The 70,464-nt window shown below is 50.3% G+C and overlaps 3 protein-coding genes and 1 pseudogene across 6 annotated transcripts in view; 2 read left to right on the top strand and 2 right to left on the bottom strand.

The window, feature by feature from the left end:
* Positions 1-9,066: 9,066 nt before the first annotated feature.
* On the bottom strand, positions 9,067-10,194 carry LOC139030663 (TP53-regulated inhibitor of apoptosis 1 pseudogene; annotated as a pseudogene).
* A 3,846-nt stretch (positions 10,195-14,040) lies between these two features.
* On the bottom strand, positions 14,041-45,255 carry CLSTN3 (calsyntenin 3). The gene is made up of 18 exons (XM_070453078.1): positions 44,635-45,255; positions 42,163-42,285; positions 41,499-41,694; positions 39,852-40,060; positions 39,443-39,592; positions 38,780-38,965; positions 37,373-37,654; positions 36,443-36,555; positions 33,211-33,373; positions 30,808-30,864; positions 29,993-30,150; positions 29,710-29,858; positions 23,182-23,408; positions 22,726-22,896; positions 21,558-21,703; positions 21,133-21,268; positions 14,979-15,181; positions 14,041-14,884 (listed from the first exon to the last, which is right to left on the bottom strand). The coding sequence occupies exons 1-18, from the start codon at positions 44,696-44,698 to the stop codon at positions 14,744-14,746; spliced, it is 2,874 nt and encodes a 957-aa protein (XP_070309179.1). The 5' UTR covers positions 44,699-45,255; the 3' UTR covers positions 14,041-14,743.
* A 710-nt stretch (positions 45,256-45,965) lies between these two features.
* RBP5 (retinol binding protein 5) lies at positions 45,966-51,287 on the top strand. 3 transcript variants are annotated; one of them, XM_020878714.2, is made up of 5 exons: positions 45,966-46,197; positions 46,710-46,785; positions 47,081-47,259; positions 50,362-50,463; positions 50,919-51,287. In XM_020878714.2, exons 2-5 carry the CDS (start codon positions 46,713-46,715, stop codon positions 50,970-50,972), a joined length of 408 nt encoding a protein of 135 aa, XP_020734373.1. In that variant the 5' UTR covers positions 45,966-46,197; positions 46,710-46,712; the 3' UTR covers positions 50,973-51,287. The 3 variants fall into 3 exon arrangements, with proteins under 3 accessions (XP_020734373.1, XP_020734374.1, XP_020734372.1); XM_020878715.2 differs by lacking the exon at positions 45,966-46,197 and having other exon boundaries at positions 46,567-46,785; positions 50,334-50,463; XM_020878713.2 differs by lacking the exon at positions 45,966-46,197 and having other exon boundaries at positions 46,570-46,785.
* A 16,466-nt stretch (positions 51,288-67,753) lies between these two features.
* C1RL (complement C1r subcomponent like) overlaps positions 67,754-70,464 on the top strand; it is a 10,596-nt gene continuing 7,885 nt past the window's right edge. The window contains exons 1-3 of one of the 2 annotated variants that reach the window (XM_070453080.1): positions 67,754-67,821; positions 68,191-68,332; positions 68,837-69,096. In XM_070453080.1, the coding sequence (XP_070309181.1) occupies positions 68,250-68,332; positions 68,837-69,096 (343 nt within the window). In that variant the 5' untranslated portion in view covers positions 67,754-67,821; positions 68,191-68,249. Of the gene's footprint in view, positions 67,822-68,190; positions 68,333-68,836; positions 69,117-70,464 lie in introns of both variants that reach the window. The other variant, XM_070453079.1, reaches the window with a different exon arrangement.

Below are 70,464 nucleotides of genomic sequence, written 5' to 3' on the forward strand. Positions count from 1 at the left end.
GAAGGGAAAATCAGGACTTCCCTGGCAATCCAGAGGTTAAGAATCCACTTGCAGTGCAGGGAACATGGTTTTGATCCCTTGGTCAGCAAACTAAGATCCCACATGCCACGGAGCAGCTAAGCCCAACGTGCTGCAACTCCTGAGCCAAGACACCACAGCTAGAGTCCACGCACCACAGTGAAGGGTCCCACATGGCCACAACTGAGACCCGGAGCAGCTAAATAAATACATACATTCTTTTTTTAAAGAAGGGAAAATCAAGACAATCTCAATAAAGGAGAACTACAGAGAATCTGTCACCACAGACCTGCCTTAAATGAAAGGCTAAAAGGAGTTCTCTAAGAAAAACTCTTGGAACATCATAAAAGAAGAAAGAATACACTAAGCAAAAATACAATTCAATACAACAGGCTTGGGTTTTCTAAAATGTGCTTGACAGTTGAAACAAAATTATAGCACTGCTGTTTGGAATAAGCACTAGCTAAAAGCATGAAACTTGGATTTGAATTACAATTCTCCTGCTGGTTGCTTATATTCACTGTCTATGAGTTGCAGTAACTTTGGCCTGACCCCTCATTTTCTCGACTACAACCTGGGGGAGATAGAACTCGTTAGATATCTAAAAGGCCTCCATCTAGAAAATCTGTAATGTTAGGCTGTGACTGTCATGCAGTGAATAATGTCAAATGCCCTATATAAAAGCCAGTGTGATGGTCCATTTTAATTCAGTACTTCAGCATATATGTATTGAACACAAGCCCCTATGTTAATTCCCTCATTCCTTATTATTTACACTGGTAAAAGGCCTTGACCAGATACTTAACATCACCTTTAAATCCTGCTCCCAGGGCTTAACCTTACCTATGCCACCACCAGCACCACACACAACACTTCCTGCCCTTAGAAGCATCCTAAAAGAGGCTGCTACCACCCAGCTTCCCAACCTGACTTCCATCGAGGCCCCTACGACGTTCACTGCTTCTAAACAATATCACTTCAAGAAAATGAGAAGACAAGCCACAGACTGGAACAAAAGATTTGCAAAACACATGTCTGACAAAGGAGTGGCATCCAGTGGTAAAGAACCCTCCTGTCAATGCAGTAGATTCGAGTTTGATCCCTGGGTCAGGAAGATCCCCTGGAGAAGGAAATAGCAACCCACTTCAGTATTCTCACCTGGGAAATCCTATGGACAGAGAAGCCTGGTGGGCTACCGTCCATGGGGTCACAAAGAATCAGACAGGACTAAGCGGCAGAACAGAGGCATCTAAGATATGAGAACAGGGGAGGGAGGTGGGAGGGGGGTTCAGGATGGGGAACACACGTACACCCATGGCGGATTAAAGTCAATGTATGGCAAAACCAATACAATGTTGTAAAGTAAAATTGATTAATTAATTAATTTTTAAAAAAGATGTGATAGGCATATAATTGTATTTTAACTTTTTAGCTAGTTTTGTATAATATCTACATCTGTATCCTACTCCATATATCATCTGTTTTTATGTTAGTACATGTGCTTTAATAATTACAGCTTATGTTTTACTATCAAAAAAATAAATAAGATATGAGAACACTCAAAACTCAATAGGAAGATGACAACCCAGTTTTAAAATGAGCAAAAGATCTGAAGAGACACCTTACCAAAAACGATATACAGATGGAAGATAAGCATGTGAAAAGATGCTCAACATCAAATGTCATTCAGTTCAATTCAGTTTAGTCTCTCAGTCATATCTGATTCTTTGCGACCCCATGAATCACAGCACGCCAGGCCTCCCTGTCCATCACCAACTCCCGGAGTTTACTCAAACTCATGTCCATCAAGTCGGTGATGCCATACAGCCATCTCATCCTCTGTCGCCCCCTTCTCCTCCTGCCCCTAATCCCTCCCAGCATCAGGGTCTTTTCCAATGAGTCAACTCTTCGCATGAGGTGGCCAAAGTACTGGAGTTTCAGCTTCAACATCAGTCCTTCCAATGAACACCCAGGACTGATCTCCTTTAGGATGGACTGGTTGGATCTCCTTGCAGTCCAAGGGACTCTCAAGAGTCTTCTCTCAAGTGTCATTAGGTAAATGCAAATTGAAACAATAATACACAACTACATACTTATTAGAATGGCCAACGTCTAAAATTCTGAGAACGCCAAATGCCGGTGAGGTAATGGAGCAAAAAGAACTCTCATTCATAGCTGGTGGAAATGCAAAATGGTATAGTCACTTTGGAAGGCAAAATTAAGCATACTTGAACCCTATGAACCAGTAATAAAGATACACACAAGGAAGAATAAGGTGAGAGAATTTGCTTTACCAGATATCAAGAGTTATAAACAATATGGTATTTGATACAAGAACAGATAAATTAATGTACTGACAAATAGATAAACTGATTTACTGAGCAGAAATCAGTTTGTCATGGGACTTCTCTGGTGGTCCAGTTGTTAAAACTCCACACTTCCACTTCAAGGGGCACAGGTTCGATCCCTGTTCAGGGAACTAAGATCCTATATAACACATGGTATGGCCAAAAAACAAACAAACAAAAAAATCAGTTTATCATTACACAGTAAGGCATACATGACCAAACTTCTATCATGCTTACCTAGGAACACTCTTACACATATATGTCTGGTGGTACACAGGTACAAAAACGTACACAACAGCATTGCCTATAATATTCCCAAGTAGCGCTCAGTCCCTCAGTCGTGTCTGGCTTTTTGTGATCCCATAGACTGTAAGCCACTAGGCTCCTCTGTCCATGGAATTTTCCAGGCAAGAATACTGGAGTGGGTTGCCATTTCCTCCTCCAAGGGATCTTCCTGACCCAGGGATCATACCGAAGTTTCTTGCATCTCCTCCCTTGGCAGGTGGATTCTTTACCATTATTACCACCTGGGAAGGCCGTAACATTCCCAATTGGAAAAAAATAAATAAATTGAACTCCAATGCAGTCATAGCAAAGGTTGTGGGGAGGAGACAGTGTTCAGATAATTTGTGTCTTCAGCTCTTAAGTCACCAGACAATGAAGAGTCATATGGAGAAGGCTATATATAGACCGTCCAGAAATGCTGGATGGGACTCTGATGTGTCTCTCGGGAAGAAGGGATGTGTGTTCTCCATGTGGGAAGAAGGGTGAAATAGATATTGCACCCAAAACACCAGGAGGATGGACTGCTGCAGAGACTGCCAGCTGATTACTGAAACACTCCTCCTCATCCTGGGCACACAGCTGAACTACATTTCCCAGCCTCCCTAGCTGTGTAAGTGGCCAAATGACTGGACAGTCACTAATGGAAACTGAGCAGAATGATAATCGCCCCTTCCAGGCCTGGTCTGTGAAATGCCCCCACGTGCCATCCTCTGATACTTGCTCTTTCCAGCTTGGTACAGCCAACCGTACACGGTGACCTTGGAAATCCTGTGCTGGAAACGGCTGAGGCACAGACGGATGCAGCCTGGGTCTCTAATTCAAAGTGATTGGACCAAGCAAAGCAGTGCTCCCAGAATCTGGAACAATACAGAATACAATCCAGATATGTGTATTTTCTCAGGTCCACATTCCTTCACCTTAAAGTCTTGGGACCAGTTATGTTTCAGTAGGGCTTCCCTGGTGGCTCAGATGGTAAAGAATCTGCCTGCAATTCGGGAGACCTCAGTTCGATTCCTGGGTTGAGAAGATCCCCTGGAGAAGGGGATGGCAACCCACTCCAATGTTCTTGCCTGGAGAATCCCATGGACAGAGGAGCCTGGCGGGCTACAGTCCATGGGGTTGCAAAGAGTCAGCCATGACTGAGCGACTAGGCACAGCACAGCACATGTTTCAGTATCCAGATCTCTTGGGATTTTACTGAGGTAAACATAGGCTATGTATTATACACCAGTGTATGTGAATTACATACCTTCCCCAGCCAACTCTGGGGCAGCCCCTGGGAATCAAGCACATTAATATTTCTTCTGGGGACTTCCCTGGTGGTCCAGGGGCTAAGACTTCTCGCTCTCAATGCAAGGGGCCCAGATATGATCCCTTCAGGAAACTAGATCCCACATGCAACAACTAAGAGTTTCCATACCTCAACTAAAAAAAAAAAAAAAAAAAACAGATCCCACATGCCAAAACTAAAGATCACATTTGCCACAACTAAGTGGTACAGTCAAATTAATTCAGTTCAGTTCAGCCGCTCAGTCATGTCCTCTTTGCAACCCCATGGACTGCAGCATGCTAGGCTTCCCTGTCCTTCACCATCTCTCAAAGTTTGCTCAAACTCATGTCCATCGAGTTGGTGATGCCATCCAACCATCTCATCCTCTGTCATCCCCTTCTCCTCCTGGCTTCAATCTTTCCCAGCATCAGGGTCTTTTTCCAATGAGTCAGTTCTTTGCATCAGGTGGACAAAGTATTGGAGTTTCAGCTTCAGCATCAGTCCTTCCAATGACTTCTCAGGACTGATTTCCCTTAGGAATGACTAGTTAATCTCCTTGCAGTCCAAGGGACTCTCAAGAGTCTTCTCTAACACCACAGTTCAAAAGCATCAAATTAATTAATTAATTAAAATACTTCTTCAGAAAAAATATGAATATTTACTTTGAAATGAACTCTATAAATAATTTCACCTGTTCAGGGCAGGATGAATTTTGGCATTAGACTACCTAAAAACACTTTTGGTTTTCAAAATTTTGTGGATTTCAGGATTGCAGGTAAGAGACTGTGGCTATGCAGCCAAATCCCATAATAAAATAAAGGTTTAGAAGTAACTAGAGAAAATGAATAATGGGGGAAATATTGGTTTCAAGGTCAGGCTATGCCAGTGACAATGAAATTAAACTTTGTTGAAGGAATTCTCCAATCAGGAGGCTGATGTGATGTCAAGCCCACACTCCATTGGCTCAGCCTTTTGGCCACCTTTGTAGCAGAGGAAGCTGGGAAATATAATATAGCTGAATGCCTACCGTGGGCTGGACTAAGGTTTGGTGAGAAGCTGACAATCTCTACAACAGTCCACTCTTCTGGTTACCATCGTGAGGCTGTACCAGAGATGATGAAATTAAACTCCATCGAAAGGATTTTCCAAACAAGAGGTTGGTAGGGTTGTTTTGATCATCTAGTTTCCAGTTGTTTCCTTGTGAACTCTACTGCAGATCTGAGGGACCCTTCCTGGATGGGGAAGATCCCCTGGAGTGGCGACCCACTCCAGTATTCTTGCCTGGAGAGTGCCATGGACAGAGGAGCCTGGTAGGCTGCAGTCCATAAAGTTGCAGAGTCGGACACGACTAAAGCGACTTAGCACAGCACAGCACTCCATTGTATCCTGGATGTGAGCGCCCTTCTGGCACACCCTGTCTTGTCTGGGCCATGCCTTCTCCATCTCAGATTTCTTTGGATCCATCAGTTTCTGATCCAATCACTGACACCAGCTCCACAAACACCCCATCACTGTGAATATTCGTGACATCTGATGTGTATAGATAAGTCTATTTCCAGTTACCTGGGGTTTAAATTACTGTTTAATTTATTAAAATTGTGAGTATAAAATGCAGTTTTGCTCAAACCTTGAAATTCAACTTACAAATCTTGAAATTCTATTTATAAATGTACTAATTTTTCAAAAATTGCTTCCACTTGTTCTTTGATTGATGTTTAAATCAACTTGAACAGATTTACATTTCCTTAGCAATTAGTCTCATCTCCAAAGTTAGTAAAATTTCCATAACTGTTTTACACCATATTCATATGCTTGATATATCTGATTTTTTTTTCCCCTTGTGCACTTCAATTGCCTGGCAAGGTAGACTTAAAAATACTCACAAAATTGTTCTTAAAGCATATGCAGCTCTTGTAAATCTAATTACTTAATTCATTGTGTTCTGCTGTTTGATTTCTCTTAAATGTTCTAATACTTTATTTATTTGTTTATATTTTTTTGTTTAAATTTTTTATTTATTTGTTTATAAACTCGAGCAGTGTCTTACATCTTTCAATTAAAAATCATAATTCTGAAATCAACAGATATTTCAAGTTGGAAACACAAAGCTTACCTTAACATCAAAATATTAAAATTACTTCACTGTCTCTATACTAAATTCTACACCTCCTCAGGAGACCAGTTTGACCTTGTTGGAAAGGCTGAGGTTAGTAGGTCAAAAAATTAGTGCTGTAAACAGTTGACTGTCAGATTGAAGAGCAGAGCAGGAGAGCTTGGGCGCTACAGGCAGTCACAGTAACCCCCTACCGCCACCCCCGTGAACTTACTGAGACTTTCCCAGGTGGAGTTATCTCCACTGACCGCAGGGTGAGCTTTCAGCTGGACTAGCTCACAGTTCACAACAGCAGGGCATCTTTATTCCACCTTGGGTAGATGGACTGCTACCACACTCCCACCTAGAGGTCAGCGAATTTCCTTCACTTACTAAGTCCGCTGTATTTTTCTTTTGAGGGCTTTCCCGGTCACTCAGCGATAAAGAATCTGCCTGCAATGCAGGAGACATGGGTTCAGTCTCTGGGTGGGGAAGATCCCCTGCAGGAAGGCGCAGCAACCCGCTCCAAAATTCTTGCCTGGAAAATTCCATAGACAGAGGAGCCTGGAAGTCTGAGGTCCATGGAGTTGCAAAGTCAGATGCAACTGAGCACCCTTTTTTTTTTTAACCTGATCCTGTCAATGGCCTCCTTTCTCTAAGCCTCTAATTATAAGACCCACCCGCATAAACCTCCTATTCCTTTTCAAACCTGCCTGACCTCCAAGACCTCACACTCTTCCCATATGTGTCTAGCCTGTCTTTAAAGACAACAGACCTTTCTTCCAAAGAAATTGATGTCTTCCTCCAGCTCAGTCAGCTTTGCACTGCATTGGCCAAAGAGTTCGTTCAAATTTTTTCTGTAACATCATACAAAACCTCTGAATGAACTTTTTGGCCAACCCAATATCTTTCCTTCAAAAGCTTCACCTTTCTTATTCCAGGAGAAAGGCCAAATCCTATATTGTTATTTTGTTGTTGTTGTTTTTAAGCAGCTCTTTCTTGACTCCTTGAGCAAGCATGCTTCTTAGACTCAGAATATTCCAGACAGTGCCCTCTTGAATTGCCTTCACAAGCCCTTGTATATATAAGGGTATTAAGTTCAATTATTTTTCTATCATCACATGAAAATGGCATAGCCTCTATTAAATAAGCAATCCTCACTCCTTCTGCTCTCTTCACTGGAAAAAAATATACCACCCTTAGTAGCTAAAACCACAGTCCAAAATTCAAATTCTTGGCCAAGGATTATATACTTGACCAAAGGATGATACAGGTTACAATTCCAGAGCTACCTGGAGATAGCTGTGGGTATCTCTTGAGAGCTTGTGGATAAGCCTGCTGACCTGAGATGTTGAACTCTCCACACTTCATTCCCTTGTCCCTGACTGACACAGTTCACAAGGACAGGTATGGCCTACCTGGGCCTGCACAAGGCTCACGGACACAGTCAGGAGTGAAACATGAAACTCAGCTCCTTTTGAGGTCTGAGGCTCAACCTAAAAATGTGACTGAAAACCACTACAGAACAGAAAGCTATTCCGTCCACCAGAGTCTTACCTGGAAAGCATTTAAAGCTAAGATCCTGCCCATTTTGAGGAAGGACCATCTATTGGTGAACTAGCCTCTATTTTTGCCTTATCTACAGTACCAGGTCACCTCTGACCATGAAGTCAGCACCTGAAAGCCAGTGAGCTCTTGATTATTGAGACCTTAGCCACTCCTGTGGCTAAGACCCCCACCTATTAAAAAAAACAACCTTGTGCTTATCTAAATCAGCCTGAAAACTATGAAAATAGCCACTGTCCTATAGGCATTAGCCACAATAATCTTCTGTAAGCTGCCAAGTGAAGAAAAACCCGGGCTTGTCTAGCTCCAAAGCAAGTATTCAAACAAGCCCGGGGACTTCCATGGCAGTCCAGTGGTTAGGACTCTGTGCTTCCAATGCAGGGGTTGCGAGTTCCATCCATAGTCGGGGGAACTAAGATCTCACACGCTGCGTAGCACAGTCAAAAAAATAAATAAATATACATTAGAAATAAATACAATCACTGTTTTTTTGTTTTTTTTGAAAAAACAAAAAACAAACACTACAAGCCATGCTGCCGGAGTCTGGGGGCAGTGGCAGAGGGGCAAGGAACTTCAGGGACCCTGCCATCCCCTAGAGGCCATGTTTTAAAGACCCCTTCATCACCTGCCCATCTCCCGATAATTAATGATAATGATAGCTCACGTATAGTATGCCAATTCTGAGTTGCATCAGAAAAAGTGATTTTTTTTCATTAAATATTACAATTTATTCCTTTTCATGATTACAGGCATTACAGGGCAGGGTGAATAAACAAGGCAAATAAAGCGACCACTTTTCCACCCCACCCCACCCCCATTTAATCATAGGCAGCATTTTGGCATTTTTATGATATACAGGTTGACTTAATTCATTGACTTCGGTTGGAAGCTGGCAGCCACAAATCTTTGTAATTTAGGATCTTTGTCCGTAGCCACTTCAAGGATTTTAATTCTTAAACTACACCATGAACTCTGAAATGCAGCATGCATGGAGATTTTACATCTTAATATGAGCTCTGACACCTCTTGTTAAGATAGGGAACTGAAAGCTGTCTTCCTCTTGGCTAACCCAGTCCACCAGCAACCTTAACAGTTAAGTTACTATATAAAAATAAAACTGCACACCCAAGCACTGACTGCAACTGTTGTGCTGGGAACCCTTTCTGGAGCACTAGTTCCCTCAGAGAAAAAAGATCTTAACCAGTTACTTCCAAGAACAAATAACCCCAGTAGAGTGTCTGTAATGTCCTTCAAAGAATGGCTCAAGGTCAGGCAATCTTAGACGTCCTGACAAGGTTATGAGTGTTTTCATACAAGATATATTTAAAACTGACCCCAGACCAAATATTACAACCATAATCCCCCAAAATCCCATTATTTAGAACTCTGAGTTCCTGCTGAGATGCCAAAGCCAGAAATCTCAAAGCAAAGAGTGACCGTTCATCATCTTTTACAAGCAGAGAAAAGTATCAAGGAAAGGAAACTCCTCCTTCCTAAATTAATCAAATCAATGCTATCTTCAGTTCTAACTGACAAGAACCAGAGTCCTCAATTTCCTGATTTGAGACGTCCATTATCAAGGTGACTGTCAAGGTCAAGAAGAGTTTTCAGGCTTCTCTTTGCCATGACCCATGAACTCCAGTCCTTCAATAGGAATCTCCTTCTCCTTTGTTGCTTTCTGATTTGAACACCCTGATGGTAGTGCTTGAAGAGGTCGATGCATGGGTCCCTGGAGCAGTTCCCCCTGAGGAACGTCTTGGCAAACCAGTGACTGAAGTACTCTGAAGCACTGGTGGGTGCACTGGCGCTTCATGTTGGTGCAAGCCTCCCCTAGGCTGTTCATGGCGTGGGCCAGAAAAAGTGATTGTATTGAAGCCTCACTGAACCCTTGGAGTAGGGAATTTTTCGACAGCCGGTGAGCCATCACTTAGAGAAGCTGAAGACCAAGGCTGAACACTAAGTTGCTGAGATGTGAACACGGGGGTGGGGGTGGGGGCTCCTCAATCCCTCCTCCCTCCTCCCTCGCTCCTCCTCCCCATCCCATCCCTGGCAGGAGGGGCCCCCTGTGCTTTGGAATTGCCTCAGAACAGCCAGATGATGCAGGAAGAGCAGGGCCCCGAGGTGGAGGGTCATTGGCTGGGTGGTCTGTGGGGGGCTGCCGAACTTCCAGGGGGACTAGGCAGCTGAGTCACCTGGGCCTGGTACCCTGGGTCTTTGCCCTTCTGTCATTTGCAAGTGACATCACCGTCTCTGCACAGCTCCTGTGCCTTCTGGACTTCTCCCTGTCTGTGGTGCCCTGAGCCCAGGAAGACTCCTCTCCCTTCATTAGCCTAACTGAAAATCAGGGGTTTTCTCAACTTCTGCTTTTGCCCTTTAACAGCCTCTCCCCAAAGAACCAGCCACACAGAAGCCTGTGGAGAAATGGCAGCGTAACTCCAACTCAGCTGTTTAAGGGAAAAGATCACATCTGCTGGAGAGGTGGGCGGGACTGCAGACTTGGGGTGAGAACCTCGGATATTCAGGGCAGGTCTTCGAGACTGGACATTACACTCGGACTGGACGTTCCCTTATCCTGTGGGTGAGAATCCTCAGGCAGGCATCACCGGCTTCCAATTCCTTCAATGACAAAGCCAGCCCCCCCACATCCCAGAGTCTGCATTCCCCCACCCACTCCCCCCCACCGTTGCTAAATTTAAACCCTCATCTGTCCTTTTCCTGTAGAACAAGGTTATTTTAGGAAGCGACAGCAGCGTGGTGCCGCGGGAGACGCAGCGACACCAGCGCGATGAAAATAAGCGTGCCAGTTCCTCCCCGTCTCTCAGATGCGCCTGCCTGCCGGCCGGGACTCACCCATCTCCCTCCGCACCGGCTCCCTTCCTGCCGTTCCTCGTCTCTCCAGGAGGGGGCGCCCCGGAGCGGGATGCCTCAGCAGGACGCTGGGTGAGAAGAGGGCGTCCAGGGAGGAGGAGTCCAGGACGCCCAGAGCCCACATTGCACCGAGCACTGAGGATGCAAGCTCAGCTCATGCTACAGGCACCCTGGGAACGGCCTAGGGTCTAGGTGTGTGTGTCGTTCAGTCTGTCCAGCTCTTTGCGACCCCATGGACTGTAGCCCACCAGGCTCCTCTCTTCATGGGATTCTCCACAAGAATACTGGAGTGGGTTGCCATTCCCTCCTCCAGGGGGTCTTCCCAACCCAGGGATCCAACCCAGGTCTCCTGCATTGCAGGCAGACTCTTTACCATCTGAGCCACCAGGAAAGGCCAGGGTCTAGGTGATTCACCAGTCAACTGGTCCAGAGGAACCCTGAGGGGAACCAGAGGACATATTTTGGGGGGACAACATGGAGATTAAAATGTGAAAGTAATATGAGCTCTTCCATGTGTGCTAGGAGACTGGGAGCAGATGTGTCATTCCTGACCCGTCCCAGCAAGAGGACGGCAGCCCCCAAGGTAGGGGCTGGCAGCTGCCGAAATGCAGGTTTTAGGATTGTTACTGATAGCACACCAGTGGGAAGGTTGCAGTGTGATGGAATCCTGACATGGGCAGAGCCCATGTCATCCTTCCCAGAAGACACAAAGGTGAGCGTTCAGGTCTCTGGTCTAGTAATAGGATGCAGACACTTGATTCTTGAGCACTTGGTTACCGTCTCTGCCTCTACAGCTTCTCTCAAGCGGCTGGCTCTCCATCATGCACTTTCCAGGAAGCTCATCAATTTTCACTGCAGAGAATGGACTTAAGAGGAAAACAGGCTTTCAGTGCGAAAGAGAAGATCTGATTGAGGCCAAAGGAGATGTTTGCTGTATCAAATTACATGAGGAGAGAAATGGGAAGCCCTGCCCAAGTCCTGGCGTCCTGAGGCTTTGGGAGGTTCTGTGAGGGAGGTTGGGGAACTTTCCAGGAGATCTTGAGCAACAAAATAGAAACCCATTTGGACTCCTGCCTGCCGCCCCTTCTCTGCACAATGGGCGTCAGCATCTTGCCTCACTCCTGATTCCTATTGCCAATGTGTGTGTGAGAGAGAGAGACTGAGAGAGAAGAATGGGCCCACAAGCGAAAGTGGTTGCTTGGGGCAATGTGGGGGCACGTGGGCTTCAAAGTCTTCTCCAGGCACCCACCCACCCCATGGTGACATGACCATCTGCCCAGCTGTCAGGTCAGGAGGTTCTGGCAGCCATGGGCTGGCATCTGGGGTATCAGCACTAGGGATGAACAGGAGGGACAGGAAAGGCTGCACCTATAAGACACAGTCAGTGGCCCGTGACCCCAGAGAGTCCCCAGGAAACGAGTGCAGAAAGGTGCATTTCAGAAGAAATCCTGGTTGGTCCAAGAGATGGATGATCCAGGGAGGCCGGGACTGGGCAGATGCTAAGAGATGGACCCTGTGCTGCCGATGTGTGTACTTGCCCCATCTGCTCCCAAGAGCTGGGGCTTGAACTTGAATGAAGACCCCGGGTCCTGAGTCTGGCCACACACTGGGGGCTCCAGGGGCAAATGGGCTTCCCATTTGGTGGCGCTAATGGTAAAGAATCCACCTGCCAGTGCAGAAAACCTGGAGATGTGGGTTCGATCCCTGCGTCGGGAAGACCCCCTGGAGTAGGAAATGGCAACCCACTCCAGTATTCTTGCCTGGAGAATTCCATGCACAGAGGATCCTGGCAGGCTACAGTCCATGGGATCTCAAAGAGTCAGATATGACTGAGTGAGCACAAGGGCAAACACTTAACTCCACTGCTCTGTGTGAGAAGCTGTGGACCCTGAGGCCAGGGGTGCGTGAAGACTAGGGGGGATGGTAAGAGAAGAGGGGGTGAGGTCCCTGAAGTTTAAGACCAAAGACTGAAATCTCACTCTCACACCTTGTTAGCACGGAGGCTTTGATATCTGAAGGCTCTGCCCATTGAGCCATCACTCTGAGCAGCTCCAGGGAGAACAGGCAGGCTGCCTCCCACGTGTTATTGCCACAGACATGGAAACATGACTTTGGCATCCACAAGGGCCCCTCCAGGAGACGGTTCATCAGGCACCTGCTGGGTCACGTCTGTCCTCTGTGCACTGATGCCCCCAGGCCAGAGGGCCACCAAAGGAGCTCCCCTCTCCCCTCCTACCAATACATCTTTTCTCATAGAATCGATCTGAGAGCCACACACATCTCATCCATTCTTCAGAGCCCCTACTGCGCGCCAGACCCCATGTGAGTTCTGAGGACACAGTCTGGTGGTGGAGACGGATCTGAACCACTGTGTAGTGAAAAGGTCTGGGATGGAGGCATGAACAAGAGGTGCCAGAGCACAGAAGACTTCCCGGAAGAGGCAGCACTGGGTCTGGAGTGATAAGGACAAGATGGCTAGGCACACAGAGGGGAAAGGACACTGGACAGAGCGAACGGTACATGCAAAGACAGAGGCAAGAAGCAGCAGGGCAGGTTTGGAGAAAGACTAGTGGTTTGTGTGACTGGTACCTAGGTGTGCCGGGGTGGTGGCAGGGAGGGCCAGGCAGGTGGGGGAGGTGGGTTGAGGGGCCTCTCAAGGTGTCCAAACTTGACCCTGACAGTGATTTGGAAGTAGGGAAGGTCCAGGAGGAGAACCTGCACTTTAGAAAAGCCACTCCGACCCAGAGGTGGGTGGAGTGGAGCAAAACACTGGAGGCAAGGAGAACAGGTAGGAGGCAGGTAGGTGACAGGTAGGCAACAGGTAGGTGACACGTAAGAGGCTCTTGCAACAGACCAGGCATATACTGAAGACGGTATAAGCCAAGGCAGCACCAGCAATGGGGTGCCGGGGAGAAAAAGACATTTGAGAGATTTTAAGGGGTAAAAAGTAAAAATGAGAGGGTTTAGTCACCATGTGGACATGAGGTTAAGGGAGAGGGAGAAATCCCAACCCACTCCCAGGTCTCTGGCTCAGGTAACTGGGAGAAAGGCAAAACGGACAGAGTAGAATCCGGGCCAAGGTTGCCTCTGAAGTGCCCGACGCCCTAGTGGAGCCGCCACCTACAGGTGGTGGGGGAACTAAGGGCCCACATGCCACAAGGTATGGCCAATAATTAATCAATTAATTAATTTTTAAAAGGGAAACCCCTTTTTAAAAAACAAATAGCAGGGGTGCCTGCCCTCTCCCCCTCGACTGCCCCGGGGCTGGGCACACAGGAACCCCAGGTGAAAAATTCCAAGAGATGGGGGTGATAACAATGTCTTCCACAAAACTCTGGCATATGCAGCATTCCCCCAATTGTCTGCACTTTTCCCAGGGTGCAGTGGGAGCCATCTGATCCTGGCAACAGCACCCAGACAACCAGCCCTGCCCCTCACTTCAGCTCAGAGACCGAAGGGGTCAGAGACCCCAGCGGCCACCCACAGAGCACCCACCAGGGATCAAGCAGGCCAGAGGCAGCTCACCAGGATTTTTTCCAGTTGTTTTATTTGAAAACCCTAGGGTGTGTCCCCTCCCTCACACACCCACCCCCCGACCCCCACTCCCACCCCAGGACGTGACGATGCCACACGCACACAAGGTTGTGAGCTGCACACAGAACACAGGGGCTGCGCTCACGACGACATGAAAAAATATACATTATATATAATCCACCCGGGCCCCCACCCCACTCCCACCCCTACAACCCAGCCACAGCCAGGTCTCGGAGAAAGGGGCAGGGGCTGCAAGACCTCAGGCAAGGAGAGGAAAGAGGAGGGAAGGGGGCCAGGAGAAGAGGGGATCCCCAGAGTGAAATGGAAAGAGGGGGGCTCGTTAAGAGAAGCAGAGAATGCCCGGCCAGGGGGCCCCGTGGACAGGAGAGAAGGTAAGGGCAGGAGACAAAGTTTTCTTCAGTGCCGCACCGCCCCCCCCACTCCCATACAGCACATGGCTGGTGGGGGAAGAGACAGACGTGAGTCAGCAAAGGGGGTGGCTGCCTGGGGACAGACAAGGCAGCCAGAATCTCCCCAACCCAGGAGTAGGAGCCCAGAGGCATGGAGCCGGGGGTGGGCTGGGGGCTGAGGGGGAGGGGGCGGGCTCTGGTGGGCCCCCAGATTCTGAGATTAGGAGAGGACTCTTCTAAGAGCTCTCTTCTCCACCCCACCGGGTCTCTCTCCTCTAAGAAGGTCCTTCTGTCTCTTCGGTGTGTCTGACTCTCCGGGACGGAATTCTCTGTCTGGGGAGGGGCAGAGGCCTCAGTAGCGGTGAGGGGGGGTCTCGATGATGCGTCTCTCGTCACTGCTGGGCGAGTCAGCCGCCTCCGAGTCGCTGCTGTCCTCATCGTCCTGCTGGCCACCCGCAGTGCCCGCCACGCAGACCTGCCGGCTCTGGTAGGACTGGGGAAGGTTGGGGGGGTGGGTGCTCATTGGGAGTCTCCCTGCTGGGAGTGTGCCCCAGCTGCACCCTGACTCTGCCAGGCCCCCCACTCACCTCCATGGGGTTCACGATAATGGTGAGAGCCGAGTCATCCCAGAAGAGGTCGGGGTCCTTGGGATCGCTGGAGGCCCCGGGAGGCCCGCTGGCCCCCGAGACGCGGCGGTGCAGTGAGTGGATGCGCACGAGACCCAGGACAACCATGAGCACCAGGAAGCCCACGCACACCACGATGATGAGGGTGGCCGCACTGGGGACCACTGCAGAGAGAGCCAGGCACACCTGAGCCAACTTGGCTGGCGGGGGAGGGGGGAGGGGGATGGCAGAAGGGGGTCAGGCGTCTGGGAAGAGGGCATCCCTGAGCAAAAGAGAGGGTCCATGATGGCCCAGAAGAGGGGTCTCCACTGTAGAAGCTGGAAGAGAAGCAGAGTCCCACGGGTACAGAATCTGCCCTCAATGCAGGAGACCTGGGTTCAGTCCCTGGCTCGGGAAGATCCCCTGGAGGAAGAACTGGCAACCCACTCCAGTATTCTTGCCTGGGAAATCTCATGGACAGAGGAGCCTGGCGGGCTACCCCCAAGGGGTTGCAAAGAGTCCGACTTGACTAAGCGACTATCGCTTTCTCTTTTTCACTTTCACCCAGGTAAGGGCAGAGATGGGGAGGGCAGGGGGCAACTGGAGGAACTGAGAGCCTGAGGGAGGGAGGAGGACTGCAAAGGAGGAAGGGCAGGGGGAGGAGAAGGGCCCCCAGCCCAACATTGCCCTGAGCAGTTCTGTGCTCGGCAGACAGAGGGCAAGGCCTGGACCCTGCCCAGGTCCTCTGCCTGCGCCTTCCCTGGGGACCATGCAGTCCAGGAAGGAGGTCCCGGGAGCCCAGAGGGGAAAGGAGAGAGGTGGCCACACGGGCTTGATGATGCAAGAGTAGAGAATGTTCTCCTTTGTTTGAAGAGGAGAAGTGGGCTCCAAGTGTGGCCTGGCACCTGAGGCTGGGGACAGGACCAAGAGGTAGAAAGCAGCCCCTTCAAGTACCCACCTGGACAGAGCTCGCCCCTGCTCCGTGTCGCCTCCCGTCTCCTTGTGGGCTCGAGGGACACCGGGGGGCTCTGCTCCCCTTGGGATGCACCCCCCCTCCCCTCGGCCTCGCCGTGCCTCTGGGCCTGCAGCCTCACTCTGAAGCCCAGGTTCAGGGGGATGTGGACCCTAAAGGGCAGCGAGACCCAGAGCGGGGCGTGCACCCTCACTTGGACCTTGGAGCTGATGGCGGCAAAGCACACGTGCAGGCACAGGTACACGCCCAGGAAGAGCGTGTGGGCGCACACCTGGACCAGGGTCGCCACGCCCCGCACCCGCGCCAGGCCTCTGCCGGCCAGCACGCCTGCCCGCACCAGCCACCCGACGGCCTGCTCACATGGCAGGATGGAAAGGATGCGCCCGAGGGTCTCCAGCAAGGCACAGCAGAGCCACACGTGCAGCGCCACCCAGCTCCCCACCAGCTGGGCAGTCCAGGCGAGCCCGTGCAGGACAAGGTACCCGCCACAGACCTGGACCCAGACTGCCACGGAGGCAGCAGCCGTAAGCACAGCCTTGCCCGCCTCCTGTGCACACACGGACAACACGCGGAGAAGCAGGAGGAGGCAAAACAGAGGCGCCCACAGCCCCACAGACAGCAGGTGGAGGTAGAGACCCCACAGGCGCGCCCCCAGGCTCAGTGCCCTCACGGGCAGCTGGGTGACTACACCCCTCATGGGTGCCCACTCCTGCCGGCCACGGAGGCACAGCACCTCACTGACCAGGGAGGCTGTGTGGGACCCACACCCTGGGCAGTCCCGTTGCTGAGGGGCTGTTAGTATATGCGTCTCACTCACACACACACACACGCACACACACACGAATTTACCCACAGCCTCCAAGACTCACATAGCCAGAGACGGAGCAGAACGCAGGGAAGCACAGAGCATGGGGTACACCCTGGTGCACACCTGTCCTCCAGCAGACAGTGCACGCACACGCTGCCACATGCTCCAGAGCCAGCCAGGTGTGGAAACACAAGCAGGTGTGGGAGCAGCCGCACTGGCCTCACCCCTCACCGAGGCCGCCCTGATGGTGCTCTGCCAGGTCGGTCCCCAGTCTGACCCGACCCATAGCCCATTTGGGGCCAATGACAACTGGCTCTGTTGAGCAAGGCAGGCGCATTCCCTGGGCGCCAGCTCTGGGGAGAGATGGGCCTGGCTGGATGAGTGTTTCTTAACTGTCTGGGGATGGAGGAGGAGGAGCGGGGAGGCCGAGCTGGCCTGTCGGCTCCTCTGCAGGAAAAAGCCCCTCCCGCATCTCCAGGTCGGTGGGGCAGGATCCCAGAACAGTGACCCCCACCAGCAGAATGCCCCCGTAGCCAAGCTCAGGCTGTAGAAGTAGAAACCCCTCCTCGGGGTGGAGGCCACAGCAGGTGAACTGGCGCCACAGCCACAAGGACGACGAGCCAGAGCTTTTGCTCTGTGTCTTAATCAAATGCATTTGTCCCTGCAAGCCCCTGGCCTGGTGAAGGAAGTGACAAGCTGACTGCCAGCAATCAGAAATGACCACAGGAAAGACAAAGCGCAGACACTGCACGTGCGGGCAAATAAGCACAGTTAATTAGTTTAAACTGAGCCAGGAGGCCGGGGAGACGGGAGGATTTTTAAGTTAGCTACAGACAGCAACCAAGAGTTTAGGAAACATCATCAACCTTTCTTACTGAATTAGCTCCAAGTAGTTGACTCTCGCCTCGAGCGACCTCCCCAACAGGAAGGAGTGTTTGAGTTCTAGCCAGTAGCCTATGTGAAACTCCTGGCTTCATGTGAGTGTAAGGCACCATGGATGCCCTGTCCACAACCCTGCGTGGAGCCCCCTTTTTGAAGAGGCTGGGAAGAAACCTCCAACCGGAAGCACTGGTGGGTCCCATCACGTGACTTTCCTAACTGTTCAGTTTTCCTCCTGTTTCAGCTCCAAGGAAGCTCAGGTCCAAATTCTGGCCACTCAAGCAACTGTGCAGTATCTCACAGCATGTGTTTTATGAACTGACTTATTCCCTGGCTTCATCTTCCATCGTCGTCCTTTCTGCCTCACGTCCAACTTCATTTTCTATTCTCATCCTACTGCACTGTGGGTCTCTCCACAAAGTCTCAGATACTTGTAGGTAACAAAGCAAGGAAATAATTCCTAACTTGACTGCACAGTGGAATCACCTGAGGATCTTTAAAAACGCACTGAAGCCTGGCTCCCCACCCCAGACCTTCTGACTGAATTGACATGGGGTATGGCCAAGGCACTAAGGGTTTTTACTGCTCCCAGGCGATTCTGATGTGCATCAAAATTTGGCAGGACTGGATAAATCTTGTCTTCAACACTCATCTTACCCTTCTCAGGCAGCCTTGTTCTCTCCAAACACAACCCCCCTGAGCCACCCATCCACCCCCAGTTCTAACACTCTTGTTCTCTCTCATGTCCATCCAGATTCCCTTCTACCCTCCAGGTTCAAGGTCAAGGTCTGAATGCGCCAGCACAGGCCTTCCTTAGCTGACTGTGCCAGTTCACACTGAGCTCTTTCCTGGTGCACTTAGGCACTTCAGAGAAATGAACCCCCCATCCCATTGGAGAGAATTCTATCTCTTCCTCTTTTGCATGGTCAGAGTAATTTGATATTGCTTAACCACAGTTCTGTAACTCCACTCTTGGGACTGGGAGGGAAGGGAGAGAAAGGGAACACTTTGAAGAGTCAGGAAAGGTACATGGAATGGGTCTGACAAAATGGGTCTCCTGATAAGCTCAGGAGATATCAATCACCAAGGCCCTCGGGTAAACTATGAACTCTGTACCCTACTCAGGCCAAAATCAGGGGAAAGGAAAAGCAGGCTGCCGCTCTCAATTCAGATCTCAGAGCAAGCAGAGAAAACAAGGATGAGAGTCTTACCAAGCCCAACAGCAATGCCAACTAGGACCCACTTTGAGCCTAATCTGAGTGGTAGACCCAGTATCCAACCCCAGCAAGGCTGAGTGGAATGATTGCCAAGGAAAGAACTGGAAGAAGACCTAGGGAGTCATGGCCCCAAAAGTCTATTTAACAAAAACAGGTCAAGTTCACTCACATGTCTCTAAAGATAGTGTGAAGCTTCCTAGAACCTTGCAACTTCCTTATGCTTTACACTCCCTCCTCACCCCTACTTCCATCTGCTTTGCTGTAGGAATCACAGGAAAACACTTAAAAGGTGTCTGCAGTTGTTTTCAGGGAGAGCAAGGATGAGGGGAGCCAGTCCCAGGGAAAAGCAAACACAAGAGACAGTGCAGTGGGAGCCGCTGCCCAAGGAAAGGAAAGCAGACTGAATTCTGAGGGGTACCCAGGAGCCGGTCTCAGTCGGAGACATCCTGGAAAGCCCTCAAGGGCTCCGCCAAATTAGGTGCAACTGTAACGTGATGAGACTGTTTGTAAAGCATCTAACATGGAGAGGATATGAAGGGTGCTAGAGTATGGGTTCTGGAATTCCGCTGGCTGAATTCGAATCCTGGCTCCACCATATTTTTGCTATGTGATCTTGGATAAGGTACTTAACCTCTCTGGGTCTCTGTTTCCTTACCTTTAGAGGGGATCATTCTAGTGCCTATTTCAGCTGTTGTCTTTAATGACTCACTGGGTTAATAGGTGTAAAATTCACAGGCAGAGTGCCTGGCACACCAAAGTGCTCACTACTGTTAATGATTACATGGTTGACAAGAGAGTTGTCCTTTAAGGGTAGGGCTCAGTAAGTGACCATGACCTTGCCCCAAGAAAGCGTGTTTGGAATGCCTTACGGAATTGCCTTCAGAGCCTGCAACACAAGTTTTGACTTTTTTTTAATCTCTTTTTTTTTTTGGCTATGCCATGTGGTATGTGGGATCTTAGTTCTCCGACCAGGGATTGAACCTATGCCCCTTGCAGTGGAAGCACAAACTCTTAACCACTTGACTGTTAGGGAAGTCCCTGACTTTTTCTAATAAGTGACACATCTCTGCCTTTCCGGAGTGGGTTTTACATGTACAAACGTAAAATGCTATCCAGAGCCAACTCTGACAAAAGTGGATGCTGATGTTGGGTAATATTGAACTAGGCCAAAAGCAAGTTATGTCCTGAAAGTAACAAAAATAAATGCATCTCATGAATTGACTTTGAAAACAATTGTAAAAAAGGGATTCCAAAAATCATTTCCAGCAACATCAGAATCATTGCAATTTTTAACAATGTGGAGAAGACTCAATTTATAATATTAGGTGTAAATATTAGGTTACAAAATAGTTTGATCTCATGTTTGTTAAAAGAAAAAAAGAAAACAGCCACATAGGCAAAAACTGGGCTGTGACCCTACTAACAATGGGTCAACTGTGGTGGAACTATGGATGACTTTTCTTATTTACACTTAGAGTTTCTAATTTTTCTATAATTAAACAACTCAAATTATGAATTAAAAATTGCATCACTAGTAAGCAACCCTGGCCAGGGAACAAGATGGCTCTGAAGGGCATCTGTCCATCTGGATGTAGCACTTCACATGTTTGCATATTTTGTTTCAGAAATAGCCTTATGACTTTATCAGTTCAGTTCAGTCGCTCAGTCGTGTCCAACTCTTTGTGACCCCATGAACTGCAGTACGCCAGGCCTCCCTGTCCATCACCAACTCCCGGAGTCCACCCAAACCTATGTCCATCGAGTCGGTGATACCATCCAACCATCTTATCCTCTGTCGTCCCCTTCTCCTCCTGCCCTCAATCTTAGATAGCACATAATTTGACAGGCAATAGCACCAACCTTCTTTAGAATAGAAACTGTATCTACCTTATAATTGTTTGTATTCTTAACGGTATTGTCGACAGCATTAGTATACAGTAGGTGCTTAATACGTGATAGCTTCACTACTGAGGATCCCGAGGTCCGCGGCTGACTTCATATTGCCGGCAGCAGCAACAAAGGCTAAACCCGCACTGACCATCAGCCCGGATATGAGTGACCCTGTGATGACCCAAGGCTCGAACTGTCCACTAGGGAAAGTGAATGAGCCAGGGGTGAAGGGATTGGATCGGAACCGTCAACCAAGCCAGGTTCGACAGAATCCATGGCTCCACCCCTTCCTCCTCACCCACCACCCCCAGAGGTGGAGGGAGGATGCTTGTGCCCACCGGCCTGCTGGCCCCACCCAGCCTTACGTACTGGAGTTGCGGTGGGAGCTGGCCAGGCTGTGTCCAGCCATCTCAGGCGGTGGCTGGTGCCCGCGGTGCAGGAACTGCTGGGAGCTGAGCATGTGGCTGGGGTGGGCCACCCGGTTCACGCTATGCAGGACGCTGACCTGGGGCGAGGGCGGGCTCAGTGGATACGCTCGCTTCTCCCCAGTCCTCCTCCAGCCCTCGGAGGCCCATCTCTTCACCCCTGCCCACGCCCCACGCCCCCACCCGCTCCCCGCCGCCCCAGCTTCCCCTCCTTCTCCACCCACAACCCGGGTCCAGGATTCCCCTGCCCCGGCTGCAGTTTCCACCCCCAACCACCAGGGAGCTCAGTACCCGCCCCCAGCCGCCCCCGCTCCCATCCCGGCTCCTCACCAGCTGGGGCGGCTGTGGGAGGGAGGGGGCTTGGGTTACCTCCACGATGAATTCATTGCTGGAGTAACGCCCATTCATTTCTGAGCAGGAGAGCCGGAACTTCCTGGCGTAGAGGGCTGCTCCGTGTCGCAGGCGATAACGCGCCTGCCTCAGAATCTCTTCATACACGGTGATGCTCTCCACCCCTGGGAACCCGGGAGGCGGCTCAGAGCAGGAGCCAGCGAGGAGGCCCGGGGTCTCTCTCCCAGACTCCCACCTGTTGACACCCCTCAACTCAACAGGAGCGTGACCCGATTCCTTAGAGGGAGAGAGGCTCTCCTGCACCCCGCCAGCTCTGCCTGACTGGGACAGAGAAACCGAGGCTCCATTTGCTCTCCTCTGCGAGCTGGGAGGAGGGATGGAGAGAAGGAAAACAGGGACACATGCAGGACAGAGGGAGGAGGCAGCAGTGGGGAGATGGTGAGGGGCAAAGACAGAAGCCCTCCATGAGGCTCTGGAAGGGAATGAAAACGAGGGGACCGGCCACCCCGTCTTCTATTCTTCCCAACAGAGGGTCCTTTGGAGAGGAGCAGGCTTCCCTGGAAAGCTGCCAAGTCATTACCACCAAACATTAAGAGATGAGCACTTAGGAACTTCCCTGGGAGTCTAGTGGCTAAGGCTCCATGCTCCCAATGAAGGGGACCAGGTTCCATCCCTGGTCAGGGAACTAGGTCCCACATGCCTCAACTAAGAGTTCGTATGCTGCAACTAAACAGTCTGCATGCCACAGCTAAAGACCCCAAGTGCCGCAACTAAAAAAGATCCCACGTGCTGCCAACTAAGACCCAGCACAGCCACATAAATAAATATTAGAAGAAAAGAAAAGCTATGCTGAATCCAAGAGATCAGTGAGATGGAAGACAGAGAAGATGGTGAGTAGCAAATGGCCAGAGAATAAGAAAGCTAGTCAGAGACTGAGCCAGGGAAGAGTGGAGCACAGAACAGAGGTGAGTCGGGCTGGACAGAGACGCTGGGAAAGAACCATCAGAATTCTAAACCCCGGCCCCCACCTCTATGGACAATCTGGAAGACAGAGGACCTCCAGATGGAGAAGGTGAAAGGGGACACTTGGTCACATTTCTGGGCCTGGAAGGAGGACCCTCTGGGTCCCCCAGAGATGGACAGGGGCATCCCAAGAAAAGAGGACCAGCTCTCAGGTCCCACTGACCGGCAATGGTGAGGTAGGCGGATGTGTTGGTGAGCTCCAGGCCTCGCTGCTGCAAGGATGCCATGTCCAGGAGCAGACTTTCCCGCTCGGGATCCAGGTCATCCCCCACCAGGGAGATCTCACAGCCGTCCAGGTTGTGCACGATCTCGTCTGACATGCGAGTGTCTGTCACTGGATGGGAGGGAGTCGGGGTCTGGGTCAGAGCTGAAGGGCCCACCTCCTGGCCACTCCTCCTCCCCATCCTGGGTCATCCCCTGAGAGCTGCCAGCATCGCTGTCAAGAAGGTCACTACCCGACAATGTCCTTATACCTGGGGGCCTCCCACTGGCCCTCCTTCCCAATAGCCAGTGATTCTCGAAAAGCAAATGTGGGGTGACATTGCTGTCATGTCCAGCTCCAGATTTTCTCCTTCAGGTTGGCTCCAGACACCGACCCCTCCCTGGGAGGCATGCTTACCTGTGCCTTGCCAACTCTCGTCCTTTTTGGCCTCCACCTGGTGCGAAATGGAGCAAGTGATCTGGAGATCAGGGAACAAAGGAACCCCCTCGGGTCCTTCGAAGTCCACAGCTGGGCGGGCAAAATGAGCAGTGCCGCTCAGCAGGATCTGGGGGGCATCCGGCTGTAGCACCACCACATAGCCCTCCACTTCAGGGATGGAGACACAGGACTCTTCACTGAAGCACCTGCATCAGGAGAGGGGAGGGAGACAGTTGTGAGCCCAGCACCCGCTCCCTGATAATCTGTAGTCTGGCTACCACTCTGGACCCCCACCTCTGCAGAGAGCACGCCATGTCAGGGAGTAAAAGGGGAGGAAAAGGGGACAGTGTCTCTGCAGACCACCCACACACACACACAGCAAAGCTGGAGGGGGAGATGCCCTTTCCCGGGAGGAAGCCACTGCAGAGAAGGGGCAGGGGCAAAAGGTCAGGCAACCCTGACCTATGACATTACCAATGCCCGATCCCAAGACCATGGAAATGTATTTTACAGACTGAACTTAAAGAAATGGAAATACATACACATCTAAGAGGTTTTTTTGTTTGTTTGGTTTTTTAAAAGTATATTCAGTACAATTCCTATCCTGGGTACATATCTAAAGAAAATGAAATCACTATCTCATGGAAAGGAAATGGCAACCCACTCCAGTAGTCTTGCCTGGAAAGTCCCATGGACAGAGCAGCTTGGTGGGCTACAGACCATGGGGTTGCAAAGAGTCGGACATGACAGAGTGACTGAGCACATATTCAGTGCAATTCCCTTCCTGGGTATATGAGGGCTTCCCTCATAGCTCAGTTGGTAAAGAATTGTCCCACAATGCAAAAGACCCCAGTTTGATTCCTAGGTTGGAAAGATCCCCTGGAGAAGAGAAAGGCTACCCACTCCAGTATTCTGACCTGGAGAATTCCATGGACTGTATAGTCCATGGGGTCACAAAGAGTTGGTTATATATCTAAAGAAAACAAGTATGGGTATATATGGGTATACATCTAAAGATGAAATCACTATCTCAAAGCACTAGCTCCAGCCTCATGTTCACCACAGCATTATTCACAGTCACCAAGACACAGGGACCACCAGAGTGTCCGTCCACAGATGAATGGATCAAGAAGATGTGACGTATATACAATGGAATACTATACATTCTGCCTTTTGTAATGATGTGGAAGGACCTTGAAGGTGTTAATGCTAAGTGAACTAAATAAGATAAAGACAAATACCATATATATCACTTATATGGGGAATCTATCACCTTCTTTTTTATATTTTTGGCCACACCAAGTCATGCAGGGATCCTGGTTCCTCAATATCCATGACCCCTGCAGTGGAAGCTCGGAGTCTTAACTACTGGACTGGTAGATATGTGTCAAAAAATATTCAACAACAAAGGTGGGGTAGGATGGGAGTGGGAAGTGTGTCAAAGGATGTCCACAAAACTATAATTCAAAAAATACATACACCCCATGTTCATAACAGCACTATTTCCAACAGCCAAGATGTGGAAACAATCTAAATGTTCACTGACAGATGAATGCATAAATTAGACGTGGTACATATATACAATGGAATAGTACTCAGTCATCAAAAAACAATGCCATTTGCAGAAACACAGATTCAACTAGAGATTATCATACTAAATGAAGTAAGTCAGAAAGAGAAAGACAAATACCATATGATATCACTTATATGTATGGGCTTTCCAGGTGGCACTAGTGGTAAAGAACCTGCCTGCCTATGCAGGAGATGTATGAGACCTGGGTTTGATTCCTGGGTCGGGAAGATTCCCTGGAGAAGGGAATGGGAACCCACTCCAGTATTTTTGCCTGGAGAATCCCATGGACAGAGGAGCCTGGAGGGCTACAGTCCATAGGGTCGCACAGAGTTGGACACGACTGAAGCGACTTAGCGTGTATGCATGCACATCACTTATATGTGGAATCTAAAATATGACACAAATGAACCTATCTATCAAACAGAAGCAGAATCCCGGACACAGAGAACAGACTGATGATTGCCAAGAGAGAGGGGGTTGAGGCCAGGATGGAGGGGGAGGCTGGGATTAGGAGATGTAAGCCTTTATATATACAATGGATAAACAACAAGGGCCTACTGTATAGCACAGAGAACTAGATTCAATATCCTATGATAAAGCATAATGGGAAGGAACATTAAAAATGTATGTCTATATACATATAACTGAACTACGTTGCTGTAAAGCAAACACTAACACAACACTGTAAATCAACTACAATAAAATTTTTAAAAAAAGGACATCCTCCTCCCAGGTGTATCTTCCACTCATTTCGTCCAGTACCAGATAAACACTCTTCAGTAGGCAAGCTAATCTGACCATCTCAGACTGCATCCACCGTCCCATGAAGCCTCTCTGACCTTGGTGCCACACAAACCCTCCCAAGAGGACTAAGTCCTGACCAACCAACATCACAGCCACTCTAGAACACACTCCCAGAATCTCCTCCAGCCAATCTGAGGGTTATTCCCAGAGCACTTGCTGCTTTGTGAAGCATTTTGCCCACATGCTTTCACTTAACCTTCTTTCACTACCGTTGGAAGAAGGAGCAGAAACCAAAGCTCCTGGGTCAAGCATCTTGGCCACATAAGAAATATGCATCCCAGTCCAGGCTTGAACCCATTCTTCTCATTCCAAGTCCACACTTTCCCACTAACCCACAGCCACCATGTGGAACCTGGGTTTGCACAAATCAAATTTATTTATAAAGAAGTGTCTCCTTGGAATTTCCAGGTGATCCAGTGGTTAGGACTTGGCACTTTCACTGCCGTGGACCTGGGTTCAATCCCTGGTTAAGGAACTAAGATCCCACAAGCTGCATGGTGCAGCAAAAAAAAAGAAAGAAACTGCCCCTTTGAACATGCAGTTTTCACAGGGGAGGTGGTAATTCCAGAGCATGTCTTATGGTCCACCTGCCTGAGCTAAGGGAAATGATTTTTCGAAAAGGATTGTCATTTGTGTTACTGAATGAGTCCAGCTTGACTACTGGAGCCAAAAGGGAGGAGGCGTAACCTCAGCAGATACCATGAATGCATAGCCCCTGAAGGGACCAAACCCACAACCTGCGGAGTTCCTGTGCCCTAAGGAGCAGGGCCTGAGACAGTCCGCACAGTCTCAGAGAGACCTCGATCAAAGCCTCCTGGCAAAGAAGTCCAGCTGACTCCGGAAGCACAGCCTCCAGCAGATATTCTCACTGTGATGGGTGATCCAAAAGGTGCCCAAAGGGGACCAGGGGGCTGGCCTCCAGCAGACCTTCCCACTGGGATGAGTGATCCAATGGAGACCCAAAGGGGAGCAGAGGGCTGGCCCTGGCACTGATGATGTGGTCGAGAAATTAGAATTTCTACACAAACCTTCAAACAAGAGCCAACGTGGTCACCATCACACAAATGGAGCACACACAAAACCAAGAGTGTTCAAGGTGGGAGAAGCTATTTCTGGCTAGGATGGGAATGGGCTATTTGGCCAGGGACAGTAGGAATAATCAAAAAAAGTAGTAAGCAACCCAGCCTTTGAAGGAGGTAGAAAGTTGACCTTAGAGTGGATGGTGAGGAGCATGCGGAGGGGAGTAGAGGAACACGACTCAGGAAAGGCTGGGACAGATGGTTCAGGGCTCCGAGTGCAAATTTTGTGGGTGGCAGGAGGGAACCACAGATGTATTCTTCAGCAAGGAAGTGTGAGGATGGACATTCACTAACCTAGCCTTTGGGTGGGGGCGAAACTGAAGTTAGAATATTAAAGACAGTCCACTAGTCAGGAGGCTATCGCAAGAGGCCAGAGGAGTGGGCCTGAGAGCCTGCTGGAACCATAACACAGATATGGGGAAAGAGGAAGCAGACACCAAACACGAGTGCAGAGGGATCTAGGTGACCAGATGACTGATGGGGCATGGTGGTAAACACAGGGAGGGCTCCAAGACAATTCAGAGGCTGCAAGCCAGGGTGACTACAAGGACAGAGACACCATCACAAAGGCAGAGAATTCGGGGGCAGGGCTGGCTCAGGCATGAAGTTCATTATTAAGCTTTAGCTCGTTTGTTTGAGGTGTGGGCAGAACTTCCCAGACAGAGATTACAGCAAGCATGTAGAAATTCAAGAGCTAGGGAGAGAAAACAGAGCTAGAGCAAAAGATGTGGTGGCCATCTGTTCAGTGGTCAATGCCATGAGGAGATGGGCTTTCCAAGAATTCCAGAAAGATTTAAAAAAAAAAACTTAGGGAAAACCTGCATTGACTGAACAGTTGCATATGAAAGTACTCAGTCATGTCTGACTCTGTGGACCCACGGATTGAAGCCCACCAGGCTCCTCTGTCCACAGGATCCTCCAGGCAAGAGTACTGGAGTGGGTTGCCATGTCCTCTTCCAGGGAATCTTCCTGACACAGGGATCGAACCCAGATCTCCCACATTGCAGGCAGATTCTTTCCCATCTGAGCCACTAGGGAAGCCCAAGAATACTGGAGTGGGTAGCCTATTCCTTCTCCAGGGGATCTTCCCCACCCAGGATCGAGTCACGGTCTCTTGCATTGCAAGAGGATTCTTTACCAGCTGAGCAACCAGGGAAGCCCCTCAATGAAGTGTTAGTGTTGCACTAACCACATGGAAACCCTGAAACGGAGAAATGAGACCTCCCTCCCTCTTAACCTCACAAAGGAAGAAGGCCCCTCCCCTCTACTAAAGGAGGAGCTCAGGTTCCCACCCCTCAGATAAGCCTCTTCCCTGGGAAGGTCAGAGGAATCCAGATGAGCCAACTCCCACCTTGTGGGGCTGCCCCTTGCAAAGCTCCATCCTAAGCGTATGAAAGAAATGAGATCAATTCTTGGTCCCTGAGGGATGAAGCCCTTGGCACCTTCAGAGCTGGATGAGAGCCCTTTAACAGCTAGAGTTCTCACTGGAAGCTGGTGGGGCCCATCCTGAGCGCTGATCTGTGTCCATGAGAACTCATCTGCCCATAGCCTTCAGCTCCACATCAGGACTGCACCATGGACCAGCAGCCCAATTCCCCAAACCTAGCCCCATATTCCACAGCTTCAACTGAGAGGCTTGACAACCATGCCCATCACTCTCTGGGGCTCAGAGCTTCTTCTCCAAACCCGTTCCTGCCAGGATAGGGGCAAGTAAGAGATGCTTCTCTTCAGACAGCTTTTGGATAAACTGAGGCAGAGCAGGGGAGAAGGGAACACAGAAACCCTGACCCCTGCAATGTATGATGCACCCACTAGAGGGCAGAAGCTCTTAAAACTGCCCCACAAACATAAAGGGTGAAAATGCCTTCAGGTAATAAGTGTACGGACTTCCCTGGTAGCTCAGATGGTACAGTGTCTGCCTACCATGCTGGAGACCAGGGTTCAATCCCAGGGTCGGGAAGATCTCCTGGAGAAGGAAATGGCAACCCACTCCAGTATTCTTGCCTGGAAAATCCCATGGATGGAGGAGCCTGGTAGGCTACAGTCCATAGGGTTGCAAAGTCGGACGTGACTGAGCAACTTCACTTTCACTTTCAATAAGTGTGCAAAACAGGCACTCTGCTGGCATTTGATCTGGACTCTATCATTTGCTCTCACAACAATTCCATAAGTCAGATTCTATTGTTATCTCTGCTTGATGGCACTTTCTCAGCACTAAAAAGCTAGTAAGTAAAAACTCTGTATGTATAACTCTTGTGTTTTCATGACCCCTTCATGACCCCTTAATTAATCTGTGTTCTTAAATAACTAATATACTTAAGGGCTCCCTTGGTGGGTCAGCAGTGAAGAATCGCCTGCCAATGCAGGAGACATGGGTTCAATCCCTGGGTCAGGAAGATCCCTTGGAGAAGGAAATGGCAACCCATTCCAGTATTCATGCCTGGAAAATCCCACGGACAGAGGAGCATGGGGGTTGAGTCCATGGGTTGCAAAGGAGTCGGACACAACTGAGAGATCAAACCACCACTCCTGGCGCCCAATCCAGGACCCTCCTCTGTCCCCTTTCACATATCAACCCCAGAGGTACAGAGATTAAAACTCCTAAATGCTGGAAGTGTGCTTTGGTGGGAAGAGTATGTGTTAGCTGCTCAGTCATGTATGACTCTTCTTTGTGACCCCATGGACTGTAGCCCACCAGGCTCCTCTGTCCATGGGATTTTCTAGGCAAGAATACTGGAGTGAGTTGCCATATCCTACTCCAGGTGATTTTCCAGACCCAGGGGTTGAACCCAGGTCTCCTGCATTGCAGGCGGATTCTTCACCATCTGAGCTAACAAGTGGGAAGAGTAATGAACTCATTGTTGAAAAATCTGAGTCTAGTCCAAACTCTTCTTGCAGCATTGCTGTGTCAGCTGTGCAGGTCAGTTTTCCATCCCTAAAACCAGAGGGGAGGGATGCATTATGTGTCTAGCCGTCAGTGGCATCTAAGGGCAAGGAGTTCTGACACTGTCTGGCTCTGTTCTGTGACTTGCCCGCCCACCAGACACTCACTTGACAGCAGTGGTGAGGCGCAGGGGCCTGACGCCAGGTGTGGCAAAGCGCAGAGTGTTCATGTAAGCCACATGCTGCAGGGCATGGTTGAAGGTCTCCACATCATCCCCCTCCAGGGTGAGCAGGGACTGCGAGGGGTTCACGTGGACCTGGGCCCCAGACACAGACAGGGCTGAGAGCAGGACTGGGGAGGGGGAGGAAGGGAGCCAAGGGGGTGGGGCGGGGCAGGGGCAGGGGGCAGGGGGCATGCCCGGAGGGAGGGGGCCAGAGGAAGGGGCGATACCTTCATGCCTTTGCCCAGGCTCTCGAAATCCCTATAGTCCAGCCCCTCCCGACATGCATAGAGGCACTCGATGACCTCACGGCTCTCCAGGCGGCCTGAGCGCACGCTGAAACCAGCCAGGTAGCCGTGGAAGTAGTGGTGGATCGGCAAGGGGTCTCCTAGGGCAGGAACACAGGGGCGGACGGGAGGTGAGAGGTCAGAGCGGAGGGCGGAGGAGGCCCCAGGTAGAGGAGGCTGAGAACAAGACAGAGAAAGAGCAGCAGGCTGGAGAAAGAAGACGGAAAGGAGCCAGGGAGGGCTAAAAGAAGGATGGCTGAGAGGCAAGTGAGGCTAAGGGGAGAAGGCAGAATAAAAACCGGAGCAGAGGGGGAAGAAAGGCGAAAAATAGAAGCCACAGGAGCAGAACGGCTTCCAGGATAAAGAGAAGGAAAGCGGGACCAAAGGGAGGAAAGAGACCCAAGGCGGAAGAGGAGAGTGCGCGAGGGGGTCTCCGCGGTGCATGCGGGGGGCGCCGGCAGGGATGCGTGGGAGCTTCAGGGATGCCCAGCTCTCCTGGCCGCGTGGCCACCTCCTGCCCCCTGCGCTCTGCCACGCGGAAACCCTGGATGTCACTCTGTGGACAGAAGAGGACACCGGCTCCCAGCCGGCTCCATCTGGCTGCCCTCTCCCCACCTGGCCGCGCCGCTCAGAGGCTGTGACCCCGGTGGGGCGCGAGGTGGTGAAGCGCGAGGCCGGGTAGGACCGCGCGGATGCGGAGCCCAGCGCGCCAGGCTGAGATGCGAGCTCTCCGGCCTCCAGGCCCCACATGTAAGTACCTGCTGTGGCGTCCGTACTGTTGTCGCCTCCCTTGTCCTTCTCTTTATTCTTCTCCTCTGGGGGAGAAAGAGTGCCAGTGAGCTCAGGGATGCGGGGCCAGACTGACAGAGCTGCTGGGGAGGTCTTCCTGGGGCTGCCCCCGGCCATGTAGGACTTGAACCTCTAACTGAGTACAACCCTTCCTTTGTCTTGTCTGAGGTTATCTCAGGCCTCTGTTACGACAAAACCCAAATATGCTGCTGAGGAAATACAGGGCTCCGGTACCACACACACACACACACCATACAAACCACACGCACTACACACATACAAATACACCACACACACACACAAACACACCACACACACACATACCAGATACACACACACTACATACACAAACATACCACATACTATGCACAGGCACACCACACACACACTACATTCACACCACACACACACTATACACACAAACCACATGCACTACATACACACACACACCACATGTACACATATACCACACAAACATACCACATACACACATACCACATACACACCACTTAGACACATCACACACACACACACACACATCATACAAACCACATGCACTACATACATAAACCACATATACAAACACACCACATACACACATACCAGTTACACACACTACATACACAAACATACCACATACTATGCACAGACACACCACACACACACTACATTCACACCACACACACACTATACACACAAACCACATGCACTACATACATACACACACCACATGTACACATATACCACACACACATGCCAGATACACACATACCACATACACACCACTTAGACACATCACACACACACATCATACAAACCACATGCACTACATACATACACACACCACATGTACACATATACCACACACACATGCCAGATACACACATACCACATACACACCACTTAGACACATCACACACACACATCATACAAACCACATGCACTACATACATACACACACCACATGTACACATATACCACACAAACATACCACATACACACATACCACATACACACCACTTAGACACATCACACACACACATCATACAAACCACATGCACTACATACATAAACCACATATACAAACACACCACATACACACATACCAGATACACACACTACATACACAAACATACCACATACTATGCAGACACACCACACACACACACTACATTCACACCACACACACAATATACACACAAACCACATGCACTACATACATACACACACCACGTGTACATATACACCACACAAACATAACCACATACACACATACTACATACACACCACTTAGACACACCACACATACACACACACACCATACAAACCACATGCACTACATACATACACCACATCTACAAATACACCACACACACACACACACAAACACACCACATACACACATACCAGATACACACACTACATATACAAACATACCACATACTACCCACAGACATACCACACACACACACACACTACATTCATACCACACACACTCTATACACACAAACCATATGCATTACATACATACACACACCACATGTACACATACACCACACAAACATACCACATACACGCACTACATACACACCACTTACGCACACCACACACACAAACACGCCACATACACACATACAAGATACACACACTACGTATACAAACATACCACATACTACGCACAGACATACCACAAACACACTGCATTCATACCACACACACACTATACACACAAACCATATGCATTACATACATACACACACCACATATACACATACACCACACACACAAACACACCACATACACACATACCACATACACACACACTGTATACACACCACTTAGACACACAACATACACAAACATGTCACACACTACATACAGACACACCACACACACTACATGCACACCACACACACTACACACACAAACATACATACTACACATACACACCACACACACACAAACATACACACACACACACACACACACACACACACACGCCGTCCCAGAAGGAAAAAATGAAAGAAACAGCTTAAAAGTTGGTAGGTTGCTGACTCTCTGCAGGGTTACTGTCCTCCAGCAGAGGAACAGGCTGTGAAATTAAGACGGGGACAGATCAAAGTATGAAGCGGCTGCAGGTACAGAAAGTGAGATGCTGGTGATGCCTGAGTCAGAGGGGATGACCAGTCCAGGAGGCAGGAGACCAGAGGGGCGGTGGTTTCCTCCAGTGGAGAGCTTTTCCAGCCTCCCTGCCCAACTTCAGGGAGACGAGGTCATAAGGTCAAGCTGCCCTTGCTCCTCCACCAACCACTGGGCACCTCTACCATGAGCACCTCCATGGAGAAGCTCGGGGTTGAGGCAGGGGGACTTACCAGCCCAGCAGGCCCCAATCATGAGCGCAGGCTCCCTTCGGGGCGGGTGGATGAGACCATTGTCGTGGATGAGGGCGGGGTCGAAAGAGATGCCATCTGCATAGAGTGTGACCGTGGGGAACTCGAGATTCAAAGCATAGTGGTGCCACTCGTCATCGCAGACCTGGGAACGGGGAAGGGCAGGAAGCCCTCAGTTACTGCATCCCCAGGAAGGAGCCCCAGGCACTGGGGCTATTCCCTGGTCTATCAACAGGGCTTGCTAGTGAATTGCTGCCAACCCAGCTCAAGGAATCCTTGCCCAGAATGGATCAGGCTCAACCTCATACCTAAACTACCTAAAATTCCACTCTTTCCATAAACCTTTAACTCCATCAACATTCCTAAGAGGAGCACCACAGTGTCCTTTGGCAGATGCTGCCCATCCCAAGTCCAGACAGAACTAAAAGCTACAGGTTTCTCTGCAGTTTTCTTTAGTCTCCATTTCCACACATCATTCCCATCCTCAGTCTTTCTTTTTTTTTTCTTTTCCTTTTTAGATTTTTTTGATGTAGATCATTTTTAAACTCTTTATTGAATTTGTTACAGCATTGTTTCTGTTTTATGTTTTGGTTTTTTGGCCCCAAGGCATGTGGGATCTTAGCCTCTCCACCATCTCCACCAGGGATGGAACTTGCACCCTCTGTGCTGGAAGGCAAAGTCTTAACCACTCAACCACCAAGGAAGTCCTCCCAACCCTTTTTCATGTGTATTGTTGCAACACCCTCATCTGAGCACTTACGCTCGGTTCTCTCTGATATCCTCCTCCCATAGTTCCCAAAGGGATTGCCTTCCTTTTTTCAATGTTTAAATCACTACCAAATTTAATGTTGTCAAACAGTATTCACTAACAAGTCATTATTCTTGAAAAGATTGGATTCTCCTCACTTCACAAATGTTCACAAATATAAATGACAATTATTGAAAAATCACAGCTAATTGCAAATTAAATACATTACTTGTAACCAATCTTTTCAGAAGCAAAATTAGAAAAATTATTAATATTTTCGCAACAGAAACTTATCGTTAATTGAGAAATATATCCCAAATTTGGTGGAGCAACGCCTTTAAAAATTTAGGACTCTTTTTTTTAATTGGAGTATAGTTGGTTTACAGTATTGCATTAGTTTCAGGTGGTGATGTTATTTAGTCACTAATTCCTGTCCAACTCTTTTGCAGACCCATGGACTGCAGCCCTTCAGTCTCCTCTGTCCATGGGATTTTCCAGGCAAGAATACTAGAGAGGGTTTCCATTTCCTTCTCCAGGGGTTCTTCCCCACCCAGGGATTAGACACACATCTCCTGCACTGGCAGGCAGGTTCTTTACCACTGAGCCACCAGGGAAGCCCCAGTTCTAGGTGTACAGCGAAGTAAAGTAATTATACACATACATATACAAAAGGATCTTCTTAACATGTGAATCTGATCAGGCCGCATCCCGCTGTAAACCTTTCAAAAGACTTCCCATCTCTCATAGCACAAAATGCAAATAACTTTAGCTGACAAAGTCCACCATACACCTGACCACTGCCCAGCTCTCCAACCTCAAACCCAGTGTCTGCCCTTTTCACTGGGCCTGGCCCTCTTTCCACGCTTGGAACATGCTGGACACTTTTCTGCCTCAGGACTTTTGCATCTGCTCTTCCCTCTGCCTGGATTCTTCAGGATGAGCTTACATTTGGCTTCCATCAGGCCTTCCCTGAACATCCAATCTGAGATGACTTCCCCTCTCCTTGCCTCCTATTCTCTACTTCAGTTCCTTGATTCTTCCTTCAGAGCATTAGCACAATTTATCATTTTTATTATGCTGAAAAGTAAAAGTGTTAGTTTTTCAGTCAAGTCTGACTCTTTACGACCCCATGGACTATAGCCCACCAGGCTTCCCTGTCCATAGAGTTTTCCAGGCCAGAATACTGGAGTGGGTAGCCATTCCCTTCTCTAAGGTGTCTTCCCAACCTAGGGATCAAATCTGGATCTCCTGCATTGCAAGTGGATTCTTTACCATCTAAGCCACCAGGGAAGCTCTTATTACATGTCTGCTTACTTTTAAAAATCTATCTCCCCAACTAAAATGTAAACTCAATGAAGGCAGAGATTTCATTCCATCTTAGATCGCATTGTATCCCCACAACCTAGCAGAATGGCAGGGCACTTGTATTTACTAAATCTTTGTTGAATAAATAAGGATAAATAAAAGAAAAATAGCAAGAAGAATGTTACCAATATTAGCAATGTGGGGGAAAGATCAAGAAGAAGCAGATGGCAGACTATCTCTTTAAAAGAGTGCCACAGAAAACAGAAGCTTTTGTAGGTAGCCCTCAATTATCCAGTTTGTGGGTTTTCATTCCCCTTTCTCTCTCTTCCACTTCCTGTCTTTTTTCAGCCATTTGCTTACTCAGCCACTCCACCAGGGCTTACAAGAAAAACAGAAGGAGATGGAAACTCAATTAGTCCCCATGGTACCTGTGGTCAGCTTGGAGATGAATAAAGAAGAGGCTGCAACTGTTAGCTCAAGAGATTTTTTTTTTGATCATTTTATTTATCCCTCATAATCATGAATAATAGTGAGGATTTATATACATATATGTGTTCAATTGCTCAGTCATGTCTGACTCTTTGTGGCCCCATGGACTGTACCCTGCCAGGCTCCTCTGCCCATGGAATTTTCTAGGCAAGAATATCAGAGTGGGTAGCTGTTTCCTTCTCCAGGGGATCTTCCCAAACCAGGTATCAAACCCAGGTCTCCTGCATTGCAGGCAGAGTCTTTACCATCTGAGCCACCAGGGAAGCCCAAAACCCTATCGAGGTACCCGAGGTTACTTATTTCCTTGATTACAACATGCTAAATGCTTGAGAGTTTGGAATCCACACTACTAAGTTTCCAGATAAGAAAGAGATGAAATAAAACAAGAGGAGACGGATGATTGGTTGGTTTGGTGTAAGCAGTAATTTGGTCCCTATTTCCTTTTAACCCAGGAGTGCTTTCTGCAGGAGACAAGCCTTGGGAAAAGAGAACCAGAGAATGGAGCCAGGGCAGAGGGGCAGGGGGATGTAAGAATAGTCAGGAACTGAAAGTGGAGATTGAGAAAAGGGGCTCAAGGCAACCCAGGAAATGCCCAGCCCTGCCCTAGGACCTCCTCCCCCGAAAGCAAGTTACACCCACCCAGCTTTCCCAGGAGCCTGGCTCCAGCCTCACCTGCTCCAGCTTCCAGAGGAACTTGACTGGCCGGGCACTCTCAAGTAGAGGCCAGTAGAGGAAGGCGATTCTGCAGCCGTGGACGGTCAGCGAGTAGTGAGAGAAGCCGTCCTCTGAGGGCAGAGGACGGGGACAGGAGTCAGACACAGCGCTGGAGGCAAGGACAGCTTCAAAGCGCCAGAAGGGAGGGCTCCCTGGCTTCTCTTTATTCCTTCATTCCTTCAGGTTCTCTCTGTCTCTAATTCTCCAGAATCTGTCACTCTCTCTCCAGCTCTCTCTGAGACTCTCACACATACACACAGAGTCCAGAGTTGGGCTTTTCTCAGGCACTCTGATTGGCTGAGGGGAGACAGTGACCAACCTGCCCCTACCCAGAACTTCACTGTCCCTTTGGTTAATACAAACTTCATGGGTAATGATCCTTTTCAGATCAAGAGACATGAGCTCCAAGAAGAGGCAGGAATGAAAGAGTAGTTCAAGGCTGAGCCCCCCTGAGAGGGACATCCCCCTGCCATAGAGGGAAGGGGGTCCTGAAGGCTGGCGCTCACGAGCCCTTATAGGAGGAGGACAGAGTGGTGGTGAAAGGGAAAGAATGGGGCACAGCGTTACTCAGGTTCTTCCATTTTGATAGGGGGCTTTACGGGGAGCAGATTGGGGGAGCAGTCTACTACACAGGGGATGCAAGGCGATCAGGCAGCTACAAATGAGAAGGGCGGTGAGCAGTCCCATCACGCTGAGAGCAGTAGGATCCTGCTGGGATCGTGAAACCTGCTGGGACTGTGAAACCACTGTGAAACCCAGCGCTGCCATCTTAGATACGAAGGGAGAGAGAGTGACCCACCCACAGTCACCGACTGGACAGTAACAGAGGGGGAACACGAAGCCAGTCCCCCCCTCCACGCTCAGACGGGTGCCCCAAGGAAGGCTCACCATTCTGGACAGTGTTACACACGATGGTTTCCTCTTCCTTTTTGCCCTTGTTGGGAGTGACACCATGCTTCATCCAGAAGGACAGGGTAAAGTGGTCACTGAGGCTGTCCGGGGGCCCGGAGCCCAGCCCCGCAGCACCCCCCAGGGGCACCTGCACCGCCTGGGTGCCGTTGAACCAGTAGATGAGGCTGCTGTCCTGGCTGTAGTGCACCGAGAGGCCCGCCGTCCAGTTGGCACTGGGGCCGGGCATGGGCAGCAGATCCACCTCCCCGGGGGCCGCGCCTGCAGGAGTCCCAGAAGCACAGGTGTCAGAGCCAAGAGGCGGCAGATGGGGGACAGGATGCAGGCAGGAAAAGATCCCTTACAACTACTTTCACCACCTCCTCTGGCCTTTCAGAGATAAGAAAGGAAGGGCTAGGAATAGCTCTCCAGTGACCTCAGCGCCTTCAGCTCTTCATCGCTCCCTGCCATTTTTCCGTATTGTATCTGGTGATTTTCTTGGGCCACAATCATGTACCTTTGCCAACCACATGTTTATGTGCTCTTTGGGCCACAAGAGACAACCACAAGCTACAACCCCCATAGATACAGACGTCTCTGTGTGCTATGCTAAGTCACTTTAGTCGTGCCCAACTCTTTGCAACCCCATGGACTGCAGCCCACCAGGCTCCTCTGTCCATGGGATTCTCCAGGCAAGAATACTGAAGTGGGTTGCCATGCCCTCCTCCAGGGGATCTTCCCCACCCAGGGATCAAACCTGAGTCTCTTTTATGTCTCCTGCATTGGCAGGTAGGCTCTTTACCACTAGCGCCCCCTGGGAAGCTCTGATATATATACATCTATGGATGGGTTTCCCTAGTAGCTCAGTTGGTAAAGAATTTGCCTGCGATGCAAAGACCCCGGTTCAATTTCTGGGTCAGGAAGATCTGCTGGAAAAGGGATAGGCTACCCACTCCAGTATTCTTGGGCTTCCCTTGTGGCTCAGCTGGTAAAGAATCCACCTGCCATACGGGATCCCTGGGTTGGGAAGGTCCCTGGAGACGGGAAAGGTTACCCACTCCAGTATTCTGGCCTGGAGAATTCCATGAACTGTAAAGTCCATGGGGTCGCAAAGAGTTGGACACAACTGAGCAACTTTCACTCCACTTATGGATGGGCAGAGGAAGATGTAAAACAGATTCTTTTTGTCTTTGGGCACAGAATGGCTTGCAAGATCTTAGTTCCCCAACCAGGGATTGAACCTGTGCCCTCTGCAGTGAAAAGCATGTAGTCCTAACCACTACACTGCTAGGGAAGTCCCAAGACAGATTCTTAGAGAGGTAAAGGAGGGTCGGGAAAAGGCTGGGGGAATGGGCGATGGGCACAGGCAGGGAGGATGGGGGGAGGGCCACAGGGGACAACACCCACCACAGAGTTTCCGCAGTGCACGCTCTGAGTAGTTGTCACGGTCACAACCCTTGGCCACATGGCTGGTCTGCAGCTCTATGGTGGCCTGAATGTTCCAGAGAGGTTCATCACAGGTCTCCAGGCGGATACCAGGGAACAGAGCCAAGCTCCCAGCGCCTGGTGCATATTCAATCCTTTTGTTCCAGCCTGCAGGGGTGAGAAGGAGCAAGCAGTGGGGCAGAGCCGGTTAAGGCAACCCTTCCTACCCATTCTGCTCATGTTCACTGATGGTCTCAGGTTCATATGAAAATGGCCAGCCAGGGGAGACAGCTACAAGCCTGCCCCCCAAATGTCGTTGTTCAGTTGCTCAGTCGTGTCCACCCACGTGGACTGTAGCACGCCAGGCTTCCCTGTCCCTCACCATCTCCCAGAGTTTGCCCAAGTTCATGTCCATTGAATCGATGATGCCATCCAACCATCTCATCCTCTGCCGTCCCCTTCTCCTCCTGCCCTCAATCTTTCCCAGCATCAGGGTCTTTTCCAATAAGTCAGCTCTTCGCATCAGGTGGCCCCCACCAAATATCCGTCCCCAGCTCCTAGCCTGGCCCCTGTGGTTGTCAGAAGGGAGGAGGAGGGAGACCAAGGGGAAGGATGGATCACAGGCCCCGGCGCGTAGCCCCTCACCTTGCCAGCTGGGTTTACACGTGGGCTTCACCTGGATCTCCACCTCGGCATCGTCCACCGCCCGCTTCTTCCCGCAGTCATAAGCTGTCACCGTGAACTTGTAGAGCTTCTCGCCACTGTACTGTAGCTTCTCCGTGTTCTCAATGTTCCCTGGGGTGGGGGACAGAGAGGATCAGGGGCACCAAAGCTAGTCTGGGGGAGGACTCGGGAGCTAACTTTAGGGCAGCAGGTGAATTAGGCAGCAGGAAGCAGGCAGGAAGGAATCTGGGGAAAGAAGTTCCATGTCTGGAAAGCAGGGTGAGGAATAAGGAGGTGAGGGGCAGAACAAGTGGAGGGTGCAGCCCCGGGGCATCACGAGGGATGTGGGCGCCCAGGGCTGAACAGCTGGAGTGGCAGGGACTGGACTCACCATCGTTGTCGATGAGGAAGGGGGTGTTGGGCGTGAGGATCTCGTAATAGCAGATCTGGCTGTACTGGGGGGAGCAGTCGCCGTCGATGGCTTCTACCCGAAGGATGCGGTCGTATAGCTTCCCCTCAGTCACTGCCGCGCGGTACAGCCGCTCCACAAACACTGGGGCAAACTCGTTCACGTCGTTGACCCGCACGTGCACGGTGGCCCTGTGGGTGCCAGCGCAAAAAGAGAAGAAGGAAGAGTCAGCCAGAGATGGGGGTCCACACCGGAAGCCAAGGAGATAGAACCAGTGTGACCCAGAGCCTGGTCACATTCATCTGACCCCCACCCAGGGGTACCAGGTACCACAAAGAGAGAGGAACCTCAGAAGAAAGGGTGACTGATGTACATGGTGAAAATGACCCTGGGGGCCATCAGTGGCTGGTTTTGATGACTTCTGTACAGAATATTAAAGGATAGGATGGCAAGACATGTGAGACAGGATTCTGAATCCAGCAGGTTGTTTTTTCATGAAGTCAGGTCCAATCAAGGCAGATGCAGAATAAAAGCCAAAATAAAACTAACCATATTCAGGGAAGTGACTTCCCCAGTGGCTCAGCGGTAAAGAATCTGCCTGCAATGCAGGAGAAGCAGGAGACACAGATTCAATCCCTAGGTCTGGAAGATCCCCTGGAGAAGGACATGGCAACCCACTCTAGTATTCTTGCCTGGAGAACCCCATGGACAGAGGAGCCATGGGGCTGGTTGCAGAGTTGGACACAGCTGAAGCAACTGAGCACACACACATATTCAGAGAAGTGGTTTTGTACCAGAGTCTCAAGTCATCTGATGTGTGCAGTGAGCTGTGGCTGCTCCCCACTCCGGACCCCATAGGGCAAGCAGAGGAGGCGGGGGTGGGGTGAAACCCTTCATGCTGAGCCCTGCCCCCAGCCCAAATCCAGGCACCCAAAGCCCAGAGGCAAAGGTCCTATCTCCAAATGGGAAATTGAGTCATCACGCAAAGCAATTTATATCCAGCGCCTCATAGTGACCCGGGAGTCCTGACTGCCCACCTTCCCACCATTCTCAAGTGAGAAGTGAGCTGGGAGCAGATAGAGGTAGGAGTCCCAGGTCCCAGCCTCCTTCCTGCCCACTCTTACCCACTGCTGTGCATCTGCATAGTGCACGTTCTATGTGTGAGTGTGGTACACACAGTGCCGGGCAGTGGGAAGGAATCCGGGTGTGTACTAAAGTGCCATCCTCCTCCTCACTCTCGTAGTATCCTGTCTCTGTGTATTGAATCCTTTCCCAACTGGCAGGCACTGCAGTGCCTGCTTTTGACACAAACCATCTCCTTTCATCTTCACAGTGACCTGAAGAAGCAGGCATCATCATTGCTCCATTTTACAGACAAGGGAAAGCAAATCCAGAAAGACTAAAGCTGTCCGTGGTCAAAAGAGATAGAGCCCAGACTGGGTCCCTCTGAGCTTCACCACATGCTCCTGTCTCCCTTGGCTGAAGGCTCCTAAACCCCATGAACAAAGAGGGGAGGGGGTAGATCGTCAAGACGGTGAGGACAGAGGGAAGGAAGGGGCCTGGTCTTGGGGGGGGGGGGGGCGGGCCACCTGCAGCAGAGGGCAAGGGCAGGGGCAGGGATGTCCTCACTTGTGGGACTTCTTGGTGTTGGCCCCGTCCGGGCCCTCGCCGCAGTCATAGGCCTGGATGGTGAAGGTATGCTCCTTCTGGGCTTCGCAGTCCACTGGCTCCTTGGCCCGGATCAGCCCTTCTCCTGTTGCCTTGTCCAGGATGACGGCCTCAAAGGGCACCCCAGACCCATGGAGCCGGAAGCCACAGATCTCACCTGGCCAGGGGCAGGGGGTTGGGGAGGTAAGGATGAGGTTCCTGCTCCACTTCCAGGGTCTCCTTCCATCGCTCGCCGACCTCCCCTCAGGCCCCCACTTCACCTCTCCTCCCAGACCCAGTCCTTTTTCTTGCACATGGAAAAGCATTAATTATGGAACATTCACTCCAACCCCAGGTTCCCTGAGCTACAACCTCTGAGCCACCAGCTCTGAGAGCTGGCAAAATCTGGATGCGTTAACCCCTGCCTGCCCACATCCTCCTCTGACTCCCTTTACTGTGCCACTGATCTCCACCATCACCCGGCTCCCTCCTGGAGCCTCCTTCTTCCACGTTGCCCAAGTCCTCACTGCTCTCCCTCCCAGGACCTCCCCTCTCCTCCCTTGCCCCTGCCCTCCCTGCCCACTTCTCTCTGTCCTGCCCACTTCTCTCTGTCCCACCTGCCCTGCCCTGCCCCAGCCCTACTTACCTGCATACCGCAAGGGAGCATCCTTGTCCAACGCAAAGAGCGGTGGGTTCAGCAGGACCGTGTTGTCGTTCTCCATGACGATGCCTTGGTACTCTGCCTCGATCCACGGCTTGTGCTTGTTGGCTGACCCCGCCCCCAGGGAGAGGAGAGGAAGCACCTGTGAGCTGGCCCTCCACAGCCACACAACCCTTGTTGACCTAAACAGCACACTCCAGGCTCACCACCCTCTTCAGCCCCTGCAGAAGCGCCTGCAGGAGGAAGGGCTGAGGGCAAGAAATCAGCCATGAAAGGAGTCAGAGGGCCTGCGGGAGGTCACTGGATAGACAGTTTCCATGGCAACAGCCTGCCCTGGGGGGAGGAAGAGGTCCTGCTATCTCCCCTGGGAAACCATCAAAGGATGGAGACTTTTCTTAGGCATTTCAAGTGCTGGAGTGTAGACGTTGGGCCTCCAGGGAGCAGCAATGGGCCATTAGAGGGCCCTAGGAAAGGGAAGGGATAGATTAAGGGCAGAGTGGAGATTAGGAAAAGAAGACTAGACATTTCCTGAGGTCCTGTTGTTGATCCTCTCCATCACGACCACCACCCCATTTCAGTCCTGTTCCCTTCTTCTCCTGGCTAAGCCCCATCCTAAGGCCATTCTCCCAGAGGAGAGGAAAGAGGAGAGAAGGGAGAAGGGAGATATATAGGACAGAGGGAGGGGGACAGAGAGGGGCAGGGATGGAGCAGAGGAATCAATGCCAAACCACTGGGCCCAGCAGAGCTGGCATCCTCAGGGATTATCGAACTGGCCTAGAAACCCGACAAATCCCCTCCCTGCTTCTCACTCTCACACCCAAAAGAACACACTCATAACCAGCTGACTCCTATGTCCCCCAGAAGGCCACCAAACCCCACACGCCCAGAACCCCCTTCTTAGGGAGTCATGGCTGAGTCCTAATTCTCGCCTATCCCACCCCTGTTCCCTTCAACCACCAGGCAATCCACGACAGGAGTGCAACCCACTCAGCCTCCATGTCTCCTCAACCGCTACCAGACTCAACTCAATCCCGTCTCCTCCCAGGACCAAATGCCCACTCGCCATTGGCTCTGGGGAAGGTTCAGTGGGCTCCATCCCCCTCTACATCACCCCCAACCCCAACTTCCACTGCCTGCTCTATCGAATCCGATCAAACCAAAGCGCCAAGCTCCCAAGCACATCCACAAGGGCCCATCATTGAGACCTGAAGACTTATCGTCAAAGAGAAACTGAGTCACCCAAAGGACACTCATCCCCAGCTTGTCATGGTGAGCGAGAAATCCTGATTTCCATTTTTTCCTCCAGTGACACCCCCAAAGCCTTCTGGTATCTCGTATGCCTGCCCCTTCCTCGCTGAGGACCACCACAACCCCCTTCCCTAGGGGCAGAGGAGAAAGCCACAGATGGTGCCTAGAAGGCAGCACAGGATGTGTCCGGAGGCTAAGAAGCCCACTGAGGTCAGAAACTGAGCTGAAGATGGAGAGACTGCACACAGCTCACCACCACCCCTCGCCCTGCCCCCTCTCCCGGGCCTCCCCGCTTCCTTCCTCTTGGCCCCTGACTCTCTCCTTCTGTCCATCTCCTCTCACTGACTCCTGGACTCCCTGCCTCCTCCCTCCTGAGCTCTTCCCCTCACCCGCTACTCACCTGTTCTTCCGGATTTCTCCCCCTCTCCTTTTGCCTCTACCTTGACCCTGGTCCATCCCCTTCTCATCCCCTCCCACGCTTCACCTCCCTTCTCCTTCTCCCTTCCCCTCTCCCCACTCATTAGCACCCCCCCCACACACACCCCCTGCGGTCTCCACCTAACTAAACCCTTGGCCCTCACCCCCTCCCTCTCTCCTGGCCCCTCTAACGGCCTCACCCCAGCTAAATTTATCAGCCGTCTGCCAGAGAGGGCAGCTCTGGTAACCCTCAGCCCAGCCGTGTATGCAGGCGGAAGGGGATGGATGCAGAGGAACACGCCAACACATACGTGCTCCGAATTGCTGAACTGCGGGAACAGTTCCTCCCCGGGATGAGATGGAGAGGGACCAGATGGATATGGCCACACACCCTCAGCGCCGGCACACCCCGTGAAACGGGGACCCGCCCAGAGAGGTCCATCACCCCCCTCAGGGACAGGTCCTTCTGAGACCCGAGATCGCTCCAGCAGGGAGCAATAGTGGGGGGGTGGGGGGACAAGATACAGACCCCAGGATGGGAATGGGGACCAACCTGGGAGCAAAAGAAACACATGGGTAGAGACGGACCAGAAAGGAGGGACCAGAGAGAGGTTCTGGGGATGCCAGCCAGAAGAGAAGGGGACAGGTCTGGGAAAATGGATGGGAAGGGGGATGGTGCGAAGAACCACCTGTCGTGCCCCAGGGAGCCTTAAAGGGCACCTGCCCGCCTCGACCTCCACATCGCGGGGCCTGAGACCCCCTCCCTCTGTGCCCCACCACCACCACACTCACCTTTGTTACAGGAGCTGGAGGGGAGCAGGGAGGCCAGCAAGAGGGGAAACAGCAGGGGGGTCATGGCGTGGTGTAGGCAAGGCAGGGCCCCGACTGCTCTCCCCCAGAGCCTGGAGCCCTGCTTGTTCCACCTTGGGCAAGGGATGCTGGGGCTCTCCGAAGAGGAGAGGGGAGAGGGCAGACAGCAGGGCAGAGACGGAAAGGAGCCTGCCGCCCACCCTAGTCCATAGGGCAGACCCGGGCAGACCCCAACCTGGGCGGCTGAGCAGGGGGGAACCGGCAGTGGCTGCTTCTCCTTCGTTCTGGAGCCGGGCGTCCTCACTCTCTCTCTCGCTCATTCCCACCCCATCCCCGCTACTGCAGGATGACGTCAGCACGGCCAGGCGAGGATTGATGGGGCCGCTGGCCAATCGGGTGGCTGGGGGGGCCAGGTGCTGCAGGGCGGGAGGGAGCCAATGGGACTGGGGAGCAGGGGCGGGAGGACATATTAGGGCTTTTTCCCCGGACTGCAATTTGGGGGAGCAAGGGAACTGCGGGGGCTAGGGAGGAAGCTGGAAAGCCGTAGAGGAGGTGGGGGGAAAGAGGGACAGGGAGAGGATCGCGCAGCTAGAAGCCGGGGGTGGGAAGAGGAGACGTCAAACGGAGACCTGAGGGAGGCGAGGAGGAACAAGTATCCACGTCACCCCACCACCACCACCACCGACTCTGCATTAACCTCTTCTCACAGCCCCTTCCATCAGCAAGACCCTGCTGGGTGCCTCCTGGGAACCGCCGAGTAAAACCCACAACCTGAGCCCGAGATGCTAGCCAAAAGGTCCCAGCCCCGAGTCTCTGAGGAAGCCAGGGGGTGGTCAGCAAGTCGGTGGGCCGAGCCCTGGGACCCGAGGAAAAGCGAGATGTCTGTGCCCCACCTCCCCCACCCACCCCCACACACCTGTCAGGACGGTTCACCGCCTTTTTTCCTACTGTCTACCATGCCTACCTCCCTCTCCCCAAATTTCTCATCTTAAACCGTGTTGACCCAAACCACCCTAGTTGGTTCAGAAGCCAGAAAAGTTGGTAGGTCTGAGAGGCAGAGAAGAGTGCGGTGTAGTGTGGTGGGGAGGGGGGAGGGGAGGGCTAGAGCACACCACCTCCGCCTCCAAGGGAATACATCTGGGAAGCATGGACTGTGCAAGGGCTAGGGATGAGGGTAGGTGATGGTGCCATCCACGACTCCAGAGGGAGAGGGGAAATCCCTGGGTCCCAAGCCAAAGAGTGTAGAATTCTCCAGAACAGCCAGCCAAACTCCTCCCTCACCTTCTGCTCCAGACTTTGAACTCAGCAAGTCAGACAGCCTCCTCCGCAATTTCTCTGCTTCCCTCCTCACGGTCCTGCAGGACAGGGTCCTGAACTCCAGCGTTGGGGCCCCAGCTCAGCAGAGCTGTGTGACCAAGCTGTGGGGGCCAGCTCGAGGATTTTCTTCACTGGGGCTCCCAGCCAGCTGGCTGTCTGCACTTCTTTCCCCACCTCCTCCTCCCCTTCATACCTTTTGGGATCCCTGACCCAACCCCAGGATCTCAGGTGAGATATTGTTAAAACTCATCCTTGTGTGAGTCCGAAAGGTCCCTCCCCTCCATTCAGTAAGATCGGCTCCCTCCTGGGGGAGTGTACCCCCCAGGGGCTCCAGACAGTTCCCAAGCCTTCCACACATGGGCTGGAAGCCAGAACTGACCTTCGGAAAGGCTCAAGTGTTGCCTGACTGACAGCCCCCAGTCTTGGTCCAGGTTCCTTCCTCAGGAAAAGCCGAGGTCAGGCACAGCCTTGCCAAGTCTCCTGCCCATCTCTGGGGCTGCAGACACCAATCTCATGCTCATGATGGGGGAAGGAGGGAGGAAATCTGGCAGGAACTCTTATTGCAGCAGGGCCCCGGTGCTATAAAAACCCTGGTAGCTCGGACCTTACACAGACTGCCTCAGTGTGTGCAGAGCCTGGCTGGGAGACTCCCAGCCCCACCTGTCAGAGGACACCCCCTGCCTCCTTGCCCACTCTCTTATATTCTCCTGAAATCTTGACTTCTACCTTGGCCTGCCTAGACCATGCCTCCCAACCTCACTGGCTACTACCGCTTCGTCTCGCAGAAGAACTTGGAGGACTACCTGCAAGCTCTGAGTAATGGCCTTGCCCCTCTCAACCCTTTCACTCCCCTCCTCTCCTCCCCCTTCCTGCCTCTGACTCCATTGAGGAGTGGGGGGATGCTAGGGCCTGGACATCATGGACAGGCTGGGGGTAGGGGGTGCTGGCCCCTGACTTGGGCCCCTTTTCTAACCAGGGGCATTACTAGGAGGAAGTAAATCCCCAATCCCAGACCCGGGCAAGGGGATGCTTCCAGCTGCTGATGCGGGTGGGGAAGCCCCTGGCCCACTAAAAGGACCCTCAGACCCTTGCTCAGAGACGGTCCCTACAGATATCAACATGGCTCTGCGGAAGATTGCCCTGCTGCTCAAGCCGGACAAGGAAATTGACCAGCAGGGCAACCACATGACGGTGAAGACCCTCAGCACCTTCCGGAACTACATTCTGGAATTCGAGGTGGGAGTGGAGTTTGAGGAGGACCTGAGGATCGTGGATGGACGCAAGTGCCAGGTGTCTTTCTCAGGCCTGTGGGAAGGGGCTGTGGATGGGCACGGGGGCTCTTAACAACTGGGGGTGAAATAAAATGACCTGTCACAGCAAGAGGAAGCGATGACCACAGCAGCCTGCCCTGGGATAACAGACTGCTGATGTCACCCACCCACACCCCAATTCTCTCCAGCGTCTCCTCTGCCCCCTCTGAGCCCAGCTGAAAGGGCAACAGGAACAGGTTACCGTCAGGCCAATGAGCAAACCTGTGCTCACCCTCTAGCCTGTGACCCTGTGAACACCATGGTCTCTTCTCTCAACCTCTGTAAATCCGCTCCTGTGCAATCCTTTCTGCTTCTTTCGTGTTCCTTTTGACCTCCTCTGCAGAACCTAGTTCCCCTATTAATCCCTTAAACTGGGATTTTCCCCTAGTATCTTTTTTTTTAATTAGAGGATAATTACTTTACAATATTGTGATGGTTTTTACAACACACCAACATGAATCGACATTAGGTACACATAGGTCTCCTCCCTCTTGAGCCCCTCTCCCACCTACTTCACCATCCCACCCCTTTAGATTGTCACAGAGCACTTGCTTTGGGTTCCCTTCATCACACATCAAACTCCCACTGGCTATCTATTTTATATACGGCAATATATATATTTCAATGCTATTTTCTCAAATCATCCTACCATCTCCTTCCCCCACTGTGTCCAAAATGTCTGTGTCTCCTTTGCTGCCTTGCAAATAGGATCGTCAGTACTATCTTTCTTGGTTCTCTATAGATGCATTAATATTCAATATTTGTCTTTCTCTTTCTGACTTACTTTACTCTGTATAACAGGTCCTAGGTTCATCCACCTCATTGAAAATAGCTCAAATGTGTTCTTTTTTATAGCAGAGTAATATTCCATTGTGTATATGTACCACAGCTTTCTCATCCATTCATCTGTTGATGGCCATCTAGGTTGCTTCCGTGTCCTAGCTCTTGCAAATAGTGCTGCAGTCCCCTAGTATCTTGTTCTCGACTTTCTCTCTCTTGTCTGTGCACTATCCATGGGCTAAAGCATATACACCCATGTGTTCAATGAAATCTACAAACTGCTCTAGACACAAACTCTCCAGCAGAGGTGCCACCTGAGCTCCAGGGCCAAATTTCAACTGCCTGCAAAATGTTTCCATCTGCATGCCCCAAGGTCAAACACAAAGTCATTATCTTCCTACACAGACCTCTTCCTGCCTCTATACTTACTGTCTCCATCAATGGCAATAACCAGCAGGAACAAAGCCTGGAGTCACAGTTATTGCCTTTTGTTTCCTTACCTCTGTGCTCCCAACGCATGCATGTATACACACACACACACACATGCATGCACATGTGCACCACATGTAATTAGTCCAGAAGCCTTTATAACTGTTCTGTGCTATCCAATATGGCAGCTACTAGCCATATATAGATATTTGAAATGTAACTGGTCCAAATTTGACATGTGCTATCAGTATGAAATACACACTGGATTTTTAAAACAATACCAAACAAGAGTATAAGACACCTCAGAAATGTTATATTGATCACATGTTGAAATATTATAATATTTTAGGTTGAAAATACATATAATATTACATATAATAAAATTATAATATTTTAGGTGAATAAAATATAATACTAAAATTAATTTCACCTGTTTCCTTTTTGCTTTTCTAATGTGGCTACTAGAAATTTTTTAAATTATATATGTGGCTAGCATTTAGGACTCACTACATTCCTATTGAGCATCAGTTGTTTACATGGCTGTCATCTGTTTCATCCTAGCTTTTCTAACATCACCTTATTTCAGGCCCTTATTTCTCATCTGGTGCCCCAAATTGGTTCCCATTCTTGACTCTCCTCTAATCCACTCTGCCTATAACCATAGTACTTTTAAAATGTAAAAGTGACCATGTCAGTTGCTGACTCAAACCCTTTCAGACAACCTGCTATGTTCCAGGTATGGTCCACACACTCCACGTACCATCCAAGGGCCTTCCCACAAAAACACTAGATTAGAGCCCCCTCACAACTATCTACTCATCTTCCTTACCTCTGTTTCTTTTCTTGCTAGAAAGTTCCCATTATCTCCCATCCAATTAACTCCCTTCCTTGAATACTCCACTCTTCCCTCTCTGCTCCCTTCACCAACAGTCTTGTTGGTATCACAGATATAACACCTACTGACCTCTTCTCTAACCGATCAAGATTCTGAACTCCTTGGAAATTTCCTGGTGGTTAGGACTCCGAGCTTTCACTGCTGAGAACCTGGGTTCCATCCCTTGTTGGAGAACTAAGATCCTACAAGCCATGTGGTATGGCTGAAAAAAAAAAATGCATAGGATTCTAAACTCCTGGTTTGGGTAGGGCCTATCCTATTGGGGTTTCCCAGGTGGCACTAGTGATAAAGAATCCACCTGCCAAAGCAGGAGACACAAGGGGTGGGTTTTCTATCCCTGGGTTGGGAAGATCCCCTGGAGGAGGAAATGGCAACCCACTCCAATAGTCATGCCTGAAAAGTCCCATGGACAGAGGAGCCTGGTGGGCTACAGCCCATGGAGCCACAAAGAGTCGGACCCGATTGGACAACTCAGCACACACATAGCCTATTAGAGGTCCAAATAATGCTGCTTGGAATGCCTAGTTCTGGTCCACTCAGCTCTGATTTGGGGAGTTGACCCTTCATTCTCAGGGACATTGCAGCTGCCCTTGAAACTGAGAAAGAGGAGAAAAGAAATTCCCTGGTTGTCTCCCAACCAATCTCCCTTCTTTCCCAAAGTCTCCTCTGGGTCAGCCAGAAGTATCAGAGGACAAATTCTCCATTCTTCATCACCCAACCCCAAATTTCATCTCCCCCAACCCCGGGATTATCCTGCTCATCCCCGCTCTCACTGTCACACGGTGTGGGGCCCCTTCCAGTGGCCTTTAGGAGTGGGAGGGGAGAGGAGTTTTGCTGAGTCACTCAGAAGGAAAGGGCTGGAGCAAGACAGCATCTGCTGTGATGCAGAGGGTGGGGGCAGCCCAAACAGAGTAAGGCGATGCATTGGGGTGCCCTACAATGCCCCGTAGTCTTCCTTTATTCCTGCTTTCTCCATAGTCCATAATCACCTGGGAAGGGGAACAGCTGGTTTGCGTGCAGAAAGGAGAGATCCCTAACCGGGGCTGGCGACTCTGGCTGGAGGGAGAGATGTTATATCAGGTGAATGGGATGGGGACTGGGAGAGGAGATGCCGGAGGGTGTCTCTGGGAGGGGGCCCTCCAGCTAGGACCCATTCCCTTGCCCAAATCAAGTAAGTCTACTACTCCAGCCTGCCCCCTGCCAAAGAAGGCAGCTTAGGAAGGGAAATGGGAGCCCTGGGAAGAATGGAGAGAGGAAGAACTCCAGTGGCCATGGTGGGCCCTGGCTGCAGGTCAGATGCGTGTCCATAAATCATGACCGGAGATCTGGAGACTTAGCCACTTCAGCTCCCTGACCAGCTCCCTTCCTTCCTCTGGGGTGGAAAGTTGAGGGTTTGGAAAAAGGATACAGTTCCCCATATATCAAACACTCCAGCTGACGTATCCTGAAGGATTCAGTGAAGGTCAAGAGCCTTGAGAAAGGGGGGTGGCTGGTAAGAATCTTCTCTGTCCTTATTATTCCTACTCTGCCCCCAGGAAATGACCGCACGGGATGCAGTGTGCCAGTGTATCTTCAGGAAAGTCAAGTAGCCGGAGAGGAACTGAGGGTCCCCCTCCCCTCCTGGACCACATGGGTCCCCAGATTCCTCTTGCCTGTGTCCCCTTCAAGCCCAGGTGGCCCCAGGTCAGCAGTCCCTGTCCCAGGCCACTTACCCTGCCTCTGCATCCCCCCTCCCCCGCCCCATGTTAATCTGTAACTTGCAGCCCCCAGGCCAAAGTCCTTTCCTTCTCACATTCCACTGCCCAATAGTGACCTCATATCCAGCTCAAGGTCTGGCCTCCTGGATGAGAGAAACACGCAAAGGGAAAGGGCCTTTGAGAACAATGAACCTCTGCTCTCTTTCATTCATTTGGCCTCTTATTTTCCATCTAAGAAAGCACTCAGCTTCATGCACTGGAGCATTAGTGGAAACTCCATCCTGGTGGAACTTTTGAGAAAGAGTGACTGGACTCTCAAGAATCTGAGCTGGAGCTATTGGGGCTCTTATCCCGTTCCTTGTCCTTCTTCTTGAGAAATTCCCCAGGCTTAATAGAACCAGGTCCAAGGCATGGCCCCAGCCACACAAACTTCAACAGACATGTTGACTGACACCTAATAAGCCTTGCCCATCGTATGCTTGCATCCTACATGTTGGGGAAGAGGGATGGGTCAGGGTGAGACCTTTATCTGGTGCCAGGGGAGGCGGAAAGTTTCTAAATAGTGAGCTGGTCTCCATGTCTGCTTTGGGAAGGACAGGCAACAAGAGGGTCAAAAAGGACTGAAAAGGGAAACGGATGAAGGTGTCCACTTAAAAATAGTCACAACCTGAAAGTTCAGAGTTATGTTTTATTTAGTGAGAATTTTTAAGACTTCAGACCCAGAAGACAGCATCTCAAGTGACACTGAGAGAACTGTTGGGGTGTGGGGGTTGTCAGTCAGGTTATGTCAAGTCCTGCAACAAGGGGCAGGTAGTCTGAACATCAAAAGATTATTGTTAATTAAGGAAAACCAGATATCTCAAGTTAAGGAATTTAGCTCTTCTCTATGTATGGGAAGATGCAAGAGCCTGGGCTGACTGAAAGCATTCTTTTCATATGCACCTCAACTATCTGGGGGCAGCATCCTGTGATTTGATTTGATTTGTGATTTGATTTTCACATCCTTAGTTCCTCAACTGATGGACTGTAGGGAATGGCTGCAGCCTGACAGCTGCTGGATTGCAGGCATTGTTCTTCCTGGGTGCCCTCCAGGCTCAGAAACTCACCTTGGGAGTGCCGGACTCGATGTTGGATGTTGGCTGTGACATCCTTGTTTAATGATGTAGCTGGGCTTCCCAGGTGGCACAGTAGTAAAGAATCCACCTGCCAAAGCAGGAGCTGCAGGAGACCCAGGTTCAATCCCTGGGTCAGGAAGATCCCCTGGAGAAAAGAATGGCAACCCACCCCAGTATTCTTGCCTGGACAAGAATGGAACCCCATGGACAGAGGAGCCTGGTGGGCTGCAGTCCGTGGGGTTGCAAAGAGTCGGACACAACTGAGCAGGCATGTACTACGACTCCATTTCTCAGAGGGTTCAAGGCCAAGGACCTGAAAGATGAGGGAAATGACAGTGTGAAGGCAATAGTAGGTGTGAAGGCAACAGACTTCAAAGACCTTTGCCTACAGTCCAGCAAGGCTGGGGACAGAAGGTAAGAAGGACAACTGAAGACAGCATGGCTCCTCCCATAGGGGCCCAGAATCACTGCCCTGGAAAACAGCCCAGAAGAGTAGGGCCTGTCCAGAGGCCAGGCCAGCTCCAGCCTCTGGTCACCTCCTTACCTACAGAGGCTCTTTCAGAATAAAAGTCCCGTGGGGCAAGACCACAGAGAGAGGGCTCAGGCGGGGTGGGAACAGTGCCTGGCCGGGGGAGGGGAGGGGAGGGGATTGCTGGAAAGTCCCTGGCCGGTGCTCACTGGATGCACACGCCTGCCTCCTCTTCCTGCAATGGCTGGGCCCCTGCACATTCGAGATGGTCTCTGGGGCTCCGGCCACAAACTAGGAATACAGCACTCAAGCCCCGCACCAGCCTGGAAAAAAATTAGACAAAACTCAGAGCTGACCTGAGCCGCTTCTTCCCTGCGCAGCCTCTGTGCAGGGCCTCCAGCACGGTGGGGATGGGAGAGCCCTCCGAGAACTGGGGACCCTACCTGTCCCTTCTGGGTGCAGCAAAGCCATGGGAAAATGCTCTGGGTATGTATTCACCAGGTCCCGGCCACTCGGAGCTCACAGCGCATGTCCAGGCCTCTATGCACAGGACTGCCCGCTGTGCTCTGCATGTCGGTCCCTGGCTGGGGTCTCTCCAGAGGGCCTGACCTGGGAACACGTTGGCCTCCCCGGTCATAGCTGGACCCCAGCAGAAGCAGCCTCGTCCCCCAGGACTCCTATGATGCGAGCACCCACACCCTCCCCACCGCGGGCCCGCAGCTTCCTCTGGATCCCTCCCCTCCAGAAGCCAGAATCCAACAAGAGGCCTGCAGACCCCAAAGGAACACGAGCCACCAGAGGGTGGACTGAGCTGCTTCGGGGTCCCTCTAAGTAGAAGAGGACCCACCCAGATTCAAGCTGCTGTTTCCCCTGTTGGCAGCAGGGGGCGCTGCTTGCTGCAGTGGGAGCCAGTTACCCACCAAATTCAGCCCCTCCTCCAACACCCTGTTGGATAGACACTCCATCCCTGCTCCCGCCAGACAGACAGACAGACAGACACACACACACACAATCCAATTCTCAGCCCACATTGGCTCACTATGCCAAGGCCCTACCCCTCATTCAAATCAGGCTGAACCACTCACTCTCAGATGGAGGAGTTAGTCATCAGGGGCGCTGATGGGTGAGTGATGAAAAGGCAAGGGTTGGGTTGTGGGCCAAACAGCTATGGACCAGTGATCCCACCCCAACCTTTCCAGGATCACAAAGTTGTGGATCTCAGGACCAGCTTTAATTTTGTTGACCAGAGTCTTAGCCCCCCAGGGAGATGATCAGGAATCAAGAATGTTTATCTCCCCATGACACAGAGTGACTGCATCCTTCTAACCTAGCCCCATGCCAGGCCACTGAGCCCTCCCCATCCACCAGGCCCAGATAGCACCGAATGGTGACAAGCAACTTTCCAGGCCTGAACCCCAAATGATTCTCTGTGCTGTGCTTAGTCATTCAGTTGTGTCTGACTCTTTGCGACCCCATGGACTATAGCCTGCCAGGATCCTCTGTCCATGGGAATTCTCCTGGCAAGAATACTAGAGTGGGTTGCCTTGCCATCCTCCAAGGGATCTTCCTAACCCAGGGATCAAACCCAGAAAGTGGGTAGCCTATCCCTTCTCCAGGGGATCTTCCTGACCCAGGAATCGAACCAGGGTCTCCTGCATTGCAGGTGGATTCTTTACCAGCTAAGCTACCCTAGGTCAGTCCAGATCCCTCTGCTCAGAAGAAACTGACCAACCTGGACGAGAGGTCAGGAGTGGGCATATGCCCTGAAGTAGATAACCCCATGTTGCCCAAGAAATCAGACTCCACCTTCTGGTTGGGGCTCCACAGCGGCCAGGAATGACAGTCTAAGCTGTGTATCCCCCAAGCTGCCCCCTCACCTTAGCCACCATCTCCATGCAGCTACCCCATGTGCCCAAACTTGCAGGTTGAAAGAGCAGCAGGAAAATCCTCACCTGCAGAACACAAAGGCATCCCAACCAGGAGCTGATCCTGTAACTCAGTGGGACCCCTACTGTGTCAGGCTACCCTTAGAGGCCACTTCAAACCCTGGAGTCCCAAAAGAAAGAGCAGAGTCCTGGCCCCATTCCCTCCCCTCAGATGTTATCCTCTGCATGAAGGAGGCTCCAGCCACCTCTCCATTTGTGCTGGGCCTCCCCAGTCCTTCCCAACCTGCAGATGAGCCACGAATAGTATTCCATCAGTGGGGGCGGGGGGGGGGGGGTGTCTGCGAGGCTCTTCATAGTGGCAGGGAGGCTTTCTGTCTCTTCAGGATGTTGCTCCGAGGCATGTAGGATCTTAGTTCCATGACCAGGGATCGAAACCACAGCTCCTGCATTGGAAGGCAGATTCTCAACAACTGGATCACCAGGGAACTCCCATCTGTATGGCCTGTCATCCACATTCTAGAGGATTGCTGGGAGCCAGCCTTCTCTCTTCCATGTTCTGGGCAAAACAAACCTAAAAGCACGGCTTTCCAAGGTGCTGTCAACTGCCTCACTGTGTGACCTTGGACAAACTATTTCACTGCTGAGCCTTGGTCTCTTCACAGGACCTGTCCGCTAGCCTCCATGCTCTGTAGCATCTACCATCCTGCCTTCCACACCCGCCTCTCCCCTTGGCTTCCTCTCTCCTCCCAGCGGTTTGCAGACAAACCTTGCCCACTGCTGTCTTTGACCCACCTGTGAGGAATCTATTGTCATTCTTAACGTGTGCGGTCCCAGATGGAGAGAGAACCCCAAAAAGGGAAGGGCAGCTAGGTCACAGAGCGCTCCCCCACACTCCTGGGGAGGGCTCCCTGCCTTTGCTGCCACTCCCCTCCCCTCCTTTCTTTGTGAGCAGCACAGATGTGATAAGGGGCAGTGTTTCAAATAAGGGTTTGTTAAAGTCTTGGAGAAAACAAAAGGAGCTAGAACAGAGAGTATGACAGAAGTGGATCATCTAAGGTCCAAGTGCAGCCTTGCCCACAAACTCCTTATTGTCAAAGGAAGGGATGGCGCTGGCTACAGCAGAAACGCCTGCCCATTAGCAAGCCAGGCACATACACGCTATGTTTAAAGAGTCCTTCACTAAAGGACTCTATTTCAGGCTTGAGAGTCAGCACAAAGCCCCCAGGGGGGTAAGAGCTTTGGAACTGAAACCTCCAGCCTCTGAACTGTCTCTTTGGACAATCTGCTGGCGGGGGACTGCAGTCCTAGATTCTCGCTGTGTTTACCCTCCCAAGGTTGGAAAAGGCGTCCCATCTGGGGCTTCTCTTTCCTTAACCATCCCTCTCCTTTTCAACAGCTTCTTGGTCCTTTTTAACCCTTGGCTGTCTTCCCAAAGCCCCACCTCCTCTCATGTTTGGTCCCCTATAGGCCATACCTTGATCTCTGCAGTCCTTGATGGGGTGGATGGAGGAGTGTTTCAGTTGTTAGGGGTAAGGAGGAGGGCGTCAGAGCCCTGAAAGGCACTCTGACTTCAGGTTACTGCATCTAACATACAAATATCTAGCAAAAATGACATCCTGCTAGGTGATCCTCTGCATTTATTGTACTAAAATAAGCTGTCTACTTCTGGACTTCCCTGGTGGTCCAGTGGTTAAGAATATGCCTGCCTCAGTTCTAATGAGATGGATGAAACTGGAACCCATTATACAGAGCGAAGTAAGCCAGAAAGATAAAGACCATTACAGTATACTAACACATATATATGGAATTTAGAAAGATGGTAACGATAACCCTATATGCAAAACAGAAAAAGAGACTCAGATGTATGGAACAGACTTGTGGACTCTGGGAGAAGGCAAGGGTGGGATGTTTCAGGAGAACAGCATTGAAACATGTGTATTATCTAGGGTGAAACGGATAACCAGCTCAGGTTGGGTACATGAGACAAGTGCTCGGGCCTGGTGCACTGGGAAGACCCAGAGGGATCGGGTGGAGAGGGAGGTGGGAGGGGGGACTGGGATGGGGAATACATGTAAATCCATGGCTGATTCATGTCGGTGTATAACAAAAACTACTGTAATGATGTAAAGTAATTAGCCTCCAACTAATAAAAATTAAAAAAAAAAAAAAAAAAAAAAAAAAAAAAGAATATGCCTGCCAATGCAGAGGACACAGGTTCGATCCCTGGGCGGGGAGTATTCCACTTGCCACAGGGCAACAAAGCCCATGCTCCCCAACTACTAGAACCCACACATTGTAGAGCCCGTGCTCTGCAACAAAAGAAGCCACCGCAAGGAGAAGCCCAAGCATTGCAAAGAAGAGTAGGCCTCTGGCACCATAACTAGAGAAAGCCCCCATGCAGCGATGAACATGAGTCTGTGCTGGTGGGAAGCTGATTGATAAATTCTGCAGAGGACAGAGCAGCAGGGACCCGAAGACCAGCAGTAATGCGGGCGGGGCAGGGGGTGGTATCCACACTGACAAGTCTGGGAAGAGCCATACCTGCACCTGGACTCTTGGGATACCTCGCAGAGTAGGGCATCTCTGGGATCCTCCCCAGCCTTCAAGGGCCAGCAAGTGATCCTAGAGCCAGATCCTTCTTTGCTGAAAAGAGGGAGGGTGAGATGGAGAAACATGGGTGGAAGAAGACTCAAAGCAGATGCCAGAAGGTTTAGCCAAATCTGATGATGGGAAACAGGAGGCCACTAGGGAAGGTGTCTTAATGGCTCTGTTTCCCTGTGTCCTCCCCAGAGGTCAGAGACTACAGGCATCCCCCTGGCCAGCCACACTGTGACTTCTGAACACTCACCAGGCCAGATCCATCACGATGCCAGAGCCCTACCACCAAATGAAGACCAGAGTGAATATTAGCCAGGCCACCAGGTGAGAACCTGCTGAGCCATCTCAAGGACACCATCCATCCACAAAGGCTGCTCTCTCTAACAAAGGGCGAGGTACCCAGCTGTGGAAGGGAATAAGTGGAAGCTGTGACAGATTTTATTTTCTTGGGCTCCAAAATCACCATGGACCGTCACTGCAGCCATGAAATTAAAGATCCTTTCTCCTTGGAAGAAAAGCTATGACAAACCTAAACAGCATATTAAAAAGCTGAGACATCACTTTGCTGACAAAGGTCCATCTAGTCAAAGCTATGGTTTTTCCAGTAGTCGTGTATGGGTGTGAGAGTTGGACCATAAAGAAAGCTGAGCACTGAAGAATGGATGCTTTTGAACTGGAATGTTGGAGAAGACTCTTGAGAGTCCCTTGGACTGAAAGAAGATCAAAGCAGTGAGTCCTAAAGGAAATCAGTCCTGAATATTCATTGGAAGGACTGATGCTGAAGCTGAAGCTCTGGTTCTTTGGCCACCTGATGCAAAGAGCCAACTCACTGGAAAAGATGCTGATACTGGGAAAGGTTGAAGGCAGAAGGAGAAGCAGGCGGCAGAGGATGAGATGGTTAGATAGCATCACTGATGCAACAGACATGAATTTGAGCAAACTCCGAGAGACAGCGGAGGACAGAGAGCAGCAGTTAGAGGAACCTGGTGTGCTGCAGTCAATGAGGTCACAAAAAGTTAGACACAACAACAACACAGCATCGAGGGGTGGGGTCACATGACAAAGGCCGGAACTCTCACTTCGGAGCAGTGAAGGGGGTGGGGTTACTGGAGGTGAGCCTCGCTCCCTCCCACTCTGGGTCAGAACAGGAAGGATGCTCAGGCACCTTCTCCATGACCACCTGCCCCCACTGCCAACCCCAGCTCCTGGACACCCCTGTCTACCATGGGCTCCCTTCCTCCCTGGGCACCTGCCTTGAAAACTCCAACACCTACCTGGTGCCTGCTCTCCCTCCCTGCCCCACAGCAGGAGCTCATCCACAGATATAGATGGGTACCTCTGTGGGCCTGTAATGAAGAAGGTGCCCTGATAAAGAAAGAGCCTGGTCTTCATCTTGAGGATCAGAGAGAAAAGTCATTGAAAAGTTTTAAACTGGGGAGGAGTGTGATCAATGGATACTGTAGACAGACAGCTGGCAGAGTAGGGAAGATGGACAAAAGGGTCAAGGCTAGTGGCAGACCTGCCTTTCATATTGTTTCATGAGTGTGTGTGTGTGTGTGTGTGTGTTTGTGTGTGCGTGTGCTAAGTCACTTCAGTCGTGTCCAAGTCTTTGCAACCCTATAGACTATAGCCCACCAGGCTCCTCTGTCCATGGGAATCTCCAGGCAAGAATCCTGGAGTAGTTTGCCATGACCTCCTCCAGGGGATCTTCCCGACCCAGGGATCAAACCTGCATCTCTTTAAGTCTTCTGCATTAGCAGGTTGGTTCTTTACCACTAGTGCCACTTGGGAAGCCCTCAGATTGACTCAATCCCACCCAAATACCCTTAGGCTATGGAAGTTAGCTTGAAACCAGAGATGACTCAGGGGTATGGGAGCAAGGACAGACCCAACCCCAACAGAGTCACTCATCTTTAAAAATTTGTTTTTTAATTAAAGGATAATTTCTTTACAATATTGGTTTCATTTCTGCTAATCAACATGAATTAGCCAGAGGCATACATATGTCTTTCTGCTTTATTGACTATGCCAAAGCCTTTGACCATGTGGATCACAATTAACTATGGAAAATTCTGAAAGAGATGGGAATATCAGACCACCTGACCTGCCTCTTGAGAAATCTGTATGCAGGTCAGGAAGCAACAGTTAGAACTGGACATGGAACAACAGACTGGTTCCAAATAGTGAAAAGAATACATCAAGGCTGATATTGTCACCTTGCTTATTTAACTTACATGCAGAGTATATCATGAGAAACACTGGGCTGGATGAAGCACAAGCTGGAATCAAGATTGCCGGGAGAAATATCAAGAACCTCACATATGCAGATGACACCACCCTTATGGCAGAAAGGGAAGAAGAACTAAAGAGCCTTTTGATGAAAGTGAAAGAGGAAAGTGAAAAAGTTGGCTTAAAGCTCAACATACAGAAAACTAAGATCATGGCATCCGGTCCCATTACTTCATGGCAAATAGATGGGGAAACAGTGGAAACAGTGGCTGACTTTATTTTTTTGAGCTCCAAAATCACTGCAGATGGTGATTGCAGCCATGAAATTAAAAGATGCTTGCTCCTCCTTGGAAGAAAAGTTATGACCAACCTAGACAGCATATTAAAAAGCAGAGACATTACTTTGCCAACAAAGGTCCACCTAGTCGAGGTTGTGGTTTTTCCAGTAGTCATGTATGGATGCAAGAGTTGGACTGTAAAGAAAGCTGAGGGCCAAAGAATTGATACTTTTGAACTGTGGTATTGGAGAAGACTCTTGAGAGTCCCTTGGACTGCAAGGAGATCCAACCAGTTCATCCTAAAGGAGATCAGCCCTGAGTGTTCATTGGAAGGACTGATGTTGAAGCTGAAACTCCAATACTTTGGCCACTTGAAAAGACCCTGATGCTGGGAAAGATTGAGGGCAGGAAGAGAAGGGGACAACAGAGGATGAGATGGTTGGATGGTGTCACCGACTAAATGGACACGAGTTTGAGTAAACTCCGGGAGTTGGTGATAGACAGGGAGATCTTGTGTGCTGCAGTCCATGGGGTCGCAAAGAGTCGGACACAGCTGAGCAACTGAACTGAACTGTACATATGTCCCCTCCCTTTTGGACCTACCTCCCACCTTCCACCTCCCTCCCTATCCCATCCCTCTGGATTATTACAGAGCCCTGGTTTAAGTTCCCCGAGTCATATAGCAAATTTCCATTGGCTATCTATGTTATACACAGTAGACTATATGCTTCCACGCTGCTCTCTCCACTCGTCTCACCCTCTCCTTCTTCCCCCCAATCCTTGTCCGTGAGTCGGTTCACCATGTCCAGCAGAGTCCCTCTTACCTCTAAATCCCTGGTCTGCCCACATCTATACTGATCATTAGGGGCAGAAGCCCAGGATCCCTGACTCAGGCCTCCTTAGCCCCATCTGCTCTCCACCTCCTGTACCTCTCCTCACCTGACTCTGGGCATGGAACCTGTCCTGATCCAGGGCGAGCTGTCTAAAGACAGGAAACTGCCCCACCCTTTCAGCCCAGGGTCTTCTGAGGTTGTTTGGAGTCCAAGAGACAGCAAACTCCTCTTTAAATTCTAAGGTCTAATGAAGGCTGCAGAAAAACCTCCCTGATCTGGAAAACCCAGCACCCCACCTCCACCCGCCACCCGGCCATCCCTGCCCGTATGGCCCCTTCCCGATGCAGGACAGCAGGTGGCAGCACCAACGGGAATTGCAAAAATAAAATCCAAGGACTTCCCTAGTGGTCCAGTGGTTAAGAATCCACCAGCCAATGCAGGAGACACAGGTTTGATCCCTGATCCAGGAAGATCCCACATGCCTCAGAGCAATTAGGCCCAAATGCTTCAACTACTGAGCCTGTGCCCTAGAGCCCGTGCTCTGCAACAAGAGAAGCTACTGCAATGAGAAGCCCATGCACTATTACAAAGAACCAGCACAGCCAAAAATAAATAAACTTATTTATTTACTTAAAGAAATAAAAGCAAAAATAAAAATCCAAACTGAAAATGAGTCTCTGTACTTAGTGCCCTGGTGGCCATGTTCTCCCCCTGCTCTGTCTCCATTCTCCACCACAGCTTTAAAGACTGCCCCCCTCCCTGCCTCAACCCTCTGCCTTCCTCAATTAATGAGAAACACAACTCAGTAGACCCAGAAGTTGGCTCAGAAGGTATAAGTGAGAACTGGAGATAAGGGCAGAGTAAAGACAGCATAATACAGATTTGCTTTGAGATATAAACTCCCAGGCGCTTCCCCGATGGTCTCATCAATAAAGAATCTGCCTGCAATGTGGGAGTCCCAGGTTCTATACCTGGGTCTGGAAGAACTCCTGGAGGAGGGCATGGCAATCCACTCCAGTATTCTTGCCTGGAGAAACCTAGAAGAGCCTGGCAGACTACAATCCATGGGGTCACAAAGAGTAGGACACAACTGAAGCAACTGAACACAGTTGCTTCCCAGGATTGAAAGCTGGGAAGCTCCCAGGATTGAAAGGATCTGTGTGGCATTAACCCCATGGCTTCAAGATGCCCCCAGAGCCAAGGTCTATCATTGTCTTCAGGATCCACAGCCTCATTCTTCTAATCTCATCTGGCTTAGAAAGGGCTGTCTGGTCACAATGATCATTTTTGTTGTCTAGTCGTTCTGTCGTGTCAGAATCTTTGGACCCCATAGACTACAACACGCCAGGCTTCCCTGTCTATCACCAACTCCTGGAGTTTGCTCAAACTCATGTCCATCAAGTCAGTGATGCCATCCAACCATCTCATCTTCTGTCGCTCCCTTCTTCTACTGCCCTCAATCTTTCCCAGCATCAGGGTCTTTTCCAGTGAGTCAGCTCTTTGCATCAGGAAGCCAAAGTATTGGAACTTCAGCTTCAGCATCAGTCCTTCCATAACTACCAAGTCCTTTTGTAATTATCAAAGTCATTTAGTAACATTACAAGAATTTCACTTAACAAAGTAACATTTTTTTAAACCATCCATAGCCCTATTCTCTAATATACTGTTCCTGTATAGGGTATTTATTTTAGACTGTTCCTGTGTTTTCCATTTTTGTGGACATAGCGTACTTGGAATTTCATAATTTGTTTCCTTTATTTTCTTTATTCAGTTCTCCTGTTGAGGGTGAGGTCCTCCACAGAGCAAATGTGCTTCTACTCTTCAGGGGCTCACATTTGACTAAGGGAAGGGGGACAGAATAGATGACTGAAAGACAAGAAGTTGCCAGTCTGCCTGGGACTGAATCTATTTTAGGATTGAAAGCCCTGTGTCCCAGACAAACCACGATGATTTCTAATAGGTCACCCTACTAGAAGCAAGTCCTCCCAAATTAAATGGAGTTAGAGTTCAGAATTTCATTTCAATCCATAGATTGGCCTCTTAGCTCTACCTCTTTGCCTTCTGTTTTTTTAATCTTGTTTTTAAATTTACTTTTAGTGCTTGCTCTAGGCAACTTGTCTCAAACTCTATACTCTTGAAAAGTATTGAGATCATTTAGTCTTTCTTCTGCATTATTCATTCTGCTATTCAGGGCCTCTAGCTCAGCTTTTGTCTTGGCAAATGAATATTCTAACTTTTCTTGACTCCTCCTTATAATTTCTAGTTTCTTTTTGCAGAATTAGCATTCCTTGTCGATAGCCTTTCTCAATTTCTTCAGAGACTGGCACAACACTATAAATCAACTCTGCTCACATGTCAACTTGCTTCAGTCGTGTCCGACTCTTGCGACCCAGTGGACTGTAGCCTGCCAGGCTCCTCTGTTCATGGAATTCTCCGGGCAAGAATACTGGAGTGAGTTGCCATTTCCTCCTCCAGGGAATCCTCCCAACCCAGGGATCGAACCCAGGCCTCCTGAATTGCAGGCCGATTCTTTACCCTCTGGTCTGTCCTCCAGCTCAGCTCATTCACCTTGATTCCTGCCCATAACCCTACAGACTGGAGCATCTCTCCTACAGCAGCTCTGCTCATGACAAAGTCTTGAAGTTTTCTTTTATCTGAAAATGCTTTCATTTCATCTTCAATCTTGAAGAACATTTTCACTAGCAAAGTAACTTGGAGCTGAGGATTTTTTTTTCTTTTGGTGTTCTGAAGATGCAGCGACACTGCTTGCTTCTATATGGTTTTTGATGAGAAAGCAGTGACATTGAGAATGTTGTTCTCTGTTTGCGGCATGTCCTTTATCTCTGTCCAGCCTCTTTCAAGTTTCCCGTCTTATCTTTGGTTTTTAGCAGTTTGACTCTGATGTGCCTTTTTGTTTATTTTCAATTCCGATTGAAGTTTATGAAGTTTCTTGAACCTGAAGATATATGCCTTTCACAAAAGCTGGAAAGTTCCAGCCATTATTCCTTTGAATATTTTTGCTGCCTCACTCTCTCTCCCTCCTCTCCTTCTGGGACTCCAAGAATACATATCTTAGAGAGTTTTTTTTTTTTTTAATATCATCCCCCTGAGTTTCTGCTCATTTTGAAAGTTTTTTCCCCTGTCTGTCCTTCAGATCGGTTAATTTCTATTTATCTGTCTTCAAGGTCACTGACTTTTCTACCATCTCCATCCTTCTATTAAGCCAGTGATTTTTTTTTTTTTATTAGTTGGAGGCTAATTACTTTACATCATTACAGTAGTTTTTGTTATACATTGAAATGAATTAGCCATGGATTTACATGTATTCCCCATCCCAGTCCCCTCCTCCCACCTCCCTCTCCACCCGATCCCTCTGGGTCTTCCCAGTGCACCAGGCCCGAGCACTTGTCTCATGTACCCAACCTGAGCTGGTTATCTGTTTCACCCTAGATAATATACATGTTTCAATGCTGTTCTTTTGAAACATCCCACCCTCGCCTTCTCCCCGAGTCCACAAGTCTGTTCTATACATCTGAGTCTCTTTTTCTGTTTTGCATATAGGGTTATCGTTATCATCTTTCTAAAGTCCATATATATGTGTTAGTATACTGTAATGGTCTTTATCTTTCTGGCTTACTTCGCTCTGTATAATGGGCTCCAGTTTCATCCATCTCATTAGAACTGATTCAAATGAATTCTTTTTAATGGCTGAGTAATATTCCGTGGTGTATATGTACCACAGCTTCCTCATCCATTCATCTGCTGATGGGCATCTGGGTTGCTTCCATGTCCTGGCTATTATAAACAGTGCTGCGATGAACAATGGGGTGCACGTGTCTCTTTCAGATCTGGTTTCCTTGGTGTGTATGCCCAGAAGTGGGATTGCTGGGTCATATAAGCCAGTGATTTTTTAAAATTTCATATCCTGCCTCTTTTTGGTTCTATATTTTAAGTTTCTGTTTTTCTGCTTGTGTTCCTGTCTTTTTTCTTTCAAAGGAGCCTAGCTTGCTACCCGACGGACTGTAGCTTTGCATCTCTGTGTGCTGAAGTCCTTGGGCTCTGACTCCACCATCTGGGTCATCTCAGGGGCTGGTCTGTTGTCTTTCTCTAGAGTGTGGTTTGTGTTTTCCTGTGTCTTCTTATTTGGAGTAATTGTGGATTATATCCTGGACATTATAAAGTCTGTGGCTTCTGTGATGTTCCTCCAAAAACTATTGATTTTTTTTTTTTCAAGTAGGCAGTTAACTTCGTTCTCTCAACCTGTAGACTGTCTTGAGATGAGCAATAGCCCAAATTTAAGTCATCTTTTAGTCCTAGCTGGGTTGCCTGGAGCCTGCCCCCAAACAGCCATTGTTGAGAGGAATGATGTAGAAATATCTGAGACACTCGAGTAGCTTACAGCCTGATTATGAGCCAAGCACCACACAGCGAGAGAATGATGCACTTGAACTTGGAGCTCAGGAAGGTGGGTCAGGCTCAATGCTATGGCCCCCACCTCTTATCCTCACATGGCCTGTGCCCACATGCAGATCGATGTGAGCAAAAGCACCCCGTGGTGCAGAAATTAAGAAAAGCATGCTTGCTTTCCCTAAGACCTGCTCCCTTTCCCAGGGCTCCCCTACTTCCCCACTCCCAGCCCTGAGGACCCCCATGCCTAAATCTCTGCCATAATTGATGGGGCAGCTACTTCTGCTTCTCCTGCCCAGGTTATAAACTGCAGAGCAACAGCTGCTTCTATCTCCCTGCCAGCTGGAGAGGAGGTCCCAGAGAGGGGAAGTGATCCTGGAAGCAGGACTGGGGAACTGCTGACCCCCAGGAGCCCCACACGGGCCTGCCTCACTAGTCCCCCTAGTCCCACATGGGCCTGCTGTCACCAGCTGAGGCTCCTTCTCGGTCCCCAGTCCCTATGGCTTTCTCCCCTGACCCCAACACACACTACAGCTGCACCACCCAGGTTGGCCCTGGTCAGGTTCTCCTGTGCAAAGGGTCAGATTCACCAAAATGGGGACTAGATCCAGGCCCTGGGCCTCTCCAGACTCCAGCTGCAGGAGGGGTCTCTCCACTTCACCCTCTTGGTCCCCTGCCCTCTTTCCCACCCAGTCTCCAGACAGCACTTTACCCCCTGTCCATTTAGAGTGACCAGCTGTCCTGGTTCACCCAGAATCTCCCCAGTTTTAAAACTGAAAGCCCTACATCCCAAGAAGGCTTTTAGTCCCATGCAAATTGGCGTCCTGCCTGCCTTGGGGTTTTCTTTCAAGGGCCTCCTCCTCCTCTCCTCCAGAACGTCTCCAGGAACGATGGGCTAATCAAGGTACTCCACTAAATCCTGCTCTTAGGAAGGGAGCACAAGCTTAGGACCAGAGTACAACCCAGCTCACACAGACTGTCCAAGGGAACATGCTCCAAAGGAAGACTAGAGGAGGATCCCCAGCCCCCATGGGAGCCTCAGCTGGTGTCTTCCCACCAGATGGGTCATGGACCGGTACTGTTGTTCATGCCTGTGGATGGTTCTCTGGCTTCCCAGGTGCTCCTTGTAACCCTAAGAGATATATATCAATAAAAGGGCAGGTTTCAGGACTTCCCTGGTGCTCCAGTGGTTAAGACACTGAGCTTCCAACCCAGGGAGGCCGGGATTCGACCTTGGTTGGGGAACTAAGATCTTGCATGCTGCAGGGCCAAAAAATAGAATAAAAATAAACCATCTCCAATATTTACCCCTGAGTCAGACAGCAAGTAGTATCTACTCTAGAGACTTTTTTAAGGTCATGCTGACAATCACTATATTTCCAAGAACTTTCCACTGCACCTGTTCCTTGAGCCTTCCCCAGACACAGTCCCACAGCCTCGCTCAGGCCAAGCCCTCACACTCCCCTTGGAGGGAATGGACTGTTCTCCCACCTGAAGATGGAAAACACAATGTGTCCGATATCCATTTAACTTTCTCTTTTCCTTTGAACATGTTAAGCTGCCCTTTTTTCCCCTCTAAATACTCTGTAATGAAATCCTGGTACTTGTTTTTAGAAAGCAAGCCCACAAATGCTCATGAAATAAATCTCAGGAAGATGAGAGTATAATCCTTCTTATCCTGGAGCTGCAGAAAATCAGACATGATTCTTCTTCACAGAGTTGATCCTGATAAAAGGATGAATTGAGAACATTCAGTGAAGATAAATAATCCTGTTCTCTGTTATACTTCTGTCATCTTTGGGAGTGTAACTTGTATGGAGGAATCTTTTTAAAATATTCAGACTTCAGGGATGATTGCTATAGGAGCAGTGCAATGGCATCTATAAACTTTAAAAGGCGGCACCTCAGGAATTCTCTGGAAATCCAATGGTTAAGATGCCAAGCTTCCACTGCCTGGGGCAGGTTCAATCCTTGATTGGGGGACTAAGATCCTGTCTGCTGTGTAGCACAGCCCCAAAACAAAGAAACAAAAGGCTGCAACTCTGGTCAGCCATTGATAACTTATTCCTCTGAAAACGATATTTAACTAACTTCTTCAGGAACTTTCCTGACGGTTCAGAGGTTAAGACTTCAGCTTCCAATGCAGGGGGTGCGCGTTCAACCCGTGGTCCAGAAGCTAAGGTCCCAGGTACTTTGCAGCCAAAAAACCAAAACGTAAAACAGAAAAGTGAAAGTGGAAGTCACTCAGTCGTGTCCGATTCTTTGTGATCCCATGGACTATACAGTCCATGGAATTCTCCAGGCCAGAACCCCAGAGTGGGTAGCCTTCCCCTTCTCCAGGGGATCGTCACAACTCAAGGATCGAACCCAGGTTTCCCACATTGCAGGCAGATTCTTTACCATTTGAGTCATAAACAGAAGCAATATTGTAACAAATTCAATAGTCTTTAAAAATGGTCCATAAAATAATAGTAAATTAACTAATTAACCTTTTCCATTTCCAGAAAGCATAAGTACTTGTGAGACTGTGGTTTATTTGTTAGACCAGACAGATACCTTTGGGATTCTCTTCTCCTTTCTAGCATAAAGGTAAAATTCCATTACTCCGTTTGACCTTTTTTTTCCCCAAAGTTTTTAAGAGCTTCGGAGCCTGCAGGTACTTGAATTAACAGGAGGAATCCCTGCGCTGTGACCCACCAGGAGAGACAGGAATCACCTTTATGGCACGCGATGGGAGTTCAGACAGGGCAGCCCTTTGTCCACAGACACGCCCTCATCCCCCTCCACCTGCCTACAGAAACTTTGGCCTGAAACTGATCCTGTCTTGCGTCAGCCCGAGCCTGCTGGACAAGCAGCATCCGGGCCTGTGAACCGGATTCAAGGACTGCCTCAGGGCGGCCCTCAGGCCTGTTTGGTGAGGCGGGAGGTAGGGTGGTCACAAAGTTCACTGTCTACAAGAGGCTGGCTGGTTACAGAATGAGCAGGAGGTCAGGGAGGGAGAAGTCTTGCTGATTAAAGGCGAAAGGCTAACTCAGAAGGAGCCATCCTACCGAGTGTGAAACACGCACACGGTAAAAATTAAACAGTGCGAAAAAGACAAGAGTGAGTGCCCCCTCCCACCCCTGATGGCCTCTGGGGCCAGGGCGGTTGTGGAGTTGTTTTTCCTCTGCTTTGGGGTAGGTGAGCTATTCTTGAATCAGACAGCAGGTGGCGCTCAATCCAGAGAATTAGAGAAAAGGGAACTGCGGAGAATTACTCAACTCATTTCCAGTAACTTCTGCCTCCTCCCCCACAGGGCCTTCTCCAGCCCCACTTCCTGTTCCCTGGCCCGGGCCAAGTCCTCTCAGGACTCAGATGTCAGGTTCCAGATGCCTGGTCTCAGAGTTGTGGGAACAGTTTCTGGGGAAGCCTCACTCCACCCGCTGCCCAGGCAACATGTGAGTGTGCCTGGAGGGGCTGGGGAGGCTGAGGAGACTGGGGAGGCTGGAGAGGCTGAGGAGGCTGAGGAGATTGGAGGCCGGAGAGGCTGAGAGAAGTCTGGGGACATGGGAAAGGCACCCTGGGGCAGATGTGCACACTTACACACACACACACACACACACACACACGCACACACACACACACACAGCCTCCAGCCTTCCCTGGGGTGTGCTGGCTCAAGCTCCAGCCAGGACACTATCGTATGTAAATGCCTCTCACTTGTAACCTCCAGGCTCTTCAGACACCAGGGTGGGCCTGGGGTTGGCTGAAGCAGACAGAAAACAGCCCCTGCTTGGATGGGCCTCTCCAGGGAGGTGGGCAGCAGTGGAAAACCCACAGTCCAAGCACAGGCTGACCAGGAGGCTGAAGGAATTGGGGCAGGAGGGGCCATAAGGGTGTGGACAGAGGTGCCCAGACCTCTCAGCTCTTAGCGCTGCCTGCCCCCCCTCATGTCTCCGCAGGCCCCAGGCCACAGCCATGCAGCCCCATCTGCGCTGGCCTACTCCCAAGTGGTGGTTCCTCCTCTGGGGAGTCCTCCAGGCTTGCCCCACGCAGGGCTCCGTGGTGCTCCTGGCCCAATGGCTGCCCCAGAAGCTGACATCCCCTGGGTACCCGGAGCCGTACGTCAAAGGCCAGGAGAGCTCCATGGACATCGAGGCTCCAGAGGGCTATGCTGTGAGGCTCCTGTTCCAGGACTTTGACCTGGAGCCGTCCCCGGACTGTGAGCAGGACTCCGTCACAGTGAGCTGGGTGGGGTTCTGGAGGGACTCCGAATGGGGAGGGCCCTTGCTGGAGCCCCAGGGCAGAGGGAGGGGGCCAGGCCCCGAAACTCGAGGCTTACCCAGGCCAGGTCTTCCAGCTGAGGCCCCATGCTTACCTGTGCCCCCTGCCATCTGGGCCCCACCAACGAGAGAGAAGGCCACAGGTCAGGAAGCCTCACCAAGGGACACACAAACACTGCAAATCCCTAGAGTCGGAAGCAAGAACTCACACATCAGTCATTAAAAATGCAGCATCAAGCATGTTGTATGCCTGCACTGTTGGGCTCAGGAGCTGGATGTTCAGTTCAGTTCAATCGCTTAGTCGCGTCAGACTCTGCGATCCCATGGACTGCGGCACACCAGACTTCCCTGTCCATCACCAACTGCCGCAGCTTGCTGAAACTCACATCCATTGAGTCAGTGATCCCATCCAACCATCTCATCCTCTGTTGTCCCCTTCTCCTGCCTTCAATCTTTCCCAGTATCAGCATCTTATCCAATGAGTCAGTTCTTCGCATCAGATGGCCAAAGTATTGGAGCTTCATCATCAGTCCTTCCAATGAATACTCAGGATTGATTTCATTTAGGATTGACTGGTTTGATCTCCTTTCAGTCCAAGGGACTCTCAAGAGTCTTCTCCAACATCACAGTTCAAAAGCATCAATTCTTCGGTGCTCAGCCTTTCTTTACAGTCCAACTCTCACATCCATACATGACTACTGGAAAAAATCATAGCTTTGACTAGACAGATCCTTGTTGGCAAGGTAATGTCTCAGCTTTTTAATATGCTGTCTAGGTTTGTCATTGTTTTTCTTCCAAGGAGCAAGTGTCTTTTAATTTCATGGCTTCAGTCACCATCTGCAGTGATTTTGGAGCCAAAGAACATAAAATCTGCCACTGTTTCCTTTGTTTCCCCATCTATTTGCCATGAAGTGGTGGGACTGGATGCCATGATCTTAGTTTTTTGAATGTTGAGTTTTAAGCCAAATTTATCACTCTCCTCTTTCACTTTCATCAAGAGGTTCTTTAGTTCCTCTTCACTTTCTGCCATAAGGGTGGTGTCATCTGCATATGTGAGGTTATTGATATTTCTCCTGGCAATCTTGACTCCAGCTTGTGCTTCATCCAGCCCGGCATTTCACATGATGTAGAAGTTAAATAAGCAGGGTGACAATATACAGCTTTGACTTACTCCTTTCCCTGTTTGGAACCAGTCCATTGTTCCATATCCAGAACTGTTGCTTCTTGACCTGCATATAGGTTTCTCGGAAGGCAGGTAGGGTGGTCTGGTACTCCCATTGCTTTAAGAATGTTCCACAGTTTGTTGT

Source organism: Odocoileus virginianus, chromosome 23 (genome assembly GCF_023699985.2).
Source record: "Odocoileus virginianus isolate 20LAN1187 ecotype Illinois chromosome 23, Ovbor_1.2, whole genome shotgun sequence".
Classification (NCBI taxonomy): Eukaryota; Metazoa; Chordata; class Mammalia; order Artiodactyla; family Cervidae; genus Odocoileus; species Odocoileus virginianus.

Coding starts and splice junctions, on each gene's coding strand:
- CLSTN3 (XM_070453078.1), bottom strand. CDS start 44,698: ATGACCCCCCTGCTGTTTCCCCTCTTGCTGGCCTCCCTGCTCCCCTCC. Junction 30,151..30,807: donor CAGTACGGACGCCACAGCAG/GTACTTACATGT, acceptor TTCCTGCCCTAG/GAGACCCCTTGCCGATCCAC. Junction 21,704..22,725: donor CGCCTACCTCACCATTGCCG/GTCAGTGGGACC, acceptor CCGGGTTCCCAG/GGGTGGAGAGCATCACCGTG.
- RBP5 (XM_020878714.2), top strand. CDS start 46,713: ATGCCTCCCAACCTCACTGGCTACTACCGCTTCGTCTCGCAGAAGAAC. Junction 47,260..50,361: donor TGGATGGACGCAAGTGCCAG/GTGTCTTTCTCA, acceptor CTTTCTCCATAG/TCCATAATCACCTGGGAAGG. Junction 50,464..50,918: donor AGGGAGAGATGTTATATCAG/GTGAATGGGATG, acceptor CTCTGCCCCCAG/GAAATGACCGCACGGGATGC.